The sequence below is a fragment of the Zingiber officinale genome, chromosome 1B (genome assembly GCF_018446385.1).
Source record: "Zingiber officinale cultivar Zhangliang chromosome 1B, Zo_v1.1, whole genome shotgun sequence".
Taxonomy (NCBI): Eukaryota; Viridiplantae; Streptophyta; class Magnoliopsida; order Zingiberales; family Zingiberaceae; genus Zingiber; species Zingiber officinale.
This window is the reverse complement of record NC_055986.1, coordinates 150,798,598-150,870,686: the sequence shown is the minus strand read 5'-3', so window position 1 is coordinate 150,870,686 and position 72,089 is coordinate 150,798,598. Positions and strand designations below refer to the sequence as shown.

At 36.2% G+C, this 72,089-nt stretch overlaps 1 protein-coding gene across 1 annotated transcript; it reads right to left on the bottom strand.

The window, feature by feature from the left end:
- Positions 1-37,223: 37,223 nt before the first annotated feature.
- On the bottom strand, positions 37,224-58,947 carry LOC121985042 (vicilin-like seed storage protein At2g18540). Its single transcript, XM_042538288.1, has 8 exons — positions 58,309-58,947; positions 57,898-57,943; positions 56,816-56,865; positions 56,669-56,710; positions 55,487-55,600; positions 48,221-48,299; positions 37,577-37,648; positions 37,224-37,483 (listed from the first exon to the last, which is right to left on the bottom strand). The coding sequence occupies exons 1-8, from the start codon at positions 58,842-58,844 to the stop codon at positions 37,436-37,438; spliced, it is 987 nt and encodes a 328-aa protein (XP_042394222.1). The 5' UTR covers positions 58,845-58,947; the 3' UTR covers positions 37,224-37,435.
- Positions 58,948-72,089: the final 13,142 nt, after the last annotated feature.

Here is a 72,089-nt window from a genome sequence, read left to right as displayed (position 1 = left end):
GGAACTTCAAATGAATGCACAATAGCTCGTATATGTGTTGTTATTCAATGTCTTCTTGAAACTGCCTTATAAAAGGTATGGAAGGCGCCTCCAATTGTTGGTGCGGGTAGCACTAACGGTCTAACCTAGGTTTTGATGAATGACAAATGAGTTAAGTTAGTTTTGTTGTTATCTGACAATTTGATCGAGTGTGCAGAAGAAGTCTAGACAGGTCGACGGGCTGACTGGATGTCTGGCACGAAGCCCAGCTAGGTCAACGGGCTGACCGGATAGCTGGCGAGAAGTCTAAGCAGGTCGACGGGCTGACCGGACGCTTGGCGAGAAGTCCAGCTAGGTCGATGGGCTGACCGGATAGCTGGCAAGAAGTCCAGACGGGTCGAAGGGCTGATCGGACGTCTGGCAGGTGAGTAAAGGTAAGTCACTGGAAGGGAGTGACTGCGAGGACGCGTTCCCGGGAAGGGAACATTAGGCGTCGATCCGGCTTAGATCCATTCGGATGTCTAAGTCGAGATCGTGACTAGATTCCGGTCTCGGAAAGACGGAATCTAAGTCATACTATTTGTGCTAATTCATACTATTATAAAATGTGCTAACAATCTATTTTGCAGGATATATATTGCCTCGGACTAACTTTGTTTTGCAGGAAAAGGGAGTTTTCTGGAACAAGGTGGTCCGGGCGCCCGGAGGGGATCCGGGCGCCCGGAAAGCAAATTATATCCAGGCCAAGTCGTCGCCACATGGAGCATCTCGGTTTGAGCAGCTACGTCACATTCCAGGCGCCCGGAGGAACATATAAAAGAAGCCCCAAGCAGGAGCTTCAGGATCAATCTTTCACATCTGAGAACTCTGAGATTACTCGCTCTACTGCTCTGCGCTCCAACGACGCTCACAAAGCTCCGACGACACGATCCCGCTCTTTTAAATTCCTTGTCTGTCGATATAGCTTTGTTTTTCTTTTCATTAGCATCTTTTTGTACTTAAATTGTAATTATCCGAATTGCTAGTGAATTGCCCAACGAAAGTACTCAAGGAGTACGGGCCTTCGAGTAGGAGTCGTCACAGGCTCCGAACGAAGTAAAAAACCCTGTGTCTACTTTACTTTTCCGCTGCGCTTATACTCGATATTTTCGAATCGATATTCACCCTCCCTCTATCGAATCTAACTGTCCTACAAGTGGTATCAGAGCAGGTACCGCTCTGATTTGGTGCAACCACCAATCAGACTGGGGGTGAAACCTTTATTTTCGGTCTTCAGTTTTACGCTTAATTCTAAACTGGTTTATCATTTTTTTTAATATTTTTTGTTTGTTGCAATTAAACCTAAATTGGTGCAACACCAATCTAGATTTTTCTACTATTTTTTCCCGCACTAATAATCCAAGACCAAGTCTTGGGATTCTTGTTTTGATTTTCTTTCTTCTGTGCGCAGGACTAAAATGTCTCAGACAGAAGGATTCAGCACAGTACGACCTCCACTTTTCAACGGAGACGATTTTCCGTACTGGAAGAAGCGCATGGAGGTTTACCTCAAAATAGACTTCGACCAGTGGATAAGCGTCATGAGACCCTATAAAATTCCAGCGGACAACTCCGGGAATATACTGGATCCTGAAGACTGGACAGCAGATTTGAAGAAAAAAGCGTCAACAGAAAATAAAGCGATCAACACTCTACAGTGCGGATTAACAAGAGAAGAACTAAACAGAGTCGGTCCACACAAAAACGCTAAAGAGCTGTGGGACAAATTGATCGAGCTGCACGAGGGAACGAGCGACGCCAAGGTAACTAAACGAGATCTGCTCTTAAATAAAATTCTTAATATAAAAATGCAGGAAGGTGAAACGGCAAATCAGCTTCACGCGAGGATCAAGGACATCCTCAACGGGCTTCATGCGATAGGCCACCAGATGGAAAATAGAGACTTAATAAGGTACGCATTAAATGCTTTTTCACGTAATAGTTTGTGGGCATCAATCGTAGATGCCTACAAAATTTCAAAAAATCTTTCTAAGTTAAAATTAGACGAGCTTTTCTGTGAATTAGAATTACATGAACAAACTAATGCTGGAGCCGAGAAAGGTATAGCTTTATTTGCAGGTTCCTCCAAAGAAAAGAGGAGCAAGCCTGAATATGAGGAAGATTCCGACCAAGACTCCGAAGACGAAGAACACCTGGTGAACTTGGTAAGAAAAATGTTCACCAGGAGAAAAAGGAGCTTCAGCAAAAAGGACCTTCAAAAGATCAGTTCTCCCTCAGAACAAAAGAATGTGTGACTTGCTTCGGCTGCAGTAAAAAGGGACACTACAAGAAGGAATGCCCAAAACTGAAGTTCGACAAACCGAAGTCAACCAAAAAGAAGGCCCTCAAAGCAACGTGGGACGACTCCTCGGACGAATCGGAGGAAGAAGAGCAGAAACATCATAGCCACCTCGCACTGATGGCCCGCGAAGCTGAAACAGAAGACGAATCGGAAGATGAAGACGGGTCTGAACCCGAAATAAGCCACGAGTCCGTACTCGTTTCCGAAGGCCCGAATGAGGTATATTTTAATTTAAACAAAAAAATTTTTAGAATTATTTCCTGTTTAAATAGTAAATTAATCAAAATAGAAAATGAAAACAAATCACTTCTTGAGGAAAATCAAAACCTCAAGGAACAGATCAAAAATTCAAATCCAACTCAAGATCTAACACTTGAGGAGGAGAATTTATCATTAAAAAATGAGATTAACAATTTAAAAGAAATGCTAGAAAAATTTACAACAAGATCAAAAAATCTTGACTTAATCCTAAGCAATCAAAAAGCATGTTATAATAAAACCGGACTCGGATACAAGTCGAACTCAAATAAAACTTTTAAATCATTAATAACTCAATACAAATCAACTAATCAAGCTTGGGTTCCAAAAGCGTGTCTGACCACGCAAGTAGGACTTAATCAATATTATATACCTAAAGAAAAAGTATATTATATAAACTCGATTAAACCAAATAAAAAACCAAAATACAAACCTAAATCGAAAAATTCAAAATTTAAAACTCAACAAAATATAAACTATCACCAAGTTAATTATAACTATAAAAGGAATCGACACAAACCTAAAACCAAAATTTAAACAAATGGCCAATAATTCAGGGGGAGGCTCCAGAATAACTGGCACCTCCAAAACTAACTTACCCGACAGGGTAACCTAAAACAAACTAACCCGGCAGGGTAATTAGGATTAGTTAAAAAGAGACCAAGTTTAACTTGAATCATGGTACTGGTGAAGTTTTTGGATGATAGTAAGTTACGGAAACTTGGGCATCGCATGTCTAGAAAGATATGGTTTCGATCTGGTGCATTTGGCCAAGTGGAACTGACCGAAGCTACCCTTAAATGAATCCTAACCAGTTAGACCAAGATTTAGTACTAAGCTCCATGGATAGGACTATTCGGAAAACCTCGAAAGGTTGGTTACTTCTAATGACGTCCATGTGACTCACCAAGCTTAGAAGTTTATCCGAAAATTGCCTATTTGTGGAGACCAAAGCTAAATCTGAATCTAAAACAAGTTAAACCAAAACTCCATAATTAAAAATCCAATTTCATCTCAGAAAATCATAGGATTCCCTGATTGATAATCTAGATCGGGTGAGATGAATAAGGATTAAATTAATTTTCAAACTAAGTTAAAATTAATTAAAATTAAAATTCGAATTTAAAATTAATTAAAATTAAAATTTGAATTTCAAATTAAAATTAAATTTCAAATTAAATTAAAATTAAAATTAAATTAAACTTAATTTTTTTTTAACTTAAAAATTTATTTTAAAAATTAAACTTAATTTTTTTTAACTTAAAAATTTATTTTAAAAATTAAACTTTTTTTTAACTTAAAATTTTATTTTAACCTAAAAATTCTTTAAAAAAAAAAAACTTTTACAAAATCATTTGAAAAATTATTTTAAAAATTCTTTAAAAGCTATTTTAAAAATTCTTTAAAAACTATTTTAAAAATTCTTTAAAAATTATTTTAAAATTAACTTTAAAAATTCTTTAAAAATTATTTTAAAAGTTCTTTAAAAACTATTTTAAAAATTATTTAAAAACTATTTTAAAAATTCTTTAAAAACTATTTTAAAAATTCTTTAAAAACTATTTTAAAAATTCTTTAAAAACTATTTTAAAAATCCTTTAAAAGCTATTTTAAAAATTCTTTAAAAACTATTTTTAAAATTCTTTAAAAATTATTTTGAAAATTCTTTAAAAACTATTTTAAAAATTCTTTAAAAATTATTTTAAAATTAACTTTAAAATTATTTTAAAAATTCTTTAAAAGCTATTTTAAAAATTATTTAAAAACTATTTTTAAAATTATTTAAAAATTATTTTAAAAATTCTTTAAAAAATTATTTTAAAAATTCTTTAAAAACTATTTTAAAAATTCTTTAAAAACTATTTTAAAAATTATGTATCATTTTGAAAAATTCTTCTTATTTTTTCACTATAATGAAATTTTGTTAACTTAAAAATAGAAATAATAAATTATTTCTATAGATTATTTTCACTTTAAAAAATTATTATTTTGACTTTAAACTCATTTTTAATCTTAAAACTAATTTAACTTAACTAAAAATTAAATCTTAAATTAAAACTTAATATTGAAATTACAATTAAAATTAAAAATTTTAACTTAAACTTAAGATTAAACTTAAACTTAAATTAACCACTAATATTAATTTAAATCTAAAATCAAAACTGAATCAAACATATGTTAATTGACATAAAACATATTATAAAAATAATTTTAAATTCCTTTTAAATGTTGTTTTAGAAATCCCTTTAAAAAAAATAAATAAATAAATAAAAATAATAATAATAATTATAACTAACACTTTCATTGACCAACTCAATCAAGTAATATGAAATTTAAATTATTTCACTAAGTATTAAATTATTAAATCAAGTAAAAACTAATCAATAAATTATTGATAATGCTTAACTGTTATTGAATTAATAAAATCTTATCTTATTTAACCTTAAACTAAAGTTAAGCACCCGAATCTAAAATTAATTAATAATTGATTAATCAAATTCAAATAAACAGTTATACCAAGGATACAGAGATAATAATATATGTATTACTAAATTAGACAAATGTGTTAGGGCTTTGAAATTTAACACAACAAAACCTTAGTATTAAAGGGGAGATATTAAATTAAGGGGAGTAACCAATTCAGGGGGAGGTTCAATTTTTTTAAATCTCCTAGAAAAATTAATAAATAAGGAGGATTAATAAATTAAAGGAATATCAAATTTAGGGGGAGGTTTATTTTTAAATTATCTCCTTAAGCGTTATTTTTTAATCTTCTCTTTAAAATCTCTCTAGAAAATTCTACCTCATTTAAAAAAAAAAAAATTTGAATATTTTTAGCAAATATTTTCAAAATTTTATGTTAGGTTCAGGGGGAGGTATTAATTAAAATTTTCCCTTTATTTAAAATATTTTAAAATTTGTGTTTGAAAAATGTTTTCTTAAAAAATTCTTAAAACTATTTTTGAAAACTAACTCTTATAAAACTAAGTTGTTTTTAAGAATTGGGCTTTACTTTTTATTGAAAATTGATTTTGAAAATTAGACTATCTACACTTGAAATTTAAAAATCTAGTTCTTAAAATTTGATTTTGACAATTTGATTTGAAAGTTAAATTTTACAAAAAATAGTTTAAAAAAAAATTGCTTTGTTATTGAAAATTATGGAAATTTAAAACTTGATCTTGAAATTTAGAACTTATACACTTATGCTTGAAAATTAGACTATCTACACTTAGCTATTTTTCTAAAAGCTAAAAGATAATACTTAAAACAAGTTTTCAAAAGTTTAAACTCCCCCAGATTAACTTGACATTATTTCTCACTTTGTCTGAAATCTATGTGTATGCTTACTTAAACCATTGCCTATTTTTGATGAATGCCAAAGGGGGAGGGTTAGGTGGTTAAGTCAGCTAAACCAAATTGAAAACACCAAAACTAACTTTAAAAAACCATGTACCTGTTGTATTTATTTTTTGCGTCTTTTCATTAACTTAAACAGGTTGTCATTCCATCAAAAAGGGGGAGATTGTTGGTGCGGGTAGCACTAACGGTCTAACCTAGGTTTTGATGAATGACAAATGGGTTAAGTTAGTTTTGTTGTTGTCTGAAACTTTGATCGAGTGTGCAGGAGAAGTCCAAACAGGTCGACGGGCTGACCGGATGTCTGGCACGAAGCCCAGCTAGGTCAACGGGCTGACCGGATAGCTGGCAAGAAGTCCAAGCAGGTTGACGGGCTGACCGGACGCTTGGCGAGAAGTCCAGCTAGGTCGATAGGCTGACCGGATAGCTGGCGAGAAGTCCAGACGGGTAGAAGGGCTGACCGGACGTCTGGCAGGTGAGTAAAGGTAAGTCACTGGAAGGGAGTGACTGCGAGGACGCGTTCCCGGGAAGGGAACATTAGGCGTCGATCCGGCTTAGATCCATTTCGGATGTCTAAGTTGAGATCGTGACTAGATTCCGGTCTCGGAAAGATGGAATCTAAGTCATACTATTTGTGCTAATTCATACTATTATAAAATTTGCTAACAATCTATTTTGACTTTGTTTTGCAGGAAAAGGGAGTTTTCTGGAACAAGGTGGTCCGGGCACCCGGAGGTCCGGGCGCTCGGAAAGCAAATTATATCCAGGCCAAGTCGTCGCCACGTGGAGCATCTCGGTTTGAGCAACTACGTCACATTCCAGGCGCCCGGAAGGAATCCAGGTGCCCGGAGCAATATATAAAAGAAGCCCCATGCAGGAGCTTCAGGATCAACCTTTCACATCTGAGAACTCAGAGATTACTCGCTCTGCTGCTCTGCGCTCCAACGACGCTCACAAAGCTCCGACGACACGATCCCGCTCTTTTAAATTCCTTGTCTGTCGGTACAGCTTTGTTTTTCTTTTCATTAGCATCTTTTTGTACTTAAATTGTAATTATCCGAATTGCTAGTAAATTGCCCAACGAAAGTACTCAAGGAGTACGGGCCTTCGAGTAGGAGTCGTCACAGGCTCCGAACGAAGTAAAAAACCCTGTGTCTACTTTACTTTTCCGCTGCGCTTATACTCGATATTTTCGAATCGATATTCACCCCCCCCCCCTCTATCGAATCTAACGGTCCTACACCAATGAGGCAGATTTGATCCCGAATTACCTAGTGCTTATCCACAACTTCAACCAAAATTTATCCTACGGAAAGCGCCTTCTATAGCCATGGAATGTGCCTTTTATGAATAGTACGAAGGTACCTTCACTGCTTGAAAACGTCTTCAGATATTGTTCATCTGAAGGTAATTTTGCCCTACAAAATAATGTTAGTCCAAAGTACCATGCAAAACAAGTATTAGGACAATAATAATGAATAAAAAGTGTAGTAATTAGTTTATGTCCCCCCAGGATCAGGAACTAGTCAATGTCTTAGTTTAGGGATCACAAATGAACCTAAACTCGACCAACGCCTACTGTCCCTTCAATCAGGACGCGTCCTCACTTGGTCACTCTCTTCCAGTGACTTACCTTAATGTACCATCTTTCCAGACATCCAATCAATCTGTCGGCCTGCCTAGACTTCATGCCAGCTATCCGGTCGGCCCGTTGACCTAGCTAGACTTCTTGCCAGATATTCGGTCAGTCCGTCGACCTATCTGAACTTCATATCAGCTATCCGGTCGGCCCATTGACCTAGCTGGGTTTCCTACCAGATATCCGGTCGATCCATCGACCTATCTAGACTTCGTACTGCACACTTAATCATGTAGTTTGATCACAATAGAACTTACCTTAACTTACTTATCATTTATCAAAACCTGAGTCGTTAGACCGTTAGTGCAAAACTGCACCAACAATCTTTCCCTTTTTGATGCAATGACAACCTGTGTTAAGTTAGGAAAAAAATACAAAAGTGGGTAAATAATATGGTTTAAGTTATTCGGATTTCGATTTGTTTCAGAGTTTGCTAACGTAATCAACTTAACCCCTTAACCCTCCCCCGTTGGCATTCATCAAAAAACATGAATAAATATTTAAGCAACAAGAAATGTGCTAAGGAAAGAAAACAAGAAAGCTTTTGATAACAGGATAGTTTTCAGGATAACTTAGGGAAAGACAAGATTTTTCAAAAAAAAAAAAAATCCTATCTTTTTTTCATAGAAAATAGTGGTTAAAAAAACTCTTTAAAATTTAAAAAAATGTTGAAAAATAAGTTGGTTTAAAAAATTTTCAAAAACGTTTTCATATTTTAAACCAGTTTTAAATACTTTCAAAATTTTTTAAAGTTGAAGTGATCTTAAGAAAATTTAAGAGTTGAAAATTTTTAAAGTTAAGGAAAGATAAGTTTTAAAAAAATGTTGAAAATTCTAGGTTTTGTAACAATAAAACTTTTCCAAAACTTGTCAAAATTATATGAAGTTTTGCAACAATGAAACTTTTCAAAATATTTTGTAAGAATTAAGGTTTGTAATAACATGTAAAACTTTTCAAAAACAGTATTGGAAGTAGTTATAGAAAAATTGAAATAATTTTTAAAACAATATTTCAAAACATATGATTTGATAAATATCAAAAATTTTCAAACATGTGATGTTTAAAAACATGTAAAAAAATCTTGTTAGAAGGAAATTTTATTGAATTGTGAGATAATTTTTAGATATATTGTTGCTCCCCTAAACCTGATATTTATTTTTAGAATAATCGAATCAACTATAAATTGTAAAATACAATACTCCAAATATTAATTAAATAATAAGGTTAAAGAGAGGAATAACCTTAACAGAATTTTTAGAAATTTTTAGAAATTTTCTAAAAAAAATTCGTAGGTCGTATGATATAGGTTACATGGATAAATATTTGGTCACGGGAAAGCTTGTTTAGGCTACTCCATTTAAACGAGGAAAAGTTAAATCTTTATTTTCTTTTCCTTTTATTTTCGTTTCGCTTTTTCTCTCTTCCCCGCGTGCCCGAGTCATCCCCGACGTCATCCCCTTCCTTCTTCCCTTTCCCCCCAACTGACGGTTGGAACTCCAAGGTTATTTTGGTGTGATCAACAAGTTAAGGTAGGTCCTGTTTGTTTTAACCTTGTGTCTAAGTGTGCAGGAGCTTAGGAACACAGGTAGTCGAGCGGAAGACGCAGCTAGCGAGAAGGACGGTAGTTTGAGGGACGAGGCGCTGCGGAAGAGTACACCGGCGGACGAGAAGGAAGCGCGCGGTGGTTCCGAGGGACGAAAGCCGGAGCGGAAGATTGCTCGGGGAGCAAGAGACGCAGCTAGCGAGAACATCGATGACCGAGGGACGAAGACTGCAGATGAGTACGCTGGCGGACGAGAAGGAAACACGCGGTAATTCCGAGGGACGAGAAGCCGGAGGGAAGCACGCTCGAGAAGACCGGAAGTTGGGTTCGGGTGAGCCCTTTTCCGGATGGCAGAGATCACCCAAGCAAGCGGATCCGGAGTAGAAAACCCGAACCGAGCCGAACCAAACTGGAGCAGTGGTCCCCGGATGAAAAAATCAACGTTGGTTGACTTTGGGCTCCGGGGCGCCCGGAACAGTCCGGGGCGCCCGGAACCCTTCCGGGCGCCCGGACCCAGTATTTTGACCAGATCGAGTCAAAACTCGATCTGAACGTTGGGGGATAAAATTTATCCCCCCAGGACGTCCGGAACCCTTCCAGGCGCCCCGACCAAGGCTATAAATATAGTCTTGGTCCAGAAGCTTTTTATCAACTCAGTAATTAGCATTCCAAACACTTGTGCTCTCACTGTTCTAGTTTAGCTTCTATTTTTGTGCTTTCACCGGTGTAAGAGGCTTCTCCGCCCGAAGGAGTTTTTAGTGCGATCACTTTCCTTGGATTAACAACCTCCCCGGTTGTAACCAAGTCAAACATGGTGCCTCGTTTCTTTCTTGTATTTCTGCTTAGCTAATTTTATACAAGTGTTAGTTTAAGAGTTCGAGAAGGGTTGCTTTTGTTTTTTTTTTCAGGGCTATTCAACCCCCCCTTCTATCCGGCCCAACGGTCCTACAAGTGGTATCAGAGCCAAGGCGCTTCAGGAGGACTAACCGCCGAACGAAGCAACGAGATGGTCGGACCAAGCATTCACCCGCCGAAATTCGAAGGGGATTTTGCCACTTGGAAAAAACATATGCAGGTATTTCTTACAACTGATATTGAATTATTTTTAACATTGAAACTTGGTTTTCAAGCTCCAGAGGTTAAGGAAATAGATAAATGGACAAAAAAGGAGCAGACCGACTTCATGGCGAACGGCAAAGTAGAGTACCATCTGCTAAGCGTTCTTCCGCCTCAAGAAGTCAACAGGATTGGTAAATACAACTCTGCAAAGGAACTTTGGGAGAAGTTCCTCGAGCTGCACGAAGGAACGTCCGAAGCAAAGCTTGCCATAAGAGATCTGCTTCGCAATCAGCTCACCAGCCTGCGACTTGGAGAAGACGAGTCAGTCGCGCATCTGCACTCGAGAATAAAAGAAATTATCATCGGACTTTCGAATCTCGGAGAAAAGGTAAGTAACCGAGATTCGCTCAGGTACGCTCTAAATTCCTTTCCTAGAAATACCAAATGGGCATCATTAGTAGATGCATTTTACATTTCTAAAGATTTAGAAAAGATTTCATTAGAAGAATTCTTTTCAACATTTGAAGTGCATGAGTCAAGATGTGCAGGAATGAAGGAGCCTAAAAACAACGTCGCCCTCAAAGCCTCGAGAGACGAACCAGAATCGGAATCCTCTCTCGACGACGAGGAAATGGTAATGATGATAAGAAGATTCAAGAAACTTTGTAAATCCAGATCTACTAACCATCCGCAGGGAAAGAAGAGAAGAACGATCCGCTGTTACTCCTGCGACGAAGAAGGGCACGTCAAGGATAACTGCCCCAAGCTGAAGAACAAGGACAAGGAGAAGGGTAAGAAGCCTATCCAAAAGCGAAAGGCCCTAAAGGCGACGTGGGACGATACATCGTCCGAATCGGAAGTCGAAGCTTTCTCCGGACTCGCACTGATGGCGAGTCATCAAGACGACGACTGCGATTCAAGCTCTTCCGAAATGAGCATCGAGAGCATCGATGAAAGGGGAGACACGTCAGAAGAAAGCAGCAGCTCAGGGGGAGAAACGGAGAACGACATCGACAAGGTAAGTCAAGTACGATCTCTTCCTCCCGATAAAATGTTTAAGTTTGTTAAACTTTTAACAAAAGATTGCTGCAAATTAGAAAGTGAAAATAAAAATTTAAAAGTAATTCTAGCTAAGTTTTGTCTCTTAGAAGAATTAGATAAATTAAAACTAGCAAATGAAAAATTGAAACTTGAAAATGATGATTTGAAAATTCAAGTAGATAACTTGAAAAACTATGCATGTTCATCTAAAACTAATTTTATAAGATTTAATAATTTAAATTGGTACTTTAAATATCACCCTGGATAAATTAAGAACATTTCAAGAAAATATGTCCCTAAAAATTCTTTGGTTAATCCAGTAGGCTGGAACCTATATTGGGTTCCGAAGTCATGCTTAAATTAATTTTAAAATTAAAATTAGCGCTTTAAGTGAGAAAATTAAACAAAGAATTTCTTTATGAGGCTTTGTCTAAGGAAGTGGTTGTTGCTCCAATAACCAAGAAGGCCTCGTGCCTCGCCACGACCTGGAAGCCAAAATAATTGAAATAAATGTTTAATTAACTTACTAATGAAGCATTAATACAAGAATTAATTAGAGCTTTAAAAAGGGTTATTCAAAACATTTTATTTCAATTTAGAAATCTACTTACTTAGAAATTTTTTTGATTAAGTCATGTGTTTTAAAAATGTGCTTAAAAAATTCTCAAAAATCATTCTTTCTTAAGTTAAAAGATTTTTTGAAATTGGAAATTTATGCTCAAATTACTTAGAAATTTTTTTTTCTAAGTCAGATTTTTTTAAGAACTTTACTTAGAAATTTTTTTTGGAAATATTTCTCAAAATAATTTTTGCAAAAACTTAAAATTGTTTTTATGATTTTTTTTTCAAATTTACTAAATCTTTAACCCTTAGATTATTTTTCTTAGAACCCCATTTTTTTTGTGATCAAAGGGGGAGAAGGGAAAGTATAAGTCTAGGGGGAAGTAGATAGATTTAATTTGATTTTATCTTTTCTATCTTTTTGCACTTAAATTGTAATTTAAGTTAATTTACTTAATTCTATTTTATGTCTATTTTAACCCTAGCTTAACTTGGGTTGATCACACCAAAAAGGGGGAGATTGTTGGAACCCCAAGGTTGTTTTGGTGTGATCAACAAGTTAAGGTAGGTCCTGTTTGTTTTAACCTTGTGTCTAAGTGTGCAGGAGCTTAGGAACACAGGTAGTCGAGCGGAAGACGCAACTAGCGAGAAGGACGGTAGTCCGAGGGACGAGGCACTGCGGAAGAGTACACCGGCGGACGAGAAGGAAGCGCGCGGTGGTTCCGAGGGACGAAAGCCGGAGCGGAAGATTGCTCGGGAGCAAGAGACGCAGCTAGCGAGAACGTCGATGACCGAGGGATGAAGACTGCAGATGAGTACGCTGGCGGACGAGAAGGAAACACGCGGCAATTCCGAGGGACGAGAAGCCGGAGGGAAGCACGCTCGAGAAGACCGGAAGTTGGGTTCGGGTGAGCCCTTTTCCGGATGGCAGAGATCACCCAAGCAAGCGGATCCGGAGTAGAAAACCCGGACCGAGCCGAACCAAACCGGAGCAGTGGTCCCCGGATGAAAAAGTCAACGTTGGTTGACTTTGGGCTCCGGGGCGCCCGGAACAGTCCGGGGCGCCCGGAGCAGCCCAGGGCACCCGGAACCCTTCCGGGCGCCCGGACCCAGTATTTTGACCAGATTGAGTCAAAACTCGATTTGAACGTTGGGGGATAAAATTTATCCCCCCAGGGCGCCCGGAACCCTTCCAGGCGCCCCGACCAAGGCTATAAATATAGTCTTGGTCCAAAAGCTTTTTATCAACTCAGTAATTAGCATTCCAAACACTTGTGCTCTCACTGTTCTAGTTTAGCTTCTATTTTTGTGCTTTCACCGGTGTAAGAGGCTTCTCCGCCCGAAGGAGTTTTTAGTGCGATCACTTTCCTTGGATTAACAACCTCCCCGGTTGTAACCAAGTCAAACATGGTGCCTCGTTTCTTTCTTGTATTTCTGCTTAGCTAATTTTATACAAGTGTTAGTTTAAGAGTTCGAGAAGGGTTGCTTTTGTTTTTTTTTTTTCAGGGCTATTCAACCCCCCCCCTTCTAGCCGGCCCAACGGTCCTACACTGACATGCGTCGCTTCGCGCTTCATCTCCCTCGCGAACAAAACTGGTGGCCAAGGGAGATCGAGCACCTCTGTGCTCTATTTTCCTTCCCCTTTCTTCATGCCAATTCTTCTTTTTCCCCATTTCTTTTTCCCTTCTTCCGTGCCCTAGCCATCTTCTCGGCCATGCCTTCTCCACCCGACGGCGCTACCACCCGCAGACGCCTTGGTCCCTTTGTTCTAGCGTTGGCAGACGACCACCTCCCCTATGCCCTAGCGCCGCTGCCAACCATTGCAGGCCATGACCGGTTGTCGCCAGCCGGAAATCGACACCGCCAGCTCCTCTTCTTCTGATCGCCTTCAACCGTCCTTCTCTTGGATCGCCGCCCCCTTGCGTTAGCGATCTTTGGCGGGAAGAGGGAGTACCGAGCCCTCTCCTGATCTTCCCTATTCCGTGCCCTAGACTCCACCGTCAGGTCTTCCTTATTCGCTCGCCTCTTCAGACACCCCGACAGAGAGGAAGCGACTGCACCAATCTAAGTAAGGCATATTTGGGTATTTGGATTTTTGATTTGGGCTCCTTTGATGAACGGGTTGTCTGTTCACTGTGGTGACAGTCACTGTTTTGCTGCAACAACATCTCCAAATACTGACTATTGTTTCTCCATAGCACGCATCTCCGACAGTGCCTCCGGTCATTCGGACTTGGTGTTTCTGGGAGGTTTTGGCTGCAAAATCTTTGTAGCAATATATTCCAGCAAGCAAACTTTTGGTCAACAAGGGAGAGCTTGTGATAGGGTAAGATGAAGGAAATTTGACTCCTATTTTAGCTACATGAACAGTAGCTTAAAATCCGTGTGTACATGACCAAGCAATTATTTGAGCCGGATCATAAATTTGCATTTATTGAGAGGTTAAAATTCATCTTAAACTACTAATCAACCTATAAATTTGTAAGATGGGATTAGCTAATTAATCGAGTTATATAGTTCCTGGCAGGTGTTAGGACCAAAAGTAGCTAGAGGGGGGGGTGAATAGCTCGTCGCGTTCGCTCGGTGCGCTTCGTTGCTTGGCGTTGCTTGTTTCTTCTTGGATGTGCAGCGGAAAATACAGAAACAAACACAAAACGCTAACACTAGGATTTTACTTGGTATCCACCTCACAAGAGGTGACTAATCCAAGGATCCACACCAACGCACACACCCTCCACTATGAATAACACTCCTTTATGGTAACTACCAAAGGCGGAGAAGCCCTACAACACTCTCAATACAAGAAGAAGAAAGGGAAATACAAGTTAAGCAAAAGCTTACAAGATGTGCAGTAAAAACCCTAACCCTAACTTCTTCCTCTTGCAATAGATCCGCCTCTTGACTTGGAAAGCCTCCAAGAACCTTCAAGAACTGGCGATCACGTGCTTGTAGAGAGCTGTGGAGGAGCTGGAATGAATCTGAGAAGAGCTTGTAAAAGGATCGCCGAAGACCACGCTCGCCTGCGGCTTTAAACCCGACGCAACGGTCGGATCCCGATCGATTCGAATGTTCCGAATCGATCGGGGAGGCTTTGGATCGATCCACGGATCGATCCAGAGCGCCTCTGTGCTCAGGAAACGCGCCTGGATCGATCCACGGATCGATCCAGCGCTTATCGTGCGAAGCAGCATCGTCCCGATCGATCGGCTGATCGATCGGGACCTCTGGATCGATCCACGGATCGATCCAGAAGCTTTCTGTTCGCTGGGAAGAATCTGGATCGATCCACTGATCGATCCACAGCCTGGATCGATCCACGGATCGATCCAGCACTTGGTTTTTGCCCAAAACCAAGTCCCAAACCTCCCTAACCAACATCCGGTCAACCTTGACCTGTTGGTACATCATGCCTCGCATCTGGTCACTCCCTTGACCTGCTAGGACTCCCTACCAAGTGTCCGGTCAATCCCTTTGACCCACTTGGACTTTTACTCGTCGTGCCAAGTATCCGGTCACTCCATTGACCTACTTGGACTTTTACTCGTCGTGCCAAGTATCCGGTCACTCCATTGACCTACTTGGACTTCCACCAGATGTCTGGTCAACCTTGACCCATCTGGACTTCCTCTTGCCAAGTATCCAGTCAATCCTTTGACCTACTTGGACTTCCCAACACCAGATGTCCGATCATCCTTGATCCATCTGGATTTCCTTCCTTGCCTGGCTTCACTCACCAGGACGTTCACCTAGCTTCACTCACTAGGGTTTTCCATCTGCCTAGCTTCACTCACTAGGACTTTCACCTGGCTTCACTCACCAGGACTTTCACCTAGCTTCACTCACTAGGATTTCCTTCTGCCTAGCTTCACTCACTAGGACTTCCTTCTGCCTAGCTTCACTCACTAGGACTTTCACCTGGCTTCACTCACCAGGATTTCCACCTAGCTTCACTCACTAGGACTTCCTTCTGCCTAGCTTCACTCACTAGGACTTCCTAGTCAAGTATCCGGTCAACCTTGACCTACTTGACTCTTCTTCGATCAATATCTTATTGTCAAACATCTAAACCCAAACCAAGACTCAGCTTGGTTAACCAGGTCAACCTTGACCTGAGGAATTTTGCACCAACAATCTCCCCCTTTTTGATGTTTGACAATACCACAATAACACTTACAATCCCACATGTAAGTTAGGCTAATCCTATAGCCTTCTTCTTCATGTCACTAGGTAATGAACACATAAGTTAAGCTTTTCATTTTCCCCCTAAGAGGGCAAACTCCCTCTAGGTAATGAAAACCTAACTTACTTCCTTTCATTCTCCCCCTATTGGCACACATCAACCCCCTACTAATAAAACACATCAACCCGTCTTTGGACACACATCAACCTATGCTCCAATTTTGGGCACACTTCAACAACTCCATTTGTTGAAGACTCTCCCCCTGAAGAGTTGCTCATCGTGATCACAATTTCACTCATTGTGATCAACTCAATACTGAAGGTCCCATACCCTTCATTATTCTTACCCCTACATTCTCCCCCAATGTAGGCAAATGCCCATCCTTGAGCATTATCCAATGAAATCACTGAACAATGAGGATATACACTCCTCATTCAAGTTCAACCCATGCTCAACCTTGAGCATATTTTAAACAGAAGGTAAACCACCTTCCAAGGTTCATGAAAATAATTTTCATGTCTTTAAAGAGTACCTCCCCCTAAAGACATGGTGGTAACTTCTGTCATTGCACCAACAATGACTTGGAATCCCTAAATCTTTAGGAAACCCAATTGTAGAAGTTTTGAGGTTCAAATATTCAAAATTTGAAACAAACCTCAACCTAAACTTCAACTTAGCCTTCCTTAACCAATCCATCCTTGTTTTCACATGAAAACACCCTCCTTATGTATACAAATGTATATTTAGGGGTTTGGAAAGGTTACATTGACTAAAATAGGTTCAAAGTGCTGAAATCAGGCTTTCCCAGCCAAAATCAGCAACTTGGATCGATTGGAGTTGGGTTCCAATCGATTGAACCTGGCTGAATCGATCCACTGATCGATTCAAACTACCTGGATCGACCGGCTGATCGATCCAGCGAGCTTCTGGTCGCAGGAAATGCCTTCTGAATCGATCCACGGATCGATTCAGACTACCCTGGATCGATCGACTGATCGATCCAGCGAGCTACTGCTCGCGAGAACTGCCTTCTGAATCGATCCATGGATCGATTCAGGAACTCCAATCGATCCATGGATCGATCGGAGCTCTGATAGTTGCTGAAATTCCATTTCAGTCAACTTCAGAAACCCCTAGAAAATTCTACAAAAATCCAAAAATTATGAAATTTCGTGTAGACATTAGTTAGGGCATATACTATCCAGGAAAAATAGTTTTCTATGAAAATACATCATATTTTCAAAGATTGACACAAACTTGAAAACTTCCAAAAACTTTAGTGTTTTCTTCAAGTTTGTGTCTAACTATTCAATGGTGATTACTATCAAAAGATAGCTTTCACCAAGGTTTTCCAAAATCATTTTGAAAATATTTTCAAAACCAATATCCCACCATATTCCTTGGGCTTAATGCACATGACTTGTACATTAGCTTTCCCAATGATGGGAAAACACATAACTATGTGTTTTGATGAACCTAAAACTCAAAAGAATGCACTCAATCAACATCTTGAGTTTTGTTCATCATCCTAACATCTCACTTGTATCTAATGTGCACTAAAACACATACAAGTCATCTTATAGGTCTTGTGAGATGTAGATTTTGGTTTTGCCCTAATCTAGGGATCATGCATATCTATCTAGGCATTTTAGATATATATTAGACATCCACCAAGGATGTCACTTGTTAATAAGTGTTGTTAAATGCCATTTGTCCTTAATTACAAGGAATTAAACTTAATGCATGATAATGTTATGGCATACATCAAAATAAAATAACTTTCAAAAGAAAGATATCCTATAGCTACATGATGTATGTATGGCATGACATGGTATTTTTGTATTTTTCATGATAAGTCATGAATGCAAAATACAAATAAGATAAAATATGATGTCATGGCATATTATGAGCAAACAATCATGGCAAGGTTTAGCATAAATAAAATATACCTAGATTACCTATCTAAGTATCGTTAATCTTAGCTAATCCTAAAACTTAAACCCTAGATTGCCCAAAGTGCTTCAAGAGAGTGCCAAAACCTAAATGGGCATTTCTAATTCTCTTGATTAATTTATGCCAATTGAAATTAAGCTTATCCTCAAATGTTGGCATATTCCATTTTTCCTCAAGAGTAATCACATAAATCAAGGCCCGGAGTGCCTTAAAATTTATAAGAGAATACCAAAATCCCAACTTGGTATTTCTCTAGGTTTTCCCAATTTATGCCTTTTTAAGATAAAATCAATTTTCCACCATTAGGCACATTTTACTCTTTCAAGGAGTAAATAATAATTCCATTTCATTTTCAAAGGTTAACAAAAACCTTGAAAATGCTCCTTGAGTGTCAATTTCCTCAAAGTTGGGTTAACTACCCTTCTAATCGGAGTTGACACTCTCTAACCCATCTATGGGGTAGAGAAGATGCTCCTAGGAACCCAACACCTATTGGTGCTCCTTGGATGCTCTAGGTACTCACTAGGGATAACTTCCCTAGATACCTTCCTAGTAACCTTGTTGAGCTTCTTAGAAGCCTTGGTCACATTTTCTAGGTCAACTCTAGGGATAGCCTCTCTTGTGACCTTGTTAGTGACTTTCTTAGACTTCTTAGAAGTCTTAGTCACTTTGGTTGCAAATATACTTCTAGGGATATCTTCCCTTGTATCTTGGACTTGACCTCTAGACTTAGGGTTTGTTCCATAGCTATATGGAACCCTATGATAACTAGGCACATCCTTTTTAGCTTTGGGTTTGTATCTCAAACCTCTATGACCATTGGATGACCTTTGTGCTCCTAGACCTAGGCTATGCTCATTTTGGCCTAATAAGATATTTTCCATCCTTCTTAGGGTCTTTTCCATTTTATCAAGTCTTGACCTCAAGACTTGATTTTCCATCACTAAGTCTTTAGTTTTTGGTTTTCCATTAAGTCCATGAGCATTTTTGTTTCTAGGCTTGTAGCTACAATCCTTAGAGTTCTTGCCTAGACTTTTACCTACATTCCTAGCCTTAGGTGTAGTAGTTTTGGCATGTAGGGCCACATGCTTTTCCTTAAAGCCCTCATGCTTCCTATTCTTATGGTAAATCGCATTAAAATGATAAAAATTAGAACTATCATGCTTTTTACCATAATGTAAAGGAGTAGGCTCAATAAATGTTACCTTCTTCTTTACCTTGGAGGCTCCCCTTGACTAATGCCTCCTTGAGCCTTGACCATCTTCTTCCCCTTGAGGCATTGACTCCGGTAATGCCCCTTTTGATTGCAAGAGAAGCATATGATATGCTCCTTGCTCTTCTTTGTTCCGGGAATGGTCTCCTCGGGCTTCTCCTTGCCCTTCTTCTTGGCCAAGTTGGGACACTTGCTCTTGTAGTGCCCACTTTCCCTACACTCAAAACATATTATATGATTTTTATTTTTAATTGAAACATTTATACCTTCTTGTGTAGGGATGGCACTTGCTCCTCCATTTGCTATTTCTTGAATTTCGGAGGTGGCACCATCTTCTTCTTCTTCACTTGACCCGGATGTAGAAGCTTCTCCTTCTTCTTGATCCGGAGTCACCAAGGATTGCTCCCCCTCAATCCTAGAGGTGGAGGCTTCATCATCTTGAACATGAAACAAGGAGTATGCTCCCTCCTCGTTCCCTTCGTTGCATTCCCTTGAGGATGAAGCTTCTTGGATTTCCTCTTCTTCGGAGGTTGAGCATCTCTCAACCTCGGAGTCCTCCTCTTGGTCTTGCTCCAAAGAGTCACCCTCTCTGGATTCTTCATGATCTTGTACAGTGGAGGGGATCTCTTTATGAAGCTTGGCCAATTTGCTCCATAGCTCCTTTGCATCTTCAAACTCTCCAATTTTGCAAAGGATGGTGCTTGGCAATAAATTGACCAAAAGCTTGGTCACTTTGTCATTTGCCTCGCACCTTTGGACTTGCTCCGGGCTCCATTTGTTTTTCTTTAGAACTTTGCCCTCTGAATTTCTTGGAGCCTTGAAGCCTTCCATTAGAGCAAACCATTGCTCTATCTCCATCATAAGAAAATTTTCGATTCTTGATTTCCAAGAATCGAAACTCGTAGAAGTGTATGGTGGAGCCACCCTTGTGTCAAATCCAAGCCCATCTTGGAATTGCATCTTGAAGTTGAGCTTGATAAAGTCTTGAACTTGAAGAATTTGCTCCAACTTCTTCACCCTCTAGCTTTTCTTGATATGCTTGACCCTTCCGGCGATGATTCCGGTGAAGAGCGGCCTCGCTCTGATACCACTTGTTAGGACCAAAAGTAGCTAGAGGGGGGGTGAATAGCTCGTCGCGTTCGCTCGGTGCGCTTCGTTGCTTGGCGTTGCTTGTTTCTTCTTGGATGTGCAGCGGAAAATACAGAAACAAACACAAACACGCTAACACTAGGATTTTACTTGGTATCCACCTCACAAGAGGTGACTAATCCAAGGATCCACACCAACGCACACACCCTCCACTATGAATAACACTCCTTTATGGTAACTACCAAAGGCGGAGAAGCCCTACAACACTCTCAATACAAGAAGAAGAAAGGGAAATACAAGTTAAGCAAAAGCTTACAAGATGTGCAGTAAAAACCCTAACCCTAACTTCTTCCTCTTGCAATAGATCCGCCTCTTGACTTGGAAAGCCTCCAAGAACCTTCAAGAACTGGTGATCACGTGCTTGTAGAGAGCTGTGGAGGAGCTGGAATGAATCTGAGAAGAGCTTGTAAAAAGGATCGCCGAAGACCACGCTCGCCTGCGGCTTTAAACCCGACGCAACGGTCGGATCCCGATCGATTCGAATGTTCCGAATCGATCGGGGAGGCTTTGGATCGATCCACGGATCGATCCAGAGCGCCTCTGTGCTCAGGAAACGCGCCTGGATCGATCCACGGATCGATCCAGCGCTTATCGCGCGAAGCAGCATCGTCCCGATCGATCGACTGATCGATCGGGACCTCTGGATCGATCCACGGATCGATCCAGTGTTCGTTGGAAGAATCTGGATCGATCCACTGCGCGGTCCAGAGCATGGATCGATCCACGGATCGATCCAGAACTTGGTTTTTGCCCAAAACCAAGTCCCAAACCTCCCTAACCAACATCCGGTCAACCTTGACCTGTTGGTACATCATGCCTCGCATCTGGTCACTCCCTTGACCTGCTAGGACTCCCCACCAAGTGTCCGGTCAATCCCTTTGACCCACTTGGACTTTTACTCGTCGTGCCAAGTATCCGGTCACTCCATTGACCTACTTGGACTTTTACTCGTCGTGCCAAGTATCCGGTCACTCCATTGACCTACTTGGACTTCCACCAGATGTCTGGTCAACCTTGACCCATCTGGACTTCCTTCCTTGCCAAGTATCCAGTCAATCCTTTGACCTACTTGGACTTCCCAACACCAGATGTCCGATCATCCTTGATCCATCTGGATTTCCTTCCTTGCCTGGCTTCACTCACCAGGACGTTCACCTAGCTTCACTCACTAGGGTTTTCCATCTGCCTAGCTTCACTCACTAGGACTTTCACCTGGCTTCACTCACCAGGACTTTCACCTAGCTTCACTCACTAGGATTTCCTTCTGCCTAGCTTCACTCACTAGGACTTCCTTCTGCCTAGCTTCACTCACTAGGACTTTCACCTGGCTTCACTCACCAGGATTTCCACCTAGCTTCACTCACTAGGACTTCCTTCTGCCTAGCTTCACTCACTAGGACTTCCTAGTCAAGTATCCGGTCAACCTTGACCTACTTGACTCTTCTTCGATCAATATCTTATTGTCAAACATCTAAACTCAAACCAAGACTCAGCTTGGTTAACCAGGTCAACCTTGACCTGAGGGATTTTGCACCAACAGCAGGGACTACCTGGGGCGTGACATAAATTGTCCTTAACTGTCTAACCGTTAGTTACTAGCTGGCTATCAGAAGATAGTAGTGTTCACTTGGTTAGTCAGGTTAAGTCATTTTATCCAGTTAGTGCTTGACTAACCTAGATTACTTAACCTGATTACTATAAATTTGGTATTTAATGCCCAGACTTATATTGATGCACTGATATAAGTATCTTAAGTCCAGGCAATCTACCTATGCATCTCACCCCTTTCTAAGTTTGGCAATACACAAACAAGGTAGCTCTAATGTGTTGGTGAGATGCTCAAATCTTAAATCTATAGGAATATACTTTCTATGGATTTGACCTAGACTAAGGCTAAAAGTGATTTTGATAATTCTAAAAATAAGGGAATTTTGAAAAAAGTATAAGTTGTAGGATCGAAAGAGTGTGATAGAAGGAGGTGAATATTGCGCTTTTAAAAACTTTTCTTTAATCGTTTAAATCAAAGTCGTGCAGCGAAAAGTAAAGAACATGTTTAGTTACTTGGTTCGAAGCATAGGTCAACTCCTACTTCAAGGCCCGCGATCCTTGATCGCACCGTTGGGCAATCCACTAAAACTCTTCTTTCCGAAAACCTCGGAAAGAAGCAATGCATACAATATGCAAGAATATAAGATAGTAACAGCCTACTATCTTATGTGAGTTTAAGTATAATACAAGCTTTAAAATAAAAGTATACCGACACTTATATGGAAGATGAAGTTCGGTCGACACTTGAACGAAGTAGTTGCTTGTGTGAAAACGAGTTGTAAAGCAGTAGCACGAACAGCAGCAGATAGCACAGAGATGAACTTTGAACCAAATAGATTTTGTTACTCAGCCTCGGACCTTGAGCTCACTTCTATAAGAGTTGACGACGTTCGATCGACCGATCCCTAGGTTTGGTCGACCAAACCATCTCCCTTCCATCTTCGTTAAGATCTGATTCTGATTTGATCTTCAGTATTTAATGACATTAAAGTGTTCGGTCGATTGATCCCCTTGTTGGGTCGACCGAACAGTGATCCTTCCCTGTTCGCCGAGATATGGAATTAATGTGACATTAAGTGATGATTGTTTGATCAACTGATCAGTCGCTCTTCCTTCTTTGCTTCTGCTCGATCTGAACTGTGGTAAGTCATCAAGTTTCGGTCGACTGATCCTCTGGTTCGATCGACCGATCAAGCTTGGATCGGACCTTGCTCTGTTTTGGTCTGAACTGATATCTGCTCTGAGTTGGCCTTCTTCGATCGACCGATCATCTGATTCGGTCGACCGATCAGGCCGAACCTGTAAAACAGTGTTAGACAATAATCCTAAAAAACAAATATTGCATGAGTAATAATAATAGACAGTTCAACTATCATGATTTCAACTTGAAAACCTTTTCGGTTTCTTCAGTTGAATCAGCAACCTTAGGTTGTTCCTTTTAAGAACACGACCTCACTATCGCTCCTCCAGTTGCTTACCTCAACCTACATTCCAAACGTTGGTCCTCCAGATATGTTTGGACTTTGCCTGCTCAGTGTCTGATCGTCTGATCCACTAAGACTTTTCCTGTAATACTGCATTAGCCAATGGTAATAATAGTAATACAGAACACTATGGTAAACCTAAACTTAGATTTATTGAGATCCACTAGTCCGGTCGACCATACGCGATCGACCATAAATCATCTGATCAACCTTGCTTGGAGTTCACTCCTCTAAGACTTCTCCCTACTTAAGGTTATCTCCCCTTAGGATTTTCACCATCTAGCTTCACTCACCAGAACCTAAGGTTACCACCCCTTAGGATTTTCTCCACCTGGCTTCACTCACCAAGACTTAGTATTCTACTACCCAGGGATCAGGTCCTCCAGTCCTATCGAATCCACCTGACTTCAACGATCTACCGAGATTTTCCTTGCCTCAGTATTCGGCTACCCAAGGATCAGGTCCTCCAGACCTATCAAATCCACCTGGCTTCCACGATCTACCAAGACTTCCCTTGCCTAGCCTGCAACTAGAACTTCCCTTGCCTAACCGTAGTTAGGACTAGTCACTCGGTTGACTTCCCACCCTTGCCTAGCCACGACTAGAACTTCCCATGATCAAGCTCCATTAAACTTACTTAAACATATTTATCGGAAATTAAAACCTTGGAGGTCGATTGCACCAACATAAGTAAAGAACTTTATCCTAGAATTTGAAATTTTTTAAAAATAATTTTGAAAATATTGGTCCTAGTCTATTAAATACATTCCTAATTTTAACAATTAGATTGAAAGAAAAAACTAACTGAAAATAGTAATTCAAGTCATATACAATGCATAATAATGTATGTAACACGATCAAGTCTGATCATCGTCATCAGGTGGTGGTAGGGGTTGCTCAGGAGCACACCGAGCCTGAAGAATCTGCTCAAATCTTGTGGTCATGTCATCTCAGAGAGAAGTAAATTCAGTGGTCATCTCCCCCCGGAGTGTGCTGAATCCATCCGAGACTGACTGCCGAAGCTGCGCGGAGGACTCCTCAAGTCAAGCGAGTCGATCCTCAACGGATAACAAAGTCAAGGGATGGGTCGAGGTCGAGGGCTGGGTCAAAGTTGGAGGATACCCAAATTTCTCCTCAGCCATAAAGTTTGGCCACTCCTCTCCCTCAGCTGGAATAAAAGGTGGAAATGCATCCTCATCCTCGACTGGTACGGCTGGCTGAGGCGCACCTCTCCAAGCTAGAACCCCTTGAGCGGTGATGTCTATATGCACTAATACTACCTGATGCTGACCAAACTCGTCATATGCACTAAGGGAAGTAGTCCTCCCCTGGGTGATGTCTATCTCTAAGGTCGAAAATATATATGTCAAAGTATGACAGTAAGACGTGTAGACCTCAAATCTAGTGATAAGACTGGATGCATGTATGATATTATGAAGCATATGTAATGGAATGTCAATGTCTAGACATACAAAAAGGAGTGGGAAGGTCACATGATCGCAACATCGTGAGATATGATCGGCAAAATGCATGTAGTCAGGACTCGATACAAGATATAATCCTGGATCCTGAGGGAGAGTGACCTAAAGTTAGACACTCTAGGTACTCTCTCCTCCCCAAAAAATGCATGTAGATAGTATCTAATGTAATATGAGAGTAGGACTCGCCAAATGACAGATCCCTACCAAGATAATACAAAAATGGACATGCAAATGTCTTGAGTCCTAGGCTAGTATATAATAAATTAGGGGAAAAGTGAAAATTCTTTCCACCAACTCTAGTGGAGTAGGTCAGGCTATCTATCTGTTCTAAATTATTATAGAACTGAGCACATAAATTGAGATTTAGTGCATGACTGCAGTAAACCAGTTTTTCTAATTGGTAATACTCAATGACCTGTATGATAGGGGTGCAATACTGGGTAAAAAAAGGTCTTATTCAAGTACCTAGATTTTAATGGAACATATGCATGCTTAATGAAATCTAGCCTAAGCCGCTCGGTGGGAAATCTAGCATCAATAGATTGAGCATTATTAGTGCTTAGTGCTAGGGGCAGTATGTCATCTTTTCCTAATTCTATACACACATATAAGCATAAATAGATAGGAAAAAAGCATATAAACTAAGTATTGAAGATATATATTGAGGTAAGGTATACCTAGGAGGCATTTTTGAGATTTTGAAGATGAAAATGTTGAGAAATCTGGGCTGGAAGGCGCCTTGTCGGGACTGAATTCAGGAATGGAACGAAGTTCTGTTCGCTGGAAAATATCAGGTTGAAGGCGCCTTCAAGCTTTATGGAAGGCGCCTTCTATAAATTATGGAGAGCGCCTTCAAACTACTGAAGGCGCCTTCCACCGCTTAGGCAGGATTTTTCCCGCCTCCCCTGAGGGCGCCTCCGATGGTGTTGGACGCGCCTTCAGTGTTAATCATTTTTTTAACTTTTGATTTTAGATTTTAAATTAACATTATTTTTAATTTAAAATTTAAAATTTAACATTTTAATTTTGAGGATAATTTTAATTTAAGTTTAAGTTTTATCTTAGTTTAATTTAAGTTTAAACTTTTAATTTTAAAGTTTTAATTTTAAGTTTAATGTTTAATATCAAATTTTAATTTTAATTTTAATTTTAATTTTAATTTTTAATTTTAAGTATAATTTTGAAATTTAATTTTAAGTTTTAATTTCAAGTTTAATGTTTAATGTTAAATTTTAATTTTTAATTTTAAGTTAAATTTTGATTTTTAATTTTAAGTTTAATTTTGATTATTAATTTTAAGTTTAATATTTAATTTTAAATTTTAAGATTAATCTTGATTTTTAATTTTAGGTTTTAATTTTAAGTTTAACGTTACATTTTAAATTTTAAATTTTAATTTTAATTTTAATTTTAAAATTTAAGTTTAATTTTGATTTTTAATTTTAAGTTTTATTTTGAAGTTTAATGTTTAATGTTAAATTTTAATTTTTAATTTTAAGTTTAATTTTGATTTTTAATTTAAAGTTTAATTTTTAAGTTTAATATTTAATGTTAAATTTTAATTTTTAATTTTAAGTTTAATTTTGATTTTTAATTTTAATTTTTATTTTTAAGTTTAATGTTTAATGTTAAATTTTAATTTTAGTTTTAAGTTTAATGTTTAAATTTTAATTTTAATTTTAATTTTAAGTTTAAATTTAATTTAGATTTTTAATTTTAAGTTTAGTTTTTAAGTTTAATGTTTAATGTTAAATTTTAATTTTAATTTTAAGTTTAGTTTTGATTTTTAATTTTAAGTTTAATGTTTAATTTTAAATTTTATTTTAAATTTTAATTTTAATTTTAATTTTTAATTTTAATTTTTAATTTTAGTTTAAATTTTAAGTTTAAGTTTAAGTTTAATTTTTATTTTTATTTTTATGTTTTAATTTTAAGTTTAATGTTTAATTTTAAATTTAAATTCCTTAGTCATCTCACCCGATCTACATTTTCAATCAGGGATTCTATAATTTTGTGAGATGAGTTAAGTTTAATTTCAGGGTTTAGTTTAACTTTATGTTAGATTTATGTTTAGCTTTGGGTTCAACAAACAGATATTCTTTGGATAAACTTCTGGGCTATGGTGAGTCACCTGGACATCATTAGAGTAACCATGTTGTCGAGATTTTCCAAATAGTTTTATCCACTAAACTTAGTACAAAATCTTAGTCTAACTAGTTAGGATCCATAAGGGGTAGCTTCAGTTAGTTCAATTAAGCAAAATGCACAAGGTTGAAGTCATATCTTCCTAGACATGCATAAACAAAGTTTTCCTAATCTACTATCATCCAAAATTTTACCAGTACTTTTGTCAAGTTAAACTGTTGTTCCTATTTTAGCTAGTCCTAATTACCCTACCCGGAAAGTTATTATTTTGGAGGTGCCAACTAATTTGGAGTCTCCCCCTGAATTATTGAACATTTTGAGTTTATGTTGATTACTTTTATAGTTATAGGTTACTTGATTTGATCTATTTGATATGAATTTATTTTGTACATTTGATTTTATTTTATATTTTAGATTTAGGTTTGATTTTGTTTTTTTTTTTAAGTTTAGACTTTGATTTTAAGGATTCATTTTGGTTTGAAGTTAAGAGTTTAGTTGGATTTGTTTTTAGGTAATAAATTTTATTTTTAGGTACATAATATTGATTAATTCCTACTTGCATGGTCAGGCACGCTTTTGGAACCCAAGCTTTAACTTATTCTTATTTTGGTTAACTAATGATATAAAGGATTTGTTGGTTGAGCTGGACTTGTATCCGAGTTCGAATTTGTTGTACACAGTTCTTTGTGATCCAAGTATCATATCGAGGTACTTGGATCTAGTTGTGAATTTTTATAGTAACTCTTTTAGTTTAATTATTTCATTTTTTAATCTGGAATTATCCTCCTCAAGTTTTCCAACTTGAGTTGGGATTTTTCAGCTTAAATTGCTTCAGTTATTGCACACAATTTTAATTGTTCATTAAATTTGTTATTTTCTTTTGTTAGTTCGTTTATTTTATTCTCAGATATAGTTAATTTTTTATTTAAGCATGTAATAACTTTAAAGAACTTTCTGCTTAAACCAAAGTATACCTCATCAGAACCTTCGTAAATGAGTATGAAATTGTGACTTGATTTAGGTTCGGACCGTTTTTCGATTCGTTCTCCAATTCTGTTTCGTAAGCCATCGGTGCAAGGTAGTTGGAGTGCTTCGGTTCTCCACCGTTAAATTCATCTCCGGACGATTCGTCCCACATCGCCTTGAGGGTCTTCTTCTACTTTAGATTTGGGCAATCAATCTTGTAGTATCCCTTCTTGTTGCATCCAAAGCAAGTCACATTTTTGTTGTTAGAGTTGGAGGTGGAGTTGATCTTCTGCAAGTCCTTGCTGGTGAAGTCCTTCTTTCTCCTGGTGAACATTTTTCTTACCAAGTTCACTAGGTGTTCTTCATCATCTGAGTCTGGGTCAGACTCGACTTCAGGTTCTGGCTTGGATTTGGACTTGTCTTTTGATGACCCTACAATAAGAGCAAGACCTTTCTCAGATTTGGCGGTAGTCTGTTTGTGCAGTTCTAGTTCACATAATAATTTATCTAGTTTTAACTTTGACAAGTTCCTCAAAATCTTATAGGCATCCACGATGGATGCCCACAGTGTATTTCGAGGAAATGAGTTTAAGGCATACCTTATCATATCCCGGTTCTCTAATTAGCGGTCGATTGTGTGGAGTCCATTGAGGATGTCCTTTATCCTCGTGTGCAACTGACTGACGGTCTCACCTTCCTATATTTTGACATTAAATAATTTATTTAAAAATAAATCTCTCTTTGTTACCTTTGCGTCGTTGATTCCCTCATGCAGTTCTATGAGCTTGTCCCAAAGTTTCTTTGCGTTTTCATGTGGGCCAACGCGGTTCAGCTCTTCTTTTGTTAACCCGTACTAGATTGTGTTGAGGGGTTTGAAGTCAATTTGTGCTTTTTTTCATTTCTGGATTCCAATTTTCCAGGTCCATTGGAATTTCGGTGTTGTGGTTGACTAGAGCCTTGTACCCTTTGATGATGATGAACCATTGGTCGTAGTCTGTTTTTAGGTAGACCTCCATCCGCTTCTTCCAGTACGAAAAATTATCCCCATTGAAGAGTGTCTTGGAGCAATCCCAATGGTCCGTGCGACCATGTGTTTTGGTGTTTAGGCAAAGGGTTTAAGTTAGGTTCACCCTTGTATTTGATATGTGTATGTGAGTGTGCAAGTTTGCAGGATACACATATGACTCAACTTGATGGCTTTGGTCCAGTGAAGGATGGAGTATCTGAGGGATTGTGGACAAAGCAGCAAGGATAAGGACCGAGGGAAGCGACTTTGAGGAATATGCGAAGTATGGTATTGGGGACGAGCGGCGGGCTTGAATGCATCTGAGGGATGAGAGACAAAGGAAGTAGACTTAAAGGCAAGATGTCAAGGCTGCAATGAAGAGTCAAGTGAGTCATAAGGGTGAGGGTCTGAGTGCTGAGAGATTGTACTCAGGTACCAGTCGATTGGTGGTTTCATCAGTCGACTGGTTCAATCGACTAGGCAGTCGATTGGGAGCAAACAGAATGCTTCTGTTCGCTCGGCCAGTGTGGATCAGTTAATTGGTACTTTCACCAGTCGATTGGTATCAATCCGTTGGGTTGTAACGGTTGAATATCCATAGAGGGCAGTCGACTAATGGTTTTGGCAATCGACTGGTAGGCGGGGTTTTCTAACCCGTAGCCTATATAACCAAGCTTTAGAGATTAGTTAAGGCTAACGAAATAGAGGTGGTTAACCCCTATTTGTAGTCTACCAGTGCCCTAGCTTCTCAAGAGTTCTTGTGAGAGTTGTGGTGAGGTTTCTCCACCCATAAGTATTGGTTGCTACTCGGAACACCGTTCTGTTTCTCCTGTATAAAAATTTGTACAAGCACAGAACTTAACCTAGCTACCCATGTGCTCTATTGAAGTTAAACTTGGATTGCAAACGATGCTTAACATTATTAATCCAAGTTGCTCTTCAGAAGTTAAACTTGGATTGGAAACGATACTTAACATTTTTACTCCAAGTTTAACCGATGTGATCTTCCTAAGTTAAACCATATTACAGAAGTTGATTAAATATCTATTTCAAATATTGACTTCTAGGTTAAACATGGCGAGGCGCTAGGCCTTCTTGGTTATGGGATCATCCATCACTTCCTAGACAAAGCCTTTCAAAGAAATTGGATATTTAACTTCTTACAGTAACCCTAGGTTTAACTATAGAGACTACAATAGAAACACAAGATCGAAACGTAAAATTGAAATACAAAATCGATAACATGAAATTGAAACATAAAATTGCTAGTCTCTTGTGTTGGTGTTTCAGAATCCATGCAAAGAAAACTAACTAATTATTTCGAAATGGAAACCATTAATTAGTTATACCTTTCTTAGTAGCTAAAGACCTCTTGATCTTCTGTTGTATTCCTCTCCTCCTCTTGGACATTATGTGGACAACGATCTACCAAGATGGAATCCACCCGAACCACTTCTTCTCCTCCAAGACTCTCGAGCCACCAAGGGATGCCAAAATAGGAAACTTCTTCTCTTCTTCTTCCCCTCTAAGCAACCGGCCACCTAGGTACTTCTTGTCTTCTCCTTCTTTTTCTTCAAGCTCCGGCCTTAGAAGGAAGAAAAGGAGGAAGAAGGGAATATAGATGTCGCCGGCCTTAAGGGAAGAGAGAACGAGAGGGTCGGCCACAAGCAAGGAGAAGAGGAGAATAATAATATGTGTTACACCATAAGGCATCACCTCCTCTTCTTTTATAATCCTTGCTCATGGCAAAAAAAGGAAAGTTTTAAACATAATTAAAACTTCTTTATTTGTGACCTCCCTTTAAAAAAAGAAAATTTTAACAACAATTAAAATCTCTCTTTTCTAAATTTCCTATTGTACATGGCAATAAAGGAAAGTTTTAAAATTAATCTCTCTCTTTTAAATCATGTAGACATCTACAAAAAAGGAAAGATTAAAATTAAAACTTCTCTTTTAAATCATGGTTATCAAAAAGGAAAGTTTTATCAAGAATTAAAATCTCTCTTTTAAGGAAAGATTTTAAAATTTAAAACTCTCTTTTAAAACCATGTGGATGGCTATAAAAGGAAATATTAAAATCTCTCTTTTAAATTCCCTTAGTAGATGACTATAAAAGGAAAAGTTTTAAACAAAATTAAAATTTTTCTTTTAACCATTATCGATAACTACAAAAAAGAAAAGATTTTAACAAAAATAAAATCTCTCTTTTAACCATTGTAGATAACTACAAATAAGGAAAGATTTTAATAAAATTTTATTTTTAATCAAAAACTTCCTTTTCCTTTTACTTTAGCCGACCCCATGCTTGGTCACCAAGCATGGCTTGGCCAGCCCCTACTTGGGCTCCATGAAGGACTTGGCCGGCCATATCTTAGACACCAAGATGTGCTTGGCCGACCGCAACATGGACTAGAAGATGGGCTTAGGGTAGATACAAGGCTTTATAGAGGCTACAACAGGGACCGAGAGAAGAAATTGATTTTGGTCTCCCGATGAACTTGAGCTTCCTGTGTTCGTTCCGAACATCCAACTCAAGTTCATCAATAATAACTCATACCACTAAAGAGTTATTATTGAACTACTGCACCGATCCCAAATTACATTATGGGCTCTTTCTTATCATGAGTGTGTTAGTCTCCCTGTGTTTAAGATATCGAATGTTCACTAATTAAATGTGTTACTGACAACTCATTTAATTAATATCTAACTCCAAAAGTAATACCACTCAACTTCATTGTCATGTCGAACTAAATCCACCTACAAGGTTTACATGACAATCCTTATGAGCTCCTCAAGGGGACATCATCAACCTAGATTACTAGGACATAGTTTCCTTCTATAATCAACAACACAGCATATAAATAATATCATTTCCCAACTTATGGGTCTATTGATTTAACGAACTAAATCTCACCCATTGATAAATTAAAGAAATAAATACTAAGTATATGTGATTGTTATTATATCGGGATTAAGAGTATGCACATTCATAATAACAGAGGTTTTGTTCTTTTATCCAGTCAGTATAAAAAGAAATAACCTCAAATGGTTCTGCTCAATATACACATAGTGTACTAGTGTAACTTTATAGTCAAGATAAATTAATACCAAATTACATTACAATCATTCCAATGGTTTATCCCAATCCATCTTGGTTGTGAGCTACTATTTATAATTTATAAGGAATTGATAAGATAATCTTCTATGTGGCACCACACACCATGTTATCTACAATATAAATTAAATGGAAAATTGCATTTAACATAAATGCAGACATTTGACCAATGTGATTCTTATGTTCATACAAAAAGCTAGGTTTTTAGTATACATCCCAACAATAAGGAGCTACGTAAGCTAGCCGGAGGTCTTCTGGGGAGTTATCCATCGACGGATAGGGATCATCCACCTTACAGATAGACATGGAGTAGGAGCTTTATCTCCGAACCACGTAAATTGGCGTGTCTGTTTGTTTGTTTGTTCTTTCTTGTTCTTTATATTTGTATTCGTATTTGTATTATTCCATTGTGTAACTAGCAAATACGTAGGAAACGAATTATTGGGGGCACCGTCTATTCAACCCCCCTTCTAGCCAGCCATATACAAGATCCCCTATAAGTGGTATCAGAGCGAGGACGCTCTCCATTGCACTAATCGCCAAGGAAGCAAAAGATGGCTGACTTGATAGCACCTCCGAAGTTCGAAGGAGGAAGCCTAGGACATCACATTTTGAATGATGAAGATGAAGGTCTTCTTCGATATGGATTGGGACACCATGATGGTGATCAAGGAGCCGTTCAAAATTCCAAAAGACAAGAAAGGGAAGAGACTCCGACCACGACATTGGACAGAAGATCAAATCTCACGATCGAAGGCAAACTCAAAGGTAATATCAATCTTAATAGATATATTGTCGTCTAATGTAATAAGTGGTGTAGGTGAATATGAGAACGCCCACGAGTTGTGGAGCAAGGTGAAGATGGCTCTACGGGAAGAACCTAAACCTACACAAGAAGAAGAAGAACTCAAGGAGATGGGTTTAATTTCTCAAGTTGAGGAGGAGCAAACAGAAGTTGAGTCATGCTCAACATCCGAAGAGGAGAAGGAGAATGAGGAAGTATCATCTACATCCTCAAGAATTGAAGAAGATTCCAAGTCAAGTGAAGAAGAAGAAAAAGTCTTGGAAACCAACTTAGTGAGCATCTCCACCGAAGTAAAGTCAAAGGATCACATAATTTGCTTCGGTTGCAATGAAAAGGAACACTACAAGAGTAGGTGTCCAATGGGTAAGAAGAAGGTAACTCCTAAACCCAATCAAGTTATTTTAAATACTAACATGGGTTGTAAGAATGAAGAAGCCCAAAAGAGGAGAATGTGCATCATATGCTTCACGTGTGGGGAGAAGGGTCACTACCACACAAGATGCCCAAGGAAGGAAGAGCTCAAGAAGTTGGAGTATCTAAGGAAATGAGAGAAGAAGAAAAGCTCAAGTCGAGGGGGAGCTTCAAGGGTAAGGGAGGTATATCCTAATTTAAAGTGTAATTCAAATTTAAATTCTTATTCTCCCATGCATGCTAGAAAAAATTTCCATTATTTGCCCATGCATAATTTTGACTTTATATATCATGATAGAAATAGGGTCAATGTATATCATAACCCTAGGAGACCCATTCATGATAACTCTAGAAATGGTAGACCTAAGGAGAACCTAGGCAAAAATCTCAAGAAGGGAAAACATATGCCTAGGAAGGGTAGGTCTAGGAATATCCATGGTGGACATGTTGACTCTAGGTTTAGGAACCTAGAAAGGGAGAATCAAGCTTTGAAGGTAAAGCTTGATCAATTGGAGAAAACCCTAGATAGATTCAATGTTGGATCTAGAGGGTTAAGTATGGTGTTAGGTAGTCAAAGACCCAACAATAGTAGATTGAGTTTGGAATATCGATCTAATGTCTTCAATGCTAAGGGAAAGTCTTATGTTAGGGTTGCATATGACTATAGCTAATAAATGGCAAGGAAAAGTCATTTAAAGGTAAGGAGAAATTAATCAAGGACAAGATGTCCAAGGTTAAAAAGGTTAGGTTTGTAGGCCAAGTGTCACTGGAAGTGCAATGATGTGGCCTAGCAATTGTGGATGAGTCACCTAGGGAGGTGACCAAGGTTAAGAGCTCCAGGGGGAGCTCAAGAAGTCAATTTGGGACCCATGGCAAATGTATCTCAAGTGGGTTTTACTTGGGAGTCTAAATTAGGTCATGCAATGTGGCAAAAGATTTGGAGACGGATTTGAGTCTCAACCTTAGGGAATTAGCACAATTGGGTTGTATTTCATGAAAGGAAATTTGACATTGGGGTCATATTGCATGATAATTGATTTTGGATGTATATATGTCATATAAACCAATGCTAGGGATGCATTGTGGTTTAGTATGGGCAAATACATCAAGAGGAGCCAAAACTAGGAATTTAGGTCAATGTTCAATTGAACCATTTAGATAATTTTGGGTTTTGTGTCAATCCTGGGATTAGTGATAGATACATTTTAAGATGTATTTTTCCCAAGTAGACATGGGTAAAACAGACCTCTCCATAAAATTTGGAGATTTTTAGATGTCTGCGGAATTTTTTTTATGCATTTCTGAAATTAGGTTCAGAATATTGTTTGGGCTGAAAACAGGATGTCAGTCGACTGGTACAGTTACCAGTCGATTGGTAACAGTGTTTATCGAACACAGAATGGTTCTGTGAGTTTGTTTCGATAAGGGCAGTCGACTGGTGCTTCTAGTAATCAATTAATACCAACCTGAAACTATTTTCCAGCGTTGAAAGTTCAAAATTAAGAAATTTGAATAATAAAAATGAGCTTTCAACTTTAAAAATTCAAGTTTTTTAAATCTAAAAATTCAAAATAAAAGTTTTTAAAATTTAAAAATTAGAAAACAAAATTTTTATAAAATTGAAAAAATAAAATTGATACATTAGAAAATATCATTTATAATCTATCTAAAACTCAAAGTTTAAACTTGAGTTACACGTCTAAAAGAAATCAAAAACTTAAAACTCATCAACCAAGTTACAATAAGTACCATTTAATCATGCAATAATTAATAAATTTTCACTTAATCTCTTTCCACCCCTAGCCACTTGACAGTCGGATATAAACTGATCCAGTAATTTATCTCCCTTCACATAAATTGAGGACAAGTTGTGAGGAGTGCATGTGTGAGTGTAATCATCTTTTACTACGGTCAATAAAATTTCATTTGATAAAATTGCAAACCTTAAAATATGTCAAAGTGGATTGATACATTAGAAGTTAACACGAAATATATCAAATCAAGAATTTGATACATTAATAGACATTAATATCTTAAGTACTTGATTATTTTGACTTGACTTGATTGATGGCATGTTCAAATTGTCATATTCATGCATATTTTAATTATGTAATATGTCATATGCACATGTCCTGCATTCTATAAATGATTTTAATTACTTATCTTAGAACGGATAGATAGGAAAAATATAAAATAAAAAGGGTTGAGATGATAGTAAGGAAACTTCGTCGATGTATAGATCTAGGTGGAATCTTGAGCATTCTATCTCTTGCAATTGATTTTGTAGATCTAGTTATCTAGTTGAAATTACCTTAATTCAAACTAGATTAGTTAGATCAAGATTTAGTATTAAGTCCCTTAGATTAGAAGTTTTAGAAAAGCTTTATTTTATACACGTGATTATTTTAATGATGTCCGTGTAACTCACCATAAATTAAAAGTTTATTCTGAAAACACTCGCTTGGCAAACTAAAGTTAAATTTAAATCTAACACAAAATCAAACTTCCTTAACCAAACAATTTGATTTAATCAAATTAAAATTGAAAACTATATATATATATATATATATATATAGATTCTAAATTGTTAGGTCAACCAAATCCTTAGACACTTAGGCTTATTTTCCATGTGATCAACAACGATATATATATAGTTGTTGATCAAGGGTTTTTTTTTTAAAAAAAAAGAGATTTTTATAAAAAAAAAATTGTCAAAATATTTTGAAAACAATTTTCAATGCTTTCGACATAAATATTTTCTCCATTTTTCAAAATGCTTCTCAAATCATCCTTCTATTTCAAAATTTTCTAAATTATTCTTATATTTCAAAAATCACTCTCTTTAAAAAAAATCTTGGTTTTTTTTCTATATTTCCTTCTCAAAAGAATTTATGCTTCCAAATCATACTTTCAATCTTTTTCTGAAAACTTTCCGACCAAAACTTTCTGAACAGATACTTTTAACTTATATTTCAAAATTTTTAAATGTTTTTGAAAAAATACTTGTCAATTTTATTTTGAAAATAATACTTGTAAAATTATTTTTAAAATTTTTCAAAATGACTTTACAAAAAACAATCTTTCAAAATGGGTAAAAGTATAAATTTTTTTACTTACAATTACTCAATTGTTAGTCAACACCTAAGAAAATCGTTAGGAGCTTACATTTTTTTTATATGTGTAGAATTAAAAGTGTCATAAGACCGGAAATGTTAAGCAATTTAATATAACTTAAATATATTGTCAAGCATAAAAAATGAGAAATTGTTGATGCCTTTAGGGTTTGATAGTTTGATTTGAACAATATATTTAAGGGAATGTAACCAAATACCTAGATCATGGTTGTTTGATCAAATTAATTGAAGAATCCAAGCAAAATAAAGGTTGACTTGAAGTTTGGAAGTGAAAAGTCCAAGACTTGATATTTGACAAATTGGTACAAAGACCTAATGGGACTAAGCAGTGTATGTCTTAGTGGGACTAGATAGTGAAATTTATAGTAGGATTAGACAAAAGGAAAACCTGATTAGGAAGTATACAGTAGTAGTCCTAACAAGACTAAGCAATAGCAATCCTAATTGAAAACTAGAGAGTGGAAGTCCTAATAGGACTAGACAGTGGAAGACCTAATTAAAAATTAAACAATGAAAATCCTAACAAAACTAGACAATATAAGACCTAATTAGAAACTAAACAAACTTAGTTAGAAACTAAATAAACCTAAATAGAAACTAAGTTTAAGTAACTAAGAGCTGAGCACTTAATAAAGAGAGAAGACTCATTCGAGTAAACTCCAAACACGTCAACCTAATAGATTAGGTAAACCAAATACTATGTTTTGCTTGTTTATCTTGTAAGAAACAAGTGCTGCACGAAAGTTAGAGCGGGACCAATTGGGAACGGGTCCGGATCACCGAACTCATGGACCGTTCAGGTTTTAACATTAGCCTGGTGTTTCGAGCAATCATTCATCTGATCAGAATGAATGGTATGAAAGTTATAAAATGCAATGAATGGTTCCAACAGAATACCATCATATTCAACACAAACATAAATATGCAGTGTCACACGAAAATAGGAAGAACTCAAAAGGATATCAACATTCTTAAATTTTAGGTAGAATTATTTTCCTTTCCAAAACATGAATTTTTTTTGTTGTTGTTGTTGTTGTTGGTGCTGCTGCTGAAGGCAATAAACCTTACATTGCAATATCAGGATCCAATCTTCTCTGAATAGCAGCTGCAGCCTGGAGCAATTAAATTAAAAATAAATTTTAAAAAGATACTATTTGGTGTAGGCGTTCAAATATTTAAACGGTCACATGTAGGAAAAAACTCACCTCATAATTTCCCAACTTATACTGATACATCATTTCTTCCTTTAGGCGAGATTGCTCCTTCATTGCTTGAGCCTAAAAAATAATTAGAAATAAAAATCTCAGGAATATCACCAAAACGTTCTTTTTTTGTTTTTTTTAGTAGCTTAGGTTTAAGAAATTGTTTGCATTTGAAATGAACTTTATGTCCAGTTCTTGGCTTGACACCTGGTAAATCACCGTAGAAGTCCATGAAGATGGAAAGCATTGGTCAGCAGTGGGAAAATACCATAATCTATTTTCTAGCCGTAATTTGTTAATGTGCTCCTCCAGGTAATATCTTGATATTAACCCAGAGGCTATAAACACTACTCTCAAATAAGCCTATAGAATTTTTTTTTTTTTGATTATCCAGGTATCCAAACATTTGGCCCGACTAATCCTAGAGGTGGCCCAGCTTGGCCCCATAGACCGACCACCATGTAAATCCGAGGCCTAGAGATCCCGGAAGTGGAGGCCCGCATGGATAGACAACCCAGCACACTAGCGGTTCAAGCACCACGAGCATTGCGATAATGCCCAACGTGTGTCTCGAACCTCGGATGCCCTCGGAGTATCTGCATGCCGCTGACCATCCCACCGAGGGGGTGGTAATTAATAAACCTATAGATGTGGCAAAAAGATGACTTGCTCACCCCAAGCGCCCCTCATCACTGGCCCCACAACAAGATGGAGTAAGTCACGATGACCGAACGGCCTCTCTAGATGGGAGGGATTTTATTCCCTAAGAAATTATTCCCCTAGGGATTCGACCTTTGCTCTGGTGGCATTTTAAGATGCTATGGTAGGTTGATGCATCACAGATGATGACAACAATGAGGTCAATGACAATGTTGTTCTAGTTATTGTTATATTGTAATTGTTGTTGTTATATATTATTATTTATTTTTCACTAATAATGAAATATTATACCTATTATTAATGTGATACAATATCATTTGGTAATTATTGCTATAATTTATTAGTTTGAGTATCAATAAATATTCAATAGTTTATTAACAATAAGATTTCATAATAACCATATAGATGCAGTTAGAAATTAGGATATAAGTTCAAAAATGTAAATTAAAGGTTTTTAATTAGAAAATTTAAATCTCCAAACAGCCTGCTACTACAGAGTACCGCCTGCTATCAACATCTTCAACTCTCGAGTTGTCACAATACTTCCAATAGACTTTTAACTACCTCAGTAAGCCTAGAACATTCCCTCCAATACTACTCATAAATAAGTCCTTCGCCCCAACTACACCTAATGTCCCTTAACACGAGGCAATGATTGGAAGCGGTTGTCTGCAGATGTAAAACATTAATGGAATCATAAAACCTCAGCCATCTACCATTAGCATAGAACCTGTCAAGTCTACCCAAAATTGTCCTTAACCCTTCTATAGTTAACCAAGTGAACCTTGGCCCAACAAACCCCAAACCTTTCAAGTCGGCCTCAGCACAAAGCTTAAAAAACCAGAAACAAATCTGTTAAAACAAAAGGTATTTACCGCCTCTCTTATCATTCTATAAACATAGCTGTTGTCCCAATCAATCAACCATGGAACACTGTCAAGTTTAAGATGCTTTAAAAATAGACAGTCTATCCCTATAAACCAGCTGAGTGCTTGCATCAGTGCAGAAATATTATGCCTGCCTTTAAACACAATATTAAAGGCTACCACCCCTTGTAGAATAGAAGAATCTAATCAGACTCGTCAAATGCAGGAACCCAATCTCCACTAGTCACTACCCAGCTCCCTTAGCCAACTCTTCCACAGAAAAATCATTAAAATGAGTCCCCTCAACAACTACTAACCAACACTTGTTTCTAAACGTCCGACGGAGGAAGTTTGAGCTAGCCGTTCTGTCCAGCCCCCTTGTATTCCAGAATAAGGATTTCATTGAAAATGAACATTATAAAAAAAAAATAAAGTTTTAATTACAATTAATATTAAATAATTATCACTAGAATGTATTTTTTTGTCTACTTTTGACAAATTTGTGAATAATTATCATATGTGAAGAAAAATTGTCACAAGATTTGTAACCATTCACAAAAGTAGATTTTTTTTTTTTGTCTAGATAGAAAGTTATCAAAAAGTTACACTAATATTACATTTAATGAGAAATCCAATTAATACTGTCATAAGTTGTCACTAATGTAACATTTAATGACTAATCCAATTTTGATATTATTATTAATAATTTTAACTTTGATTTAAAATTTTGAACCGTATCGAAGTTTCGATTCATGATCGAAATGATACCGTAGCGAAACAGTTTGAATAGTTTTAAAAAATAAAATATATTAATTAAAAATTATTATTATTATATTCAATTATTATAAATACTTACTATTAGATTAAACTAATATTTTTAGAAATTAGGATTAATTGAAATCTAAACATAATGATTAGGATTAAGTAAATTTAAATTAAATTAAATTTCTTCTAATCAGTTTAAGGAGGAAAAGATTTCCCCATGTATTTAAGGAGGAAATGACTAAGAAAAAAAATTAACATGTGTTTAAGGATAAAAGAAAAAAAATATGGGAAGGAAGGAGAAGAAAAAAATTATGGGAAGGAAGGAGAAAGAATTAATAGAGGAAAGAATTAACCATTAAAAATAAAAAATAACAATTAAAAAATATTAAAAAAAACTCGATGGCCTCGCGCAACCGCCGTCATATTGCATGAGGCCTCTACACGGCCACAGGTCCTTGCACAGGGCATCCATGTAACCGTGGATCCTCACGCAAGGCCACGGACTCACGAGGACCTCGCACGAGGCCTCTGCACCCCCATGAGTTCCTGTGCAAGCCTCACGAGAGAGTGCCAATGTCAACGTCATGCTGGTCGATGGGCGGAACGATAATTTCCGTGAGTTACAACACAATATTTTAAACAATGATTTTAACTGTGTCAAGATTTAATATTTTGAATCATGCTGGAGATTTAATATATGTTGTGCTTGTCCAATTTCAATACTTATCTGATTGAATTATTAATGATAATATAATTAATCTGATTTTACTTGGTACAAGTTATATCTTTTAATTTTTTTATTGAAATTAATTATTTACTTAATAATTAATTAGATTGTTAATACATGTTTGTTCTTTTATTTATATATGTAAAGTAACTTAATCAACTCACTTCAAAGTCAAAACAACTTGCATCCAAATTAAGGTTTCTAACTTTAATTGCATGTACAGCATATACTTCTTCCATTTAGTAAAAAAAAAAAAAAAAAAAAGGACAGTCCAGTGCATAAAGCTCCCGCTATACGGGATCCCGGGGAAGGATCCATTGTATGCAGCTTTATCCTGTTTTTTGCGAGAGGTTGTTTCCAGGATTTGAACCCGTGACCTTTTGGTCACAAAGCAACAACTTTACCGTTGCACCAAGGCTCCCCTTCTTCCGTTTAGTAATGATTGATTTATGCTTATAATTTATTTAACTTTTGCAAGTAAAACACTAGAATGAGTAATTAGAAAATAGAAGCTTCTCTATTCCTCTATAAATTAGGGAATGATTTGGTAGTGCAATAGACCCCTAGTCATGGTTGGCCAACTTAGTCAAAGTTTGATCATGATCTAACATTTTGGATGTTTGAAAATATATTAAGTTGTAGTAGAGGATGTCAAATAGGTCAAGGTTGATTGCATATTTGCCCGTCGAAAAAATCCAAATGGGTCAAAGGTAACCGAATGTGTAGCAAGTATAAAAGGTGTGGAACTCTAAGCAAGTGAGGAAGTCCTAGAGGAATGAACTCTACATAGGTGTAAATACTATAGAGGAATGAACTCTAGGCAAGTGAAAATCCTAGAAAAATGAACTTTAAGCAAGTGTGGAAGTTCTAGAGGACTGAACTCTAGGTAAGTGAGGAAATCCTGAAAAAGTGTGAACTTTGGGTATGTGGAAATCCTAGTGATAAAGCTAAGCAACAGGTGAAGTTATAGACACGAGGAATTTCTTAGCACGAGAAATCCTAGTTTGTTGAAATACCAAGCAAACTCAATCAGTAGAAAGCAAAGCCTCTTATCTAAGAGGTCACAAATTTGAACCTCATTGTATGAAAATTAAGATAAATATAATTTGCTCAGAATTACAACTGTAGTCAACTAAAAGTGATATTTTGGTCAACCAAAAATGGTAAGTCCACCAAAAGTGATAGTTTCGTCGGCCAAAATTGCAAGAGAAACTTAGGAGAGTTTGAATTTCATCTAATCTAGTGGACCATAATTGACATTTTGGTCTACCAAAAAGAGCAATTTAGTCGGCCAATTTGGTCATGAATTTTATCCAATCTAGTCGACTAAATATGGTAAGTTAGTTGACGAAAAGTGATAATTTGGTAACCAAATTGGAATAGAACATATCTCGAATTTAGACAAAATAGGTCCAGATCTGTACGAGGCAGATTGCATGGATGATATTGGTCAACCAATATCTAGGAAGCAATTTTAGTCAACCAGATACATGTAGAAGGCTTTATATAAGCCGATTTCTTAGAGATTTCTACATAATTGCTCGTGTTCGATTTCACTAAGTGTTGCTAATTTCGAGGAGGACCTACTTAAACAAATCTACATCAATTTATAACTACCAAAAAACAATCTACAATGATTTTTTATAACAATTTCTATTATTGCATTATAATTTATAATTTGGTTACTTTTATTCTATTGTGTGTGTTTTATATATGAACTATATAAGATTTCTCTGCCTCTGGAAGGTGTTTAGAAAAAAGAAAAGATAGCGATGTTCCAAGATTGACCCACCAAAGGGTCATAGGCCGTGGAATAGGCCGTAGAGTAGAAATTGAAGGGTCTGAACCACAAAAAAGGGTTTCCTTTCTATATACTTGTACTTTTCTGTTTTGTTCCATTTATTTTTCTAACTCCAATGTATACTAACAATTTTAAAGAAAACTAAATGATTGATCGAATGATCACAAAGATCTACATGCATATTCACCCTTCCCCCTCTAGTTGCTCTACACAATTTTTTAAATTTAAACACTCTCGAGACTTTTATGGTTTTATATAACTGTGTTTGAGATTTATTCACACATAAATTTTAACATTAACGATCTTTTTGTTTGTTGAATTCTTTGATAAAAATCTTATATAAAACACTTAATTCAATGAAATAATCAAAAATTATATTTTTAATTTGATTTTATTTCGTTCATGTAACTACAATTATCATAATATAACAAGAGAGATGAAAAAAATTAGAATATAAAATATTAAATTTTAAACTTAAATTAGATATTTGATCTTGTAATTAAATCTATTTAATTTTATAAGTATAATTTCTAAAAAATGAAAATATGAAATTCAACTCAATCTAATTTGAAATTTTTAAATTTAAGATATTTTTCAATAAAATTAAATTTGAAAATATGAAAATATTTTATACCTCCAAATTTGACAAAGATAGAATTCTTTAAAATATATATATAACTATTCAGTGCACACCTATCTATTGCAATCTTCAAATATATTAAATGATATTTCAATTAATTAAAAATAGTGAAATTAAATAAATAAAATATTTTTACTTAAATAAATTTCAAAATTAAAGTGTCATGTAAAACTCTAGTTGTTTCTTGATGCTCGAACCAAAGCCAAGAGAAGACACATAGGAGGATAAAATTTTGAGACGATCTCGCTGAAACCTAATTTTCCAATTGCTTGTAATTTTCTAATGTTATACAAGTTAAAACACACAAAAAAAAAAAAAAAAACAATCTTTGTCAATGTTGGATAACAACTTTTATCCTATTTAATTTTTTGTTATATTTAAAATATTTTTTTTTAATTTCTATTATACTAATTATGTTAAACTAATATTTTGAGTTTTAAGATCAAGTGAAATCCGAAGTAGGGTTAAATGGAACTCAAGTGAACTGGTATGTAAGGCTCAATTTGAATTGGTTAAAGTTTAACCAAGCTTTTATACGCAATCGCCAACTTTAATTATATTTAAGTAAATGAGAATTGTTTTTTAAAAAGTTAGCAACAACAATAAAGTCTTATTCTACTAGGTGGGGTCAGCTATATAGATCTTTCTACGTCATTGAACTTTATCCCCTACTATATCATCATCTATACTTAAATAAATTTTATCTTATTTTATATCGCCTAACTGGAACATTTATTGGTTGCCTAAGTACATGTTCGTACCATCTCAAACGTGTCACTCAAAGTTTTCCCTCGATAGATGCAATTCCAACTCTTTCTAATGCTCTAATTTCTTATTCTGTTCATCCACATATGTCCACACATCTACCTTAACATCCTCAGCTCTACAACTCTATTTTCTACTCATGAGCTCAAGTCATAACCTAACATTCAGTGTCATATAATATAACAAGTCTAACCGTCGTTTTTAAGTTTTAGAGGTATTTTACGATCACATAAAACACCAAACGCTCTTTTCCATTTCAACCATCATGCTTCTATTATATAAGACCTCTCTCAATTCCTTCGTCGTTTTACAAAAATAATCCTAAATATTTATAGCTCTTAGTTCAAGATAACTCATCATCTTCTATATCAACAATTATCTCATTACGTTTAATATTGCTTAACTTAAATTTCATATATTTTGTCTTTACTCTACTAAGCCTAAAATCTTTCACAGTGTTTCCCGCCAAGATTCTAATTTAACATTTACTCCTTCACGTATCTCATTTATCAAAACAATATCATCTGCAAACAATATGCACCACGATACTATCTTGAATGTGTCAAGTGAGTTCGTCCACGTAATCAGATAGAGACTTAAAGCTAATGCTTAATGTACCCCTATCTTTATTGGAAATGAATGCTTTCTACAAATTCCAAGCCGGTGACGGCTATGAGTCGTTGAAACGACATGTAGAAATGAAGCACCCGACGGAATACGGATTCTACCGTTCTCAAACACAATTATCAAGATTTTCTTCAACTACCGGTAGTACTGATTCCGATTTATTTTTATATTCGGATAATAACTTAAGAGAATCATTAGCTAAATTTGTTTCCATAGAACATCTTTCTTTTAGTTTTGGATCTAAATGCACATTTGAAGATTTCTGTAAAGAATCTTTTAATCCATGTGCTAAACGTATTTCTACTTACTCGTACAATTAAAAAATAAGTAAAACAAAGAAAAAAGAATTTAATTAATAAATTTAGTAAATTAAATAATAAAGTTTCTTTATGTTCCGATATTTGAAGTGGTCATTAGCAAACACATTCGTATATGGGTGTAACTTGTCATTAGATCGATAACTCTTGGAATCTCCAAAAAAATATTGTTAACTTATAGAATTTTTGATGAATTTTAGAAGAATATGGATTAACTCATAAAATATTTTCAATATCATTAGATAATGCTAGTTCTAATACCGCTTGTATAGATCAACCTATTATTGGTGGTTTATTTTTTCATATTCGTTACGTATGCCATGTTTTAAATTTATGTGTTCAAGATGGATTAAAAATTTTAGAAAATTATATTAAAGCAATTAGAATTGTAATTTCTTATTTATGGTCTCATCCATCTATAATGAATAATGGAGCAGGTTCTATAAAACTAATGAAATGAGACCTAAAAAATTTCCACATGATGTACCCACACGTTGGAATTCAACATATGAATTATTACAAGATTCATTTCAATATAAAGAATTATTATGTTTATTTTTTTGCAAAAAATACTAATACTAATATATATTTATTTTCACAACAATGGAATATTTATAGTAGTATTTGTGAAATTTTAAAAGTATTTAATGATGCAACCGAACAACTTTCCAGTGTTTATTATTCCACTACTCAAGTAGTTTTAGAAAAATTTTCTAATATAGTATTAGTTTTAAATGACATATTAATAATGAATCTTTATCTTCTTGCATCTTAACTATGAAAACTAAATGAGAAAAATATTTTTATTTTATTCCTGAAATTTATTTAATTGCATTTGCTTTAGATCCTCGATTTAAATTAGAAGTTTTATAAGAAATATTAACTTTATATGATGACGCTTTAATTCCAATTAAAGATTCTTCTTCTCCTAATCCATTTAATATTATATATAATGTTAGAATTTATATATATGATATTTATAATCAATATCATGCAAAACATGAAACACAAATTAATATTTCTGAAATACAACAAACTACTAGTAGTAATTTAAAACTTACAAAAGCACAACTTTTATTAAAAGAACGGACGAAACATCCACGAGGATCTTCAAGTTTCACACAGGAACTTGAGAATTATTTTACGACTTCTTTTAATTTTAATAAAGCAGATAGCGAAAATTTCGATATTTTAAAGTGATGGTCACAGAAAACTCAAAGTTTTCCCGTCCTCTCCGTGATCACCAAAGAAATTTTAGCTTGTCCAGTGTCAATTATTGTGGAGCAAACGTTCAGTGTCGGAGGCAACATATTAGATGAACAACAATCAACTTTGTTGGAAGTCCAAGCATTACTAGACGATTGGACCAGAGCTGAGAAAAGAATTCAAGGAATGCAACTAACTTTCAGATAACGAAGTTGAAGATTTTGATACTAAAGGAATAAATACAATAGGAACAAAAAATGAAAGTGAGTGACAATGTAAAAGGATAAAAATGTAAAAGAACTACGTGGACTTTGATTCTCCTATATCCTAAAGGGATAGGTAGACAACTTAAATAAGTGCAATTTTTTTTAAATAATTATTTATTTTTTTAATATAATAATCTTGAACCGTGGTGAACCGTGAACCAAACCATGAACCGGCAGTTCCGAATCGTGAAGCGTAACTGTTTTGGGCAATTAAGGTTAATGGTCGACCTATCAGGAACCGTCGAACCGACAGTTCCGAACCGTCGAACCATCGGTTCCAAACCGTCGAACCGTCAGTTCCGAACCATGGTTAGATCTACATTGAGCACACTAAGACAAGGAGAATGTGTATACTAATTATTGCGTTCATATTAATGTGAATCTTCATAACATTGAATGAAACTCTTAAATCATATAAATCAAAATTTAAAAAATACTTTCTATATTTAGTATTTTCCTTATGTCCTTTAGTTGGGCTAAGGCTAACCATGACCAAATCGAGCCTATCTTGAGTACTAGTCATGCTTAACTTGGATACAACCCATTGACAACTCTATCATGATCCACATTTACAACATCTCATGTTTTGGGAAGATGTAGGCTTGTCTCTTGAATACAAGCATGAATACAAAGGACATCTCGTTAATATGTTAGAGTTGAAGTCCCTACTTCTGAAAGTTAAATCAAAATTGATTCCCTTATTGATTAGCAATAAATGATCCTTTTGACTATTATCAGATGGTTGACCATTGACAAGCACAAAATCAAGTTTGTTGGAGCTTCTAAAAAATAACAATATTTAAGCCAACTTAGAATGATCAGTGAAACCATCTACCAAACGTTGTTTGTGATGAGACTTCAAATAATTTATTTCAACATCCATAGATTAATTAACCCTCTAAAGTAGTCCTAATTAAGTAGGATGCAATACCAAACTCAATTGAAAGAATTGCTTGTAAAATGTGATGCTAATCTAGGCTGACCCTTAATAAGTTCATATTGAAGAGGGTTTTTGTACTTGAATTCAATTAAAGAGGTTCATCATACAATAGAAATAGAGAAATTTCTAAGATTCTTTGCATGCAACCAACACTATTGTCGAACAACCTCTTCAAAAAGACAATTGGCATTGCTTGTCAAGAATGCCACCAAAGGGCTAGATGCTTGATCTCCTGCTAAAAGCACTATAAGGGAGAGAAAAAGATTTCATAACTTTTATCCTTAACTGAGACCATAATATTTAATGTTTCCATTACCAAATTAAGAATTGCATAGCATCGAAAAGCCCACATTCACTATTAGTAACAAAATTTGAACATTTAAAGATTGTGAGAATCTAGAGGATTAATAAGAGGTTAACCATAAAGATAAACTCTGAGAAAAAGATGAAGACAAGGGAGAAATCAAGACACTTGATGTGATGCATTGCATCAAGATAACACATGGAAGCAGTATGATTCAAACATTTGTGAGATGTGAGGATAAAAGTTGCAGTGTCTTCATAAATTTTGGAAGTTGCATGAGAATATAATCTCCAACTACATAGTATGACTGACAACCAAACACCATCCTCAACCAAACATTATCGAAAATCTAGTATCAATCACAGAAAGGTGTTTGGTACCCATTCTTGATAGGAGACTAACCATAAGCTATGGTGTGATGTCTTTTCATTCCCTATATTGGTCAATCATGATTGTGTGAACACTCTATTTTCAAACGGAACAGGAAGAGTATCACACTTAAACTCAACAATCCCTTAATCCCCTCAGGATCTTTCCTAACTTTTTGAGGTTGCTTGTGATGCAGCAAATATAGTGGAAAAGGGCAGTTGGTTACATTCTTTAATGTAAAAGAGAGCAAGCATCCCTTAGTGTCAACATTGTGGTGGAATCAAAAGAAACAGGTACACACATGATATCAAAAGAAGCAAAATTAACTGCATGTAGAAGTCAAAGGGCTAAATTTTGTTACATTAAAAAGGAAAGCAATAGAAAAATTTCTAACCATTCCACCCTGCATTGAACGTTTTAAAGCTTCCACTTGTTCTTCCTTTTGTCTTTCACGCTCCCTTAGTAATTCAATTCTGTATAAACAACAATTTGGAGAGTTGGTAGAAATTGACAAATAAGCTTCTTTACCACAATTGTAGGACCATCAACAGTTTAATCCTCATATATGAATCATAAAAAAAAACCCTTGAGGATGATGCAAAATGTACTAAATTCAGAATGCTACATGAACATTGGAACAACTTTTGGGGAAAAAAACACTTCAGAAACAAATGAACTTAACAACAAGGCAATAACCAGACTATATCTTTTTCATTAACATATGAAATTTATGCCAAAGATGTTCCAGGAACCAGTGAAACAAATTAAACTCTAAACTTGCAGCTAAAAAATAAAGAGAACATCTTTAAAATGACAGGATCCGCTAAGTCATTACCATCCTTTAGAAGTATTGTTAATGAAACGAAGAAGCATGGTTTTAATGTGATCCTAATGATCAACATAGCCAAAATGTATCACTTTGATAGTTGACCAAAACAAATATTGTGCCTGCATTGGCAAATATCACAATGTCAACCATGCCAACATGAATTGGATAGTCCAACTAACACATATCTTAACTAGCACCAAAAATGTAAGATACAGCAAATTAAATAATAAGTGTTATTGGAGAAATAACCTTACTGGATTTTTCGAGAATTTTTAGAAATTTTTGGGGATTTAAACAAAGTCCATATGACACGTTTAAGGGGATGAATATATAGGTTAGGAGAAAGCCTCTTTGGAATATCCATTTAGTTTGGAGTTGATTAAATTGATTAACCAGTTGGGTTTAATTAAACCTATAATGGAGTCAAGGTTTGAAATCTCAACTCGTACTGAGGTTTCGATCCCAGGCCGGAACGATACGGTTTCGGTATCGTATCATGTCGTGCCGATACGGTTTCGGTATTTTTTTATTTATATATAGTAATTATTAGATAAATATATTTATTATGTATAATTTAAAAATAAGTTGTATATTAATTTTATATAAGTTCTTCATTATTAAACAACTTAATATTGTTAAAAAAAATAATTAAATATAGTTTGCATTAAAGAAAATTAATCTATCAATAACTCGAATTAAAATTGATTCATAACCTTTATAATTCTCCAATATTCAAATTAAATAATCATAATTATATAAATAAATATAAAATACTATTTTATATATAATTATATAAATTGACTATTTATTTATTTAATAATTTAAATAATATATATTTAAAATAGTAAAAAAATTAGAATATCAATTAACCATTAAAATAGTAAAAAAAATTTAAAAATAATTAAAAAATATCAGAATATAAATTAAATGTATTAGAGTTTTTATACAATTTTTCAGAAATTTTAAAAAAATAAAATTTTTTAGAATTTTTAAATAAAATTTAAAATATTAAAAATAATTTCAGAATATTATTTAATAAAATTTATTAAATTTTTTAAAATTTTAAATATATTTTTTTATATTTTATTGGGATAATTTAATTAGGGTTTATAAAAACCTCTTTAAAATATATTTATTAAATTGTAATATTAGTTTTGTACAGTTACCGCTCGCCCTCGCGCCACCCGCGCACCGCCGATGGCACCAGAGGCGTCCGGCTATGCCTCCAGCAGCACCGGAAGTGTCCGGCGAAGCTTCCGGCGAGCCCTGCGACGCATCCGACGGCGACGCCTGAGACGCTTTCGTTTCCGCCATCGAGTCGCGATGCCTTGCGGACGCCATCGCCCGCGAAGCGAAACGCCCTGGGACTCCTCCGACGGCGCCAGAGGAGTCCGGCGACACCTCCCTGCTCGAGACGCGCACGCATGACGTGCCGATTTCGCTTCGCTAGCGGAACGGTAAAACCGTCCGTGCCGGGCGACACAGAACGGTATTTCAATCACTGAATGGAGTAAGCAAAACCTAACTTATAAATACTAAACCTAACTCTTCATCCACCTTAATCCCGATCTCCTATTCCCCAATCCATCGCCGATTTCCCTGATCCCCCTTCTCCTCTCCCGATCGTCGATAATCGATCGTCCATCGCCGGTTGTCGCCTCGATCCACTGGAGATAGCAGTACCTTGCATGTGCCCCTCTCCCTCTTCCTCTGCCATCTCTGCCCCTCCCGACGCCACTCCTCACGCCTCACCCGACACCGTGTCTCCTCACCGAACGTTCATCGGCCAATCACTACCACCGATGTCGCACCCCTCACCTCCTTCGACGTTGTCGCCCAATGGCCCTACCATGGTCGTGCGACTCCTTCGTCGCGACGCGGACCGCCCCTTTCCGGCCACAAGCAAGAGGTTTTCATCTACCTGTCGCCATCTTCCCTTGGGTTGTGCCTTAGCTGTAGAGCCATAGTCGACACCTCCGATAGTGTCGAGCCTAACCATCATCAGCTATGATTGGGGAGCAAGACGGTCATCTTAGAGGTAACCTATTAAAACTAGTAGAAGATTTGGGGGTTGGATCTACTCTGGATACAAATTAAGGTTTAATTCTAGGATGTGGATGTATTGATGGTGAATTAGAATGTTTGAATTGAAGGGGCAGCGATTTCACGTTCTCCGACTATCATTTCCAACAATAAGACCTTCTGGTTTGGCAGCAAGCTTCTCCGGTTGTGAGTCAACAGCGAAGCATCCGATTTGGGTGAGTATTGAAGTTGATTTCATTTCTATATTGGATGTGAATAGTGTAATGTGGGTTGGATTGATTGTGCATTGGATTAATTGAGATGGATGAATTATGTAGGGTTGATTCATGATGTTTGGTAGTTGATACAATGGACTGAATGATGGGTTAATGGATTGTAGAAATTATTAAGTTGTATTGGATTGATTGATGGATTGTAGATTATGATTGGAACAATTAAAGGATTCATGGATGAAAGTAATTGAAATTAATCATTAATTAGATCATTCAATTAGGATTTTTCCTAATTAATTTGGGTTTGGGTTTAGCTAGTTGTTGCATATATAATTAGCTAGGACTTTGATTCGAGACGAACGTCTTGACATGGGATTGTTTAGCACGATTGACATATAAAAACGGGTATTTCTTTCTTGGCCTCTTTAGTTCATTGAACTTAGTGCATGATGATTTTTGATTGATGAATTAGGCTTCTTTACCTCAAATCTATTCGTCTATTATCCTGCTTGATACTTATTTGCTTGACCTTAGAGATGATCTAGTTATTTCATATACAGTCTTGGCATTGGATATCGATACTTTATTGCGCATACATATGTAGAGTATATATTGTAAGGGATGTCTCGTTGACTGAGCTAACATGCTGATTATACATATGATGTTGAGTGTACATGTGATTGATGTGTTGTAGGTGTTTACCATACTGACTGTCCATTTGCATGTTGTGTGCACACATGTCCAATGTTTACTATTGGAGGAATCATTTTGATTGTGCCTATGTCGTGTGTGCACATGTATCTGATGTGTACTATTGGAGGAATCAGGTTGATAATACCTATGTTGGTGATCATATGTGTGGTGTGATATTGGAGGTATCTTGTTGATTATATCTACGTTGTAGCGTGCGTACATGTATGGTATATATGTGTCTGGTGATGTTACTTATTATATTTATTGTTTAGTAGACACTAGTTGGATCTACCCATACCTATAGATATAGGTGTTAGATGGATCATTGTATTGAGATATTTATGATGATTGATGTTGCATTGATGATTATCATGTGGGTATCATGATTATTTACATCATGTTCATCATTGCACTGCATATTGACAACTAAAGTCTCCCATGTGGCTGAGAGAGTTGTCAATCATCTTTAGCGTCGCACACTCGGCCACTTATGGATAGTGATAGCTGGAGCAGTTGTCGCTATTCCTGTCATGTCACTCAGCCACTCAGGGGTAGTGATATATGACGTTGTGAGCAATCAGGGACCCGATGCTATGTAGTGAGATAGCTACATAGCGAACTATCCGCCTCGGCCGCTCTATAGTGGTATATGGAGGGTAGTACAGTTGTCATTTATTCGACCTCTCGACTACACAGGGGTCGTGGTGTCTTGAGGGGTAGGCGGGGTGACCATGTTGCATGCACGTGCATATTGCATATGATGCGCGATGCATCTTTTGGAGATAAATCTGCATTTGCTTGTGATTGTTGCACATGCTTGAAATATAATTATTGCATATGGTTGTCATACTTTATACATGTTCTTTTATCATACATATATATGTTGTCGGTTATATTGCTCAGGTGTTACGAGCAAATCTGTTACTAATCCCTAGTGAGTTTACTGATCACTATACCGTATGTGAGTTTCAGATTGAGTGTGTGCATCTATTATGCCAATTATGGTTATATGCATTTATTATGTCAATTATGATTATGTGCATTGATTATGTCATATATGATCATATTCTTATTTCTCTACTGAGATTGTATGCTTTAATCTCCATATTTTATATAGACCATGCACTATCTTATCTATTAGCTACTGAGTGACTCACACTCACCACCCCATTTGTGTATTGTCATTTTCCTCAGGTAGCAGGTAGATGATTATGGAGTCTTGGAGTATCCTATCTGTCGGTCTAACGTCACATCCGAAGACGATTTCTGATTTTGTTTCCTACTTTACTTGCATTACAAATTTGTGGACTTGACATTGTATAATTCAACTTTGTTTTGGTGGTTTGCTATGTGGTGTCTTGTATTTGCCTTATTGTGTAAAACCTAGTCAACTAGCAGTCTGTCGTTTTTAGTTTATGAGTTTTCTTTTTGCCTTCCGCATTTTTATACAATTGTGTGGGCTGCTTATATAACTGTGTGGTTATGATTATTTTCAGTCGTGTGGGATGCATATACAACTGCTTGGTTGTGTCTGTTTTCTAGCCGTTTGAGCTGTAAATATTATTATTGTACAATCATGTGGCTATATATCCAGGTTTTATTTGTCACTGTTACAGAAAAGATGTTGTACGTTTGTCGGGCAGGACTCCTCTGGGTATGACAAAAAAAAGGACAATGAGAAGAGATGCACTAGCTAAAGCACCAACAATAGAGAAGACACCAAAGCATAGTTTGAAATCTCAAATTGTGTCGGGCAAAACTGTCGAAACATGTCATTCTAGTAAATCTCCAAAACTTAATACCAATCAATACTAAGATTTAAAAACTTAAACCATATTGTAGTTTCAATCTTTGAAAAGAGAGATACTATTCTACTATTGTGTCGATGCTCTGACACATGGTGTTGGTGACAAATTAGAGGTTGAAGAAAGGAGATATTGTCTGTGTTGAGTGATATCAAATTTCAATAATTTACCAAAATGATATGTTTTGACCAACTCCGCCCATGACGAATCAGTCATGGTCGGTCCCAAGCCAGGAAAAAGGATGAAAGTTGCTTTAGATTGTCGGTCAATGTTAAACTATGGCAAATGTTCAATATGTTTCGACCCACCTAGTGGAATAAAACTTAGTTGTTGTATATGTTTCTACCATTTCAACCGGTATAGTATAAGATTCAAAATCATGCTAGGCACAAACAATGTCTCCTTCCTATACTTAATCTCCTACCTTTTTCAACTCTAATCCAGTATTAACATCATGTATCAAAACATTGGCAGGTAAATGATCAAAACGTCAACATGGCTCAAGATTTGAACATTGCACCAAAGTCGAAGAAATTGTACCCTATACATAATATGCACATATAACCATATTATTAAACTCAAACCAGACCAACCCAATTGATTAATTGGATCAAACATGTAGTTTAATCGATCAAAAACCAATTCAACTGGCCAATTTTTATCAACCCAACAAAATTACCCAATTTTGTTGTTAGCCCAAAACCCTAATAAGCCTCATATGCAATATCCTCCGCAATGTGGCATCCTCATTTCCTCTGCCTTTATCTTTTCTTGCTAGTTCTAAACATTGACAATTTTTTGTCTGCTCATTCTTCTCCCATCATCGCCAAGACCACCTCCAAAGCCAGACACATTAAATCTCTTCTTTCCTCTATCTACTATTAATTTTGTTCTCTCATCATCGCCAATGTTGTTTGGTGCCCATAAATCTCCTATCTCATTGTCCATTGCTTGGTGGCTTAGGGGGAAATGGTTGTTGGTGCTCTATTGCCGACTACTCTCTTACCTTCTCTTATTCAACCTTATGTTGTCCTATCCAACCCCAGGATGTTTGTCTCCATCCCACTTCCTTTTCTTTAATCATCTCCTCCAACAAAATGTCATTGCTAAGTTGCTATTAGTGCCAACAAGTAACAAAATTTTAAAATTCTAACTTTCAACAACTCCAAGCTGTAGTGAGGTTCTCAGTTCATCCTCCTTTAGGTTTTTTTTTTCAATTAGCAGTGTATAATTATTAAAGTTTTTAACATCTAATTGTTAGTCATGGCATTTTTTATATGTATTATTTGAATTGTTTATTTTTAGTTTTGTATTAACATTTATTATTTAAGCACTAGAAATTAGTTATATTTATATTAGTTAGCTTGACAGGGTCAATGTTCAGTTCGATATCCAATTAGGCCAATTAACAACCAGTGACCCAAAACTTTTCCGGTTTGATTATCAATGCAGTTCTAATAACTTTGCATATACTTATTCTAATTTCAATTGTGTTAGCTCAAGTCCAATCCAAATGGTTTGAACATTATTTAATATGAATTTCAAATATATATATATATATATATGAAATTAATCTCCCTAAGATGCTACAAAAACAAATTCCCCACATTCATAACAATCATTTTGACATCAAGGAAGTATAATTGATAAGTTTGTTACATTTTTGCAACTTCTTGCTCCAAAATTATTGTTTCGATTTAATTTCTACAAGTTAAGGGGATTTATAATTAAAATTCATTTCAGTTGATATAAAAACATATTGAAAGATGTCAAAGCATGCCAAGTGTCTGCCCGATATGGAACCAAAGTGGTACCGTCCTGGTGGGAGATTGAAACCCCAGCACAGACCATATTTTAAACCCTACAAAGTGACTGCTCAGCTTAAATATTTCTAATTGACATTTACAATCAAGCTCAGCAATCAAGAGAGAAAAAATCAACATTAAGATTGGTTTGGATTATGATAGAGGTGAAAAAAGTGAGATAGTTAATAGCTCGATCTGATGTGTTAACAAATAATACTGGTTCAAGTTAACAAAGTTAAACTACACAGAAAAATAGAACTATCAAATACAGACCTACGCTGTTCTTCATCATTAAAAACTGAGCGCTCTATTTCTTGAATCTTTTGTGGTCCTTTTTTCATCTCTTTTTCCATCTTCCGCCGATGATAGGCATCTAAGTTATAGTATCTGAACAATATAGCAAGAAGAGAAAAAAAAACAATAAATTCATTAGCAAAAGAGATCTACCAAATATCAGACATTTGCAAATAATTGTCTATAACTCCACTAGAACAAGCTTAGTCATGTTATAAGGTCTTTGAAACTAGGAGCATATTTTTCAAGGTGATTGATATGCACTATTAAATGGTAAAACAAGTCATAATTACCAGAGTTGATAAATTATAGCTACAATGAAAGAGAGGAGCACAAGAGTTTTACAAGTGTATACAGTTTGAAAAGAAAAGAACTAAAATTACATTGATGAGTTCAATTGAATTAGGAACGAATGTCATTTATTGGATGGCTTTCTCCCAAAGGTTGTAAAAGCTAACACATATACCCAACATCATAAAAGGTATTTTCTTCCTGATGCATTGTTAAACTGCCATCACAAGACCATCCATAAAGAACCATAGGCAAATAAATAAAGAAAAAAATAAGTAGAATTATCAGAAATCAATTGGACATAGATGATCCTAATGAACATCATATCCTCGAAAGAAGGCCTATGATAATCCAATCACAGTATATCAAACCAAAGACCACCAAAGAATTTATATTTGCCAGACCCCACACGCCAATCTAAGAAAGTAATAGAGAGAATTATAAAATTCTTACTAAACAGATCCATAAAATGTGCACTGAGTTTCAGATTCAAAACAAAGATGGAAGCTGAAACACTTGCAAGGCTGGAAGAAGTATATTCCAGTAGACACCAGAGAATGGTAACTGAAAACAGCCTTCTAAATCATTGTTGGTAGCTTCTCCAAATGAGAACTTTTTCCTGCCATCGAGTGAAACCACATTGTATGCAGTTTCTTATTAAACCAACAACACAAACCCATAACTTGAAACATTAACATGGGGATCAAAGGTCAACAAATGATAAATCGAGAATGTTGAAGAAATCGAGATCGCATATTAATTCATTGGCAGCATAAAATAAAATAATAATAATAACAGAAAGAAATATTCTTAATACAAAACAGCTTGGAATAAAATCTGAATGCCTATGAGCATCTCGGTAATCCTTACTTCTTTGATGGAAATGTAGCTGTATTATGGTCCTCCATAAACCTGTTAAGAGATGAAAAAACAATATCAAAAACTAAAAATCATAGCCAAAAGCACTTTATGCATCTTCTTAAGCATGATGTTTTGGAAATATTGTGCATGACTTACTCCTTGAACATTTGCTTCTCTTCCCGATTAGATAGAATTTCCAGATTAACCTAGAATTCCATAATTATAAACATTAAAATATTAAACAATGGTCAATAAGCACTAGCTTTAGCCTACAGTTTGGGACTTAAAATGTAATACAATATAATCCAGAATAAGGAACACACTAAGGACTTTGAAAGAAAGATAATGTGCATGTAATTAAAATCTAGGTATTGATACATAAAGAATCAACTAGCTTAAACATTTAAAGGACATTAGTTTCTTTCACTTGAATAATCTATTAGATTGACAAGTTTAATTAACATATTAATAGCCAAAAACCACTAATGAGGGAAGAAAATACACAAACATTATTTTAGAACATAGTTGCCTTTTATTTTTTGATAAAAAAAGTAGAGAATATTTGGTGAAGTATCCTGAAGTTATCAAGAAACTGATCGATTGTTGTCAAATAGAGTAATTAATCAGGAGGGAAAATGAAGGTAGACATAATCAATACCAACTGATGTGGCTGATGAGCAAAAGAATCTAGAACTGAACTTAATTCAACTGCTCGAAGATAGGTTTTGTGCAGATTTGTCAAACACGTATTGAAGCTGCAACACATTTTTCATCAGAGAAACCTCAAAAACAAGATGCATAAGCTGCCCTTAACATGAGAAAATATGTCCTCAAACCCTAATGCTGTCATTTAAGAACAGTTTAAAAGAAACACCAGGAATGATATTCAACAATTCACAATTGCTCATAAAATTGAATCCATCTTCTCAAAAGTCACAACAGTCTAAAAATCAGTAGAATAGAACCCTAAGGGATAGACATTTGGTAGATGCACTAACCTTCATTTTGAGTTTATGCTCACTGAATATATAACAAAAAATATATGACAAAAAATAAATAATAAATAAGTCTCCAGCAACCGAAATTACACGACAACTATGTAGGATCTAAGCACCAACAAACTAAACAGGACAATGAAAAAACAACCAATTTTTAGCAGTTTATCCCAAAGAAGCCCACTTACAATGCACAAAGGTCAAGCTTTTCTATTTACAACATTTCCTTCGAAAAACAAATACCTGTTTGACTTCAGCTAGCCAAGCAGTAAACTCAGGTCGTTTATTCCTGGAATAAAATTAAAAAAAAATTGATCACGGACGAACTAATTGCATCAAAGCAGTAAATGAACTGACACAGTGCATCTTCCCTTTCACCCAGTGGATATCATTGTCTGCCTTCATTTCATTATAATCATAAATCTTTTAAGTCGTTGATGCATGAATGCCATCAAACCATCACACGAAAAGATACTACAATCATATTCACTAGAATAAACTGACTAGGTAAGCAGTATATGGTGTTAATGCAAAACCATATAGGAATTTAGTTGCTGTTAGCTCACGTTGAAAGAAAAATTGCAAAGATCACTGGTGTCACACCCCCGACGGAAATAGGATAAAAAGAAGGCAGTGCACTAAGGTAGTACTAACCACATGTCAACTTCTTTGATAATGCCATACTTTCCCCACGAATTTGTTACTGCCCCTTTTTTGGCTGCCTCCTTCTCTTTTTTCTTATCCTTTCTCTTCTTCCTCTTCTCTTCCTTCTCCATTTTTCTCCTCTTCCTCCTATACTTCTCCTTTCTTCGCTTGTGCTCCTCGTACTCCCTCTCCTGTTCCTTCCGCTTCTCTCGCCTCCTCCTCCGCCTTGCCTCATCCTCGCTCTTAGATGTCTCTGACTCTAATTGGCTTCCGGACTCCTCAGTGTCGGATTCCGAACAGGAATCGGACGAAGCTGAATGCTCGGGTTCTCTACCCGAAGAGCGGCCCCTCCTTCTGTGCTCTCTCTTCGAGCTATGGTGTCGCCTTCCCTTCCTCTTTGATCGATAGCTCTCCCCGTCGGAACCACTAGAATCATCCTCGCTGCCAGTCTCCTCCTCCTCCTCCTCCTGCCGCTTGGATTTCTTTCGGTGAGCGGCCCGATCTTCCTCTTCCTGAGCAGTGGAACCGTTTCGACGCTTTCTCATTTCTAGGGTTTCTGTTGTTCTATAGCTGAGGATCGGCTGGAGCCCAAGAATGAAGGGGAAATACACGTTGAATAAGCGAAGGAGGATTTTAATTTGGGGATAAAAGGAAGAAAGATGGATTTCGAATGTAAAAGTAATCTGTTATCTTATTTAAAAATTGTATTCTAAATTTTATGGAGGTAGCTAAAAAACATTTTATTAGTTATCTTATCTATTTTTTTAAATGTAAATTTAATGAATAATAATTTTTTACATTTAAGAAATATAATTATTATCCTAAAAATAAAATAATATTTCTTTATAATCTCTCTCCTTCGTTTCATAAATATAATAATAATAATAAAAATAAATAAATTAAGGATGATAACTATTTTAGACTAATTGATATAGTATGTAGTGAAAAATATTTATATAAATTTAATAAAATAAATTATTTATCATAAATTTTAGATATAATGATAGAGAATATGATATGAATACTCTAAAAGATACAATTCACTAACATGTTTACTTAGATGGGATGAACTATGAAAATTTTTTCTCTATTTACTTTATAAAAATTTTAGTGCTAATGAAGAAAGTTCGGTAAATTACCAAACTACGTAAGTAAACTGGTATATCATCTAAATCATATACGTGATTTTAGAAATTATCGAATTATGTATCTTCTACTTCTTTAGAACATTTCCAATGGGGGATATTTGGAGGGGATATTTCTCCAAATATCCCTCCTCTCAAATATCTCCCATTGTGGGGGATATTTGAGGGAAGATTAGAAATCACCGGGCACAAATTTGTACTAGGTGATTTTCTCTTGTGGGGCCCACCGATATGGTGGGCTGCCATTGTTTTGAGTTTTTTATTTTTTTTAATTTAATTAAATATAGTGGGCTGTCGTTACTTTTAGATTTTTTTAATTTAATTAAATTTAGAAAATTTAAAACAAATCAAACGTTAACGTTCGAAAAATCAACGTTCGGAAAATTAAACGTTCGAAAACTTAAACGTTGGGTAACGTTCAATTTCTCCCTATATATACATCGTTTCATTCATCTATTTTCATCATTTCCATACCCTTTGCCTACCAAAAATTTAGAGAGAAATGGATAAAAATTCTGGTCATTATTTTAGGGATTTGTTCAACTCTTCAAATATTGACGAAAATTCAAGTGAAGAAAATTCTCAAGTTCATCATAATATTCCCGAAGACACAACGAGCCCTACAATATCAGATCTCGGTGAGGCGTTATTCATGATGGTAGTGCGCAATCAATTTAGAGTGGTTGAATTTGTGCAAGATTATCATGGGAGTACATAAAGAAGAAGAACAATTAACAGAGACCGTGTAGCTAGACACACTCAACTTGTCAATGATTATTTCTGTGTTGAGTCGGTGTATACCGATGATATGTTCCGAAGACGATTCCGAATGAGAAAAGAGTTATTTTAGGCATAGTCACTGATTTGGAAAATCATCCTAGTGGATTTTTTAAATGGAGGGAAGATGCAACAAGGAGAAAAGGTCTGTCGCCGCTTCAAAAATGCACGGCAGCTATCCGTTAACTGGCTTATGTCAGGTCTGAATCTTGATTCTCCCCCTGCTTCGCTGCATTCGTTTGAAGTTGTTTCCCCTTCATCGATGCGAGCTTCTAAGGTGCTTTGTTCTTTGTGGCTAGCCATCAATGCTAGTCTAGCGTATGCTTCTATTTCTAACTCAGGTGATGAGCTTTCGTCCCAAGTGGCTTTGAAATTCTTGTGCTTGTTTTGCTTGGGCCTCTTGTCTTTTTTCCTCTTTGAGTTCCGTGCAGTCCTCCTTTATGTGTCCTTCTTTTTGACACTGGTAGCATCGAACCTTTCTTCTATTTCATAGATTTTCCCTGTCTTATATTTCTTTAAATTTGTTAGATCTAAATTTTTTTCTAAATTTCCTTACCATGTAAGCTTCTTGGTCTCCTTCCGGATCTAAGTCTGATTCGGGGTCATCCTTTTTTGTTGCTTTTAGTGCCAGATTCTAGCTTGATTCTTTTGTTGTACATGCACATCTGGTTTCATGTAATTCTAAGGTAGAAAAGAGTTCATCTATGGTACTTACCTCTAAATCCTTCGAGATGTAGTGGCGTCGATTATCGAGGTCCATTTTGGAGTCCTGGGAAAAGCGTTGAGTGCGTAGCGTACTGAGTCCTGGTTGATTACCGTTTTACCGAGGTTGACCAGTCCAATGATCTGCTCCTTGATCTTTGCGTGTAGTTTGACTACCTTCTCACCTTTTTCTAAACGGATGTTCGTCAGTTTGTTCCGAAGAATGTCCCGTTGTGTGAGTTTTGCTTCGGATGTTCCTTCGTGGAGTTCTAGGAACTTCTCCTAAAGGTCTTTTGTCGATGTGTAACTTCCAATGTGATTTACTTCTTGAGATGGTCATACACTTGAAAGGTGATATTCCGCTCTATTGTTGGCTACAAAATCGCTTTGCTCTTTTTTCGTCCAGAGGTATTCTTATTTCTCTACGCTTTGTTGATCTTTTGGAACTGTAAAACCATACTTAATTATTAAAAGACTTTCAAAGCCAGTTTTTAGAAATATCTCCACCGGCATTTCCAATGCATGAATTTCTCCTCGAATTTTGGCGGGATGAGGCTTGGTTCGGCCATCGATTTCTTTGCTTCGGTTGGTGGTTAGTCTTACTGAAGCATCGTAGCTCTAATACCAATTGTTGGACCCTAGCGGCCGGCTAGAGGGGGTGAATAGCTCTAAAAATCAAATCAAACCTTCCTCGATATTTCAAACTAAATTTAGAAAGTACTTGTATAATAATAGAAAGTAAATGCATAAACTAAAAGCAGAGGCAAGAGAATTTACTAGGTTTGCAATCAAAGGATTGCTAATCCTAGACAAATGAAGTTCACTCAAGTCTTCTTTGGGTGGAGTAATCTTATTACAATGTTGACAACTCACAAAAGTAGTAGAACAAGAATAGAAGTCATTTTTACAAGTGATGTTCTAAGCTACTGGGATCATGTCTGTATATATAGCCTTGATCGGAGTGCTTGGAAGAGTTCCAGGTGTCTGGATGTTGATAGAATTTTATCCTCTTCACAACGCCAAGTCCAAGCACCCGGACCAAAGTCAACCTTTATGTTGACTTTTTGATCCAGCTCTCGCTCTGGCTCCGCTCAATTGGGTAATTTTGTCCATCCAGAATAGGGCTCACCAAAATCCATTTTTCAGCCTTTGCGAGCAACCTTCCGCTTTGGCTTCTCGTCCCTCGAAAATGTCGCACGCCTCCTTTTCATCTACCAGTGTACTCTTTCGTAGCACCTCGTCCTTTGGACTTACTAAGCTCGTCGACTCTCTCCTGTGCAGTCATTCTCGCTAGCTGTGTCTTTCGCCCAACTTCATGTACTCCTAAGTTCCTGCACACTTAGACACAGGACATCAAAATAATAACAAGACATAACTTGACTTGGTTAATCATATCAAAACTATCACGGGGTACTTACAGTAATAGTTCATTTATGTCATTCCTCAACATATCAAAAATTTGACATCTTAGGGGATTACTAGTAAACATATTTGAGAATTAAGATTTAGAAACAAAGATATTCAAATTCTCTAACTTGGATTTATCCTTCATAACTAAAAATGTTTCATTATTGTTTGGAATCCAAATAGAGGCATATATGTCCAGATTTATACCAATGTTGCTTATGGTGCATTATTCAAAAGATTTGTAAAGAAAGAACTAAATCAATATAGATTGGAAAATCTATTGAGGACATATTCTCTCCGAGTGAATTTAGATACAAATGTTTTGTTATTTTGTAAATTTTATATTTTGTATCTTTTTACTTATGAAGGGGAGCTTTGGCGCAACGGTAAAGTTGTTGCCATGTGACCAAAAGGTCATGGGTTCAAATCCTGGAAACAACATCTTGCAAAAAATAGGGTAAGGTTGCGTACAATGGATCATTCTCGGGACCCCGCATGGCAGGAGCTTCGTGCACAATGATTTCAGCAACCTAGAAATTATAATTGGATTGAGGTAATATATAATTATATGACTCCTAAACTCTCAATATTTTGAGATATTTTTTCATCGAAGACGCCTAGCCCTATTCTCTCACTCCTTGTATGAAGGGATTTATTGATCTACTTGCTGTAAGTTTTGATTAGTTAGTTAATTTATTTCATAAATATGTAATAATATCTAATTGTTAAATTATGACACATGCTTGGTTTCTTAAGCATGCCTCTATTCAACTATCAAGCAACATCGTAACACTGAGAATAAGTAAGTGGAGGTATACTTTGTCTTATAAAAATAGAGTAAAGGCTAAGTTAGCAGGAATCTCATCTACCTAGTTAACTATTATGTGTATTTCAACACATGCTAAATGAATGTTATATAGCTAAAAAATTTTAATTAATTATATATTGTTATTTATTTTATAGATTATTATCGATATTCTCTTTACCCTGAGGAAGTTCATTTACTTGGAACTCCCTCCTTTTTCAATTTGAGTATACACCACAATGGAGTGTGGCATTGGTTGCACTATTTAATATAGACTCAAAGGAAGAAATTAGGTGTTCACATTACATTGAAAAATTAAAAAAATCCAAAAGTTTACCCTCGAGAGAGAGAGACTTTAGTTAAAGTTAATAAAAAAAATAATTGTTAGATTAGAAAGGGAAGGTTTTTCTTATCCAACTAGCCACCCTACAAAAGATTCACATCCTAACGTTGTTTCAACCAATGTGATGAGGAGCGAACGTGACAGAAATCACTATAACCTTAAGGTCACTCCTAAAGATACATCTAATTAGCTAGCATTGGTTCTAGGTAGAAAGATGATCATGAGAGAAATAAAGAAGGGTAACTTGGAGATAAAGACTAAAGAGGATGGTTTTGTAGGATTGATTCCACGTGAGAGGAGGGGGGGTGAATCATGTATATTTAAAAATCATTTCTTTTTAATTCTTTTTTAAAGTGAGTGCACAGCGGAAAAATAAACTAAGTAAGAAAAACAGAAAGAAAATAGAACACAATTAATTTTATTTAGTTCGGAGCCTTAGACAACTCCTACTCTAAGACCCAAGTCATTTGGATCTTTCTGATAGGTAATCCACTAATCAATCATAATTGAATATACAAAGAAGAAAGTATAACAACACTTACACTTTCTTTAAGTAATAATTAACTTTAAATAAAAATCGTTACCCAATATTTAGATAGAGATCTAAATGCACTCATGCATTAGTGTTGACCCACTTGTAGTAGTCAGGTGTAGCAGCATTGCAACACAACAGTAATATGAAGTCGAAGCAGCTAGACGGTTGAGGAATTGCCTAGAAATGTTGTAAGAATTGATGATTTGAAGTTGTTGGTCGAAGCTACTTTTATAGGCTTTTCCAGACACTTGGACCACCCCCGGACACCTCCACTGAAGCCTATCTGATCCAACTTTATTGCTGAGTTTATCCATCTTTGGGAGCTTGGATCCCTTCCTAGTGCTTGGATTGCTGTCATGGTTGCTCCTCGGTAAAGCCTTATTTGAGTCACCTTTATTACTTCTTTGGCGCCTGGACCACCCCCAGACGCCTGGATGATGATGTAGGCTAGCCAACCAGCGTCTGCTAACTCATCTGCTCGCAAAGCTGAATTCAGGTCATTTTGGGGCCCTAGACCCACTCGGGGTGCTCGGAGCTCCGGGTGCACGAAGTCCCTTTTCTAGCAAACTTTCAGCAACCCTCACGAGGATTTCATCTATCCGTATCTACACCGAGATGCCCTCAAGATGATTTCTCTTAGTTACAAATCATGTCTCCACTTCAGTACTAGCCAAAAGGAGGAGACAACGTGATCCGAGAGAGAAACCCTGACTCGGTTTGGTGCACAACGACACCAAACATAGAGGAATGAAACCCTTAGGTTATTGTCCGGTGGCGCAAGAGTTGTTGTTCTGCTGTTGGGAGGCCAACAACAAGTAAGGAACAATAGGTCTTTGCTTGTTGTTTGGCGGCACAACAGGCACAATTACCCCATTGGTTGTTGTCCGGTGGCTGGGCTACTGACGGGAGGTGGCAGGGGGGACCCGGAAGGCCCGACAACTGGCAAGGTAGCCAGCGGTGAGATGGAGGTGGCAAATCAACAAGGGTGGCCACACCCTTTTGGGCGGCGACAAGAGAGGGAGAGGGAGATAGGAGAGGGAAAAACCTAATTCACAATTAAGTTTTCCATGTTATTATTTTTCTTGCATGGAGGGGTTTATATGCACATCCATCTGGGTTTGATGAGTAAGATCAAACTCATACCCAATAAGTCAATCTGATCCATTAACAATAAGCTTGGCTCAAATATCCAATCATCTTGGTTTAAAACCAAACTAATTTTTGTTCATAACTAAACCAAACCAATTTGGTTTATTACTAAACCATAATAGATCCACCTCGCCTTCAAGAGGTGTGGACCACTTACGCTTCTAGTTGGATAAATATCTTCTATATTTATCCTTCGTCTGATCCTACCAGATTCTTTTTCTCTCGATTTGAGAATCAAATTCTCAAACTTATTTTACATTTTTTGGATATACTTGTAGTCTATGTGACTTAATATGTTCTCGGTTATATTGGTTGTTCATAATTAACCATTAATTATGAATCGATTATGAGTAATAAGAGTGTCAATTTGGGTGGGTCGGGTTAGGTTCGGTCGGGTTGAATTTTTTTTTAAAAAAAATCTCAACCCATACCCGACTTGAAACCCCTAAATCTGAAACTGAACTCGATTAAACCGAATTCGACCCAAATAACCTGATTCAAAAAGACTTTTTTTTTTGGATATTTTCCTATAATTGTTCACTTTTATCTCAATACTCCATCATTATCATACTAATATTGATATTAATATACATAAACTATTCTAATTTTTAAAATAAAATTTGAAAATCCACTAAGCCTAAATTCGAGTCAACCTGAATCTGACCCAAAAATTTTCAACTTGAAAACTCTCCAACCTGAACCCGACTTGAACTCAAAAACCTCCAACTCGAATCTAATTTTTTTAGGACAACTTGAGTCGGGTCATTGGGTTGGGTTTTTTGATACCCCTAATGAGTGATACCTAGTAGTACATCATAATTTCCAATTGACTAAAAAATCATAGTTAATCTTAAAACAAATTCTGACCCATCAGTAGTTATAGTTATAAGTGTGTCTATTTCATTCACTCATCTTATACCACTTGGTTCAGGATATGATTTATGTGTCAGTCCCCACTAGGCTGACTATGTCACACTTAGTTCAAGTAATAGTTCCTTATCTTGTAGATTTAAATTACTCAAATATGTGTCCAAAAAGGCAATCCTCTTGATGTATTATGCTTTGGCCAAAGACTTGCAAGTAATAATCTTGACAAGAGGTCGTAGGGCGTACATATCCTTTATAAAAGGAGTGGTGAATTGTCTATGGGTTATTCAAACATCTTTAGGTATATTGACTTATACCCAATCATCTCAAACTTACACCTCCTAAAAGATGTTTACTAAGATATCAAAATATAAGTCTCCATGACTAAGATGACTTGAATACCTCAAATCTAAAGACACTTGCAGTCGGGCTGCAATGAAATCTTCATAGACATATAGAGCTGTCAGACGGGCTAACCCATGGCGGGGCGGGTCAGCCCATGGCGGGCCAACCATTTAGCGGGGTGGGGCGGGTCGACCCATCAACATGACGGGTTGGGAAATTTCCAACCCAACCCAATCCAAGGCGGGTTGCGGGTTTGGCGGGCCAACCCGCGGGCCCATCAAATTTAAAAAAAAATTAAAAATATTTCATATCTTCAATGTTTTACTTCGGAAAGGTTTCATCAATTAAATGTATCCGTAAATATATTTTTTAAATATAAATGGACACAAACAAATACTTATATTGGATGAAAAGTACTATTTTTATTTCAAAATTATAACAAAGAAAGATAATAAAATGACATAAAACTTAGTTTACATGTGTTTCTCAATCCGCGGGCCAACCCAAGCCCATCGCGGGCCGACCCGCGTGGGTCACGGGCCTAGGTGGGTCGGCCCACGACGGGCATGGGTTGATAAAGTTCCAACCCAACCCGCTTAAATTGTTTGGCGGGGCGGGCCAACCCAACGGGCCTAACCCAAATTGACGGCTCTATAGACATATAAAAAAATCATATGAAATCTCATAGCAAGCCACATCCAATGAACTAGTTATCCTTAACCAACATCCACATGTTCTCTCAACATCCCAATATTTCCAGCCCGCGAGGATTGGCTACTTAGTTAAACCAAGGAGTATAATATGTGTTAGTCCTACAAAATTGATAATGTCTAGTCTCATCAATTCATCAATTAGAAAAGATTTTAATACATATATAATTATGCATAATGAGATACCTAATAATTATGATCCAATCATAATTTCTCTTATGTTATGTGATCCGGCGGTAAGGTCAGGGGACCCCCTCTGGAGGGGAGTCAACGTCACGTGGAGGTCAAAAGTCAAAAGGGTCAGCATGAGGCCCGGTCGATCGGAAAAGGGGTGGGTTGACCGGCCGAACGGGTCCGAGCGGAATCAAAGACAGCCCGACGGGGTGTCGGATTTCAGACGCTCATGGTGAACAGGGTCGCCGGGCCGAGCGGGCAGCCCGCTCGGCCGAGGCGTAAAGCAACAATGGTGTGAAGGAACAGTCTCAGCCGAGCACATAAGGGAGTGGAATCTTCCCGGTCGGACCGATACCTACGCCCGGTCGGACCAATGCCTGCCGAGCGGATGGACGCTCGGCTCGGGGAAAAAAGAGACAAGGACAAGGGGACATTGGAGAACATCTTCTGACAACAGACATGTTCGACGACCAGGCCATACGCATAATCCTACGACGGAAGGTTCCGCTGTCCCATCAGAGAGGTGCTCAGACTGTAGCAGTATGGTGTCAGACATGCTCCTTTGGCAAGCCCATACTAAGGTATGGTAAAGGACATGTGTACACCTCGGTAGGTGTGCATAAGCCTCCCCACAGCTCTATATAAGAGCCCAGAAACTTCACCAGGAGGTATGCGATCTCTGATCTTGGTGGCCACTTCATAGTTTTCCTCTTGCCTGACTTGAGCATCGGAGGGTCGTCGCCGGGAACCCCTTCCCGGCTCGACTTCTTTGCAGGTTCGCTGGAGATTTGCGCAGCTGGTCGAAGATAGAGGAGAGCGCCACGTTCCCAATGTCCGTCGACTATATATATATATATATATATATATATATAAATATAAAATGCATGCTCAAATAGTAAATTTTTATTTATTAAATAAATAATACAATATTCACTCTCAAATATAACACAGCCTGCCTCGTGAACATCACAATTACCACTACCACACTGATGCTCAGCTTTTGAGTTTGATGACAATCAGCTTCACTTTCACAAGATCAGACACTTATAATGAAAAATTCTCTCAACTTTGTTAATCCATCAATTAATCCTTCTACTTATAATGTACCAGAACATTCGGGCAAATCAATATGAAAATTGAGGTTTCAATATCATTCCTCTTAACCATGGTTTTTTCGAAATTTAGCATGATTGTGATATGAGTTTGCAAAAATGGAATCATAATAACTATTAGAGATCTCATGATCTTTGAAATCTCGTACCACTAAATGCTAAGCTAATTGTGTAACTTGCATCTGTAAATCCTCAATCCTCACTCTACAATCACAATGCATGGCTTCATCATTCGAAACCTACCCATTACGACCATGACCGCAATGACCCTGCATTAAAATTGATGAAATTTCACTAAAGAAGATGTTGAGGCTCTGATACTAACTAGTGCCGAGTAAAATAGTGATTTTTCTGGAAACAAAAGTTTTGAGAGAAATTGTAGAGAAAACAAGAAATCACCAAACATAGAGAAGTCATCTCTAAGTTTGACCAAAATAAGTATATTCAAAATAAAAAAATAATACTCTAACATCAACTAAATAATTGTCTAAATAGACCCAAAATCCTAAGATGAAAAAAAAATAAAAAATTCTAATAGAAAGAAAAAAATTTAATAGAAAAAATCTTAATAGAAAGAAAAAATCTTCGAAACCTCCAAAAAGGACTTAAACGATAATTTTTTAGGCCCAAGACTAGGCTATTATAGGTTCTATCCATTAATCAATTATCGATCTTTGAATGAGTTTTAATTTGATATATTATAGATATTGTAGTTTAAATCAATTAAAAAAGTATGGTCTCTAAAAGCTTGAGTCATCCTGCATCAATTGCATAACTCTCATAGCCAAGTCAGATTCTGATGACTCGACTACTGAAATTCAACATGAGTATATACTAGACAATGGATACTCTAGGCATATAACCGAGAATCAAGAGATGCTATTCACACTTAATCTCAAGGAAATGAGAACAATGTGCTTTGAAATAATGGTAAGCTAATATTATTATTAATTCAATTTATTTATTCAAAACATTCCTTAAGTTCGAGACTTTAAAATTTAATTTGCTTGATATAAGTCAACTATGTGATACTTGAATTTCTTTCAAATAAATATATTATTAAGTTTATAAAGGAAACCGATTTAACTTTATTAGGAATTAGGAAAGACAATATATATACAATTAACCTATCTTTCTCTAAGAATGTCAATTCGGATGAGTCGTATCGGGTTAAATTTTTTTTAATCCAACCCGAACCCGAACCTAACCAACCTAAACCCGATCAACCCGAACCCGACCCGGATAACTCAAAAACCCGATTCAAAATGACATTTTTTTTTTACTATTTTTCTTATAATTCTTCATTTTTATCTCAATACTCTATCATTATCATATTAACATTGATATTAATATACATAAAAACATCTTAATTTTTAAAATAAAATTTGATTTAACCCAAAAAGCCTACTAAACTCTATATTTGGGTCAACCTAGGTCAACTTGAACCCGACCAGACCCAACCTGAAAATTTTCAACCCTCTAACCCCGAACCAAACCCGAAAATACTCAATCTGAACCTGATTTTTTTCTGATCAACTCGGATTAGATCATCAGATTGGATTCATTTTTGACACCTCTATCTTTCTCCTCACACAAGTATTTTGTCACATAATAAAAGGAAACTTGGTTATCACATAGAAAACTAAGTCATACACATCTAAGACACATTTTGAAAATAAATAATAATGCCTCAGTAAGGGGCTTACCTATATTGACTACTTGTGAACTTGATTTATGATGCATGTCAAAAAGATAAGCAATTAAACAACATCTGATCATAAACCAACTAACTCAAATCTAACACTTACATTTTAAAAAGAGTACGCATACACCTATTTGAAAGTAATAAAGCTAAATCACTAAATGAAGGTCAATATTGTTTGGTAATTGTAAACGGCTTTTCTAGGGATACTTGGACCTATTTTCTAAAATATAAAGATGAAACTCTAGAAAAACTTATACAATTTATTAAACAAATTGAAAATGAAAAGAATACCAAAATTAAGAAAATTAGAAGTGATCATAAAGGAGAATTCAATAATCATAGGTTTAATAAATTTTATATAGATAGTGGATATATATGTAAATATAAATTTTTATATCCAAGAAACTCACAATAAATGATATAGTTGAACGTAAGAATTAAACTCTAATTGAAATAGTTAGAACTATGCTAAGTGTATTTGCATTATTCTATTATTTTTGGATAGAAGCTATTAACACTGTTATGTTTAAAATAAAATTCATATAAATAAAATTCATATAAACTATTTTATAATAAAATTCCTTCAAATAAAGCATTTTAAAGTCCAAAAATTCCTTCAATAAAGTATTTTAAAGTTTTTGGACGAGTTACATTTTAAACACTAAAATAATCTACTAACATTTTCAAGTAAAGTAGAAGAAGGAACATTTGTATGTTACTCAGCAAAAAGTAAAGGTTACACATAACAAAAGAATATCTAGGATAAAAGAAACCTCATATGTGACTTTTCGTGAAGATAACTCAAGTAAAACACCAAGGAATTAAAATACTCAACAAGAATTTAATAAAGTAAGAATTGAAGGCAACAATTTAGGGGGAATGAGGCATGACTTAGATGAGGATCAACTATTAAGTCAATCAATTGAAGACTTAAATCAAGATGAACTTCAAAGAACATTAAGAGACAACATAAATCATCCAATTGAACAAATCATATGAGATCCAAGTCAAAGAGTAAGAACTAGGTCCTTTCATCAAAACTTAAATCAAATTGTGTTAATCTCTAAAATAGAAACAAAGACTATAAATGAAGCATTACTTGTTTCAATAATAACTATGCAAGAAGAATTAACTCAATTTAATAAAGTCAAGTGTGAGACTTAGTTCGTAGACCTAGTGATAAGACTATTGTTGACACAAGATGGGTCTTTAGAAATAAACTTAATGAAAAATGTCAAATTATTAGAAATAAGGCTCATCTTGTAGCTTGGGGTTTTAGTCAAGTAGAAAGATTAGGCTATAATGAAACATATGCACTTGTAGCTAGACTCGGGTCAATTAAGATATTGTTAGTCTATACAACTCATAAAGGTTTTAAATTATATCAAATAAATGTAAAATTAGTCTTCTTAAATAATTTTATAAAAGAAGAAGTATATGTAGAACAGCCACTAAATTTTGAAAATTTAGATTGTCCAACTCATGTACTTAATTGTAAAATGCATTATATAGACTTAAACAAGCATTTAGAACTTGGTATGAAAGATTATCTACATACTTAAATTCTAAGGGCTTTAGACAAGGCATGATTGACCCAATTCTATTTATAAAAACTCATAATCATGACATTTTTATAGCTCAAATATGTTTGAGCAATCGGTGGACCCTTAGGTTTTGATGTTTAGACAAAAGATTTAAGTTAGGGTTTGCATTTGTATTTGATATGCGCTGTTAAGTGTGTAGGTGACAGGTGGAAGGAAAGACCAAGTGTGATCTTGGTAAAGGTGAAATCCAAGCATGAGAGTCTTAGCAGTGTAAGTTCAAGCTTGAGACTTAGCCGTGTAACTCCAAGTGTGACTTGGCAAGGTGAAGACCCGGAGCAGGGGCCTCTTGGTAAAGATGAAGTCCTTGAGTGAGGAAGCTCTTGGCAAGTAAAGTCCCGAGTGTGAGGAGCTTCTTGGCAAGGATGATGACCCAGAGGTAAGGAGCCTCTTGGCAAAGGAAGATCCGACAA

Coding starts and splice junctions, on each gene's coding strand:
- LOC121985042 (XM_042538288.1), bottom strand. CDS start 58,844: ATGAGAAAGCGTCGAAACGGTTCCACTGCTCAGGAAGAGGAAGATCGG. Junction 57,944..58,308: donor ATCAAAGAAGTTGACATGTG/GTTAGTACTACC, acceptor ATTTTATTCCAG/GAATAAACGACCTGAGTTTA. Junction 48,300..55,486: donor AATGATGAAGAACAGCGTAG/GTCTGTATTTGA, acceptor TTGTTTATACAG/AATTGAATTACTAAGGGAGC.